Below are 64721 nucleotides of genomic sequence, written 5' to 3'. Positions count from 1 at the left end.
GATGCTGCGAGACTTTTTTATTGAGGGCATCGGGCATGCTGGGGTTTTCAGGAAACTGATTGAGACCAAAAACTTGACCTTGGAAGCGGCGGCTCTGATAGCCCAGACATTTATCTCAGGGGAGGAAGAGACCAGAATGATGTATGACAAAAATCTTGGCTCAAATGCAGCAAACGACCAGGGAGTCAACATTGTTAACGCGGCACACAGTTCTCCAGGCAGACAAGGGCAATTGGACATGCCCCAGCATGTAGTCGAACTCAGAGGGGGAATTCAATAGAGATAATGGCTTGCTGAACGGCGATTCATGCCATCGCAATGGACAATAACAATGGACAGTAATGGGGCCATTAACACTTGTTAATGGTGCGCTTAAGGACATTTACAGAGACAGTCAGAGACGATCGACTGGTAATGGACCTTTTGTTTCCAACAACGAGGCCTCCAACTCATGCAGGAGGTGTGGAGGCAAACACCCAGCCAGAGCTTGTAGGTATCAGCAATATACCTGCAGAAACTGCAACGTCAGCAGTCACTTGGCGCATATGTGCAGGAAGCCTGCAGCCAGGTTGATGTACGAGGAGGACGGGCCCGATGTAAGCCCTACGAGGCCAAATGAATACTGGGGGAAATTGCTGGAAGCTGAAGTTCAGCGAGTTCATGTGGAGCACATATACATTTCATATACCAGGACACCACCGATAATTATGAAAGTGCTCCTCGTGGCATCCCAGTATTAATGGAGCTAGACACGGGGGCCAGCCAGTTCCTGATGAGTATCAAACAGTTCGAAAGGTTGTAGGTGTCCAAGGCCAGGAGGCCAAAATTATTGTCGATTGATGCACAGCTACGGACATATACAAAGGAGATCATCCCGGTGCTAGGCAGCGCCACGGTAGTCGTGACCCACAAAGATTCGGAGATCAGGTTGCCACTCTGGATTGTCCTGAGGGATGGTCCCGCACTACTGGGGAGGAGTTGGCTTGCTGTCATGAACTGGAAATGGGGCGATGTCAATGCAATTTCTTCTGTGGAGCGAGTATCATACTCACAGGTCCTGGACAAATTTGACTCATTATTTCAACCTGGCATCGGCACTTTCATGGGGGCCAAGGTAGTGATTCACATAAACCCGGGTGCCAGGCCAGTGCACCATAAGGCCAGAGCGGTGCCATAGGTGATGCGGGAAAAGATAGAATGCGAATTGGACCGCCTGCTGAGGGAAGGCATCATCTCGCCAGTCTAATTCAGTGACTGGGCGAGCCCGATTGTGCCGGTGCTCAAGGCGGATGGGTCGGTCAGGATATGTGGTGATTACAAGGCCATCATCAATCGGGTGTCAGTCCAAGACCAGTCCCCGCTACCGAGAGCAGAGGACCTCTTTGCGACGCTATCCGGTGGCAAACTTTTTTCAAAATTGGGCCTGACCTCAGCTTACATGACCTAGGAGCTGGCAAGTGAGTCGAAGAAACTGACCACCATCACGACACACAAGGGGTTGTTTGAGTATAACAGATGTCTGTTCGGGATTCGTTCGGCCACCGCAATCTTTCAGCGAAATATGGAAAGCCTCCTCAAGTCGATTCCAAGGACGGTGGTTTTTCACGGGTCGCGATACTGAAGAACATCTCCACAACCTGGAGGAGGTGCTACGCAGACTGGACCAGGTAGGGCTGTGACTGAAAGAAATGAAGTGCGTCGTCTTAGCTCCAGAGGTAGAATTACTATGGAGGAGGATAGTAGCAGACAGGATCAGACCCACTGAGTCCAAAACGGAAGCGATCCAGAGAGCACCCAGACTCTGTAACACGATGGAGCTGCGTTCGCTCCTGGGGCTCCTGAACTATTTTGGTAACTTTCTTCCCAAATTGAGCACGCTGTTAGAGCTGCTACATGTGCTCCTATGTAAAGGTCGCGATTGGGTCTGGGGGGACAGCCAGGAAAGGGCTTTTGACAGAGCACGCAATTTGTTATGCTCCAACAAACTGTTAACGTTATATGACCCGTGTAAGAAACTTGTTTCAACGTGCGATGCATCGTCCTATCGGGTCGGGTGTGTGTTGCAGCATGTGAATGCCAATGGTCAGTTGCAGCCGGTAGCTTATGTCTCCAGAAGTCTGTCCCAGGCAGAAAGGGGCTACGGGATGGTAGAAAAGGAAGCACTAGCATGTGTATATGCAGTAAAAAAAATGCACCAGTGCTTGTTTGGCAGGAAATTTGAGCTGGAGACAGATCACAAACCTCTAACGTCCCTTTTGGCTGACAACAAGGCCATAAATGTGAATGCATCGGCCCGCATACAGAGGTGGACGCTTACGTTAGCCGCCTATGACTACACAACTCGGCACAGACCAGGCACTGAAAACTGCGCCGATGCACTCAGCAGGCTCCCACTAGCCACCACTGAGGGGGCAACTGAGCATGATGCTGAGATGGTCATGGCTGTTGAAGCTTTCGAAAGCGAAGGCTCACCTGTGACAGCCCGTCAGATTAAAGTCTGGACAAATAAAGACCCGCTACTGTCTTTAGTTAAGAAATGTGTACTGAATGAGAACTGGGCAGCCACGTACGGGGCATGCTCTGAGGAATTTAAACCGTTTCATAGGCGCAAGGATGAACTCTCGATTCAGGCCGATTGCCTACTTTGGGGAAACCGAGTAGTCATGCCCCAGATGGGCAGAGTGGTGTTTATCAGAGAACTTCACAATGAGCACCCGGGCATTATCATGATGAAGGCAATTGCCAGGTCGCACGTTTGGTGGCCAGGGATAGATACAGACCTGGAACTTTGTGTTCGCAGGTGCAACACTTGTGCTCAGCTGAGCAACGCACCCAGGGAAGCCCCCCTTAGCCCCTAGTCCTGGCCCGCCAAGCCATGGTCACGCATCCATGTGGACTACGCAGGTCCTTTCATGGGAAAAATGTTTTTGGTTGTAGTGGATGCCTACTCCAAATGGATTGAGTGTGCCATTTTAAATTCAAGCACACCCTCTACCACGGTAGAAAGTCTATGGGCAATGTTCGCCGCCCACGGTCTACCAGATGTCTTGGTCAGCGACAATGGCCCGTGCTTCACAAGCACTGAATTCCAGGACTTCATGGCAGGCAATGGAATCAACCATGTCAGAACGGCACCATTCAAGCCGGCCTCAAATGGCCACGTGGAATGAGCAGTGCAGATAATCAAACAGGGAATGCTCAGAATCCAAGGGGGTTCCCTACAAAACCGCTTATCACGCCTCCTGTTGGCCAATAGATCCCGACCACACTCGCTCACAGGGGTTCCACCCACAGAGCTGCTAATGAAAAGGACGCTCAAAACCAGGTTATCCCTTATACACCCTACTATGAAAGAAATTGTTGAGAGCAGGCATCAGTCACAATGTGACTACAATGACAGGAATGCGAGGGCGCGATGTATTGATGACAATTACCCTGTTTTTGTCCTTAATTACGCTGCAGGGCCCAAACGGTTTGCAAGCACTGTGATTGCCAAAGAGGGGAATAGGGTTTTGGTAGTTAAACTTACCAATGGACAAATCTGCCGCAAACACGTGGATCAAACTAAAAGGAGGTTCAGCAACCCCAGAGAAGAAGCAGAGGAAGAACACAACGTAGAGTTTACTCCACTACAGGTGACCAAACACCGGAACCAAGTGGAGGAGAGCCCAGTCACTGTGGGCAGTCCGGACAGGCCTGAGGCACCGCAAACAGCAGACACTCAGGCCAGCACCCAACAACCGGAGCCCCAACTCAGGCGCTCTACAAGGGAGCGTAAACCACCAGAGAGACTTAACCTGTGAATCCAATAAGACTTTGGGGGTGGAGGTGATGTCATGTAGTCAATTATCATTGTAACCCATGTATAAGCTGACCTAAATTGTACACCTTGAGAACATTGACCACAAGGGGTGCACTTGTGGGAGACACTCCCAACCTGGACTTTCAGGTATAAAAGGGGAAGCTCCACCCAACTTCATCACTTGAGGTCTTGGTAATAAAGGTAATTGGTCACAGAGTAACCTTCTCTCAAGTATGGGCCTCATGTGCATTTATACTGTATAGTAAGGACATATCAGGAAGCACTGGCTATTAATCTATGAATGGTGATTTCATGCGTTTTAAATTGGCAAGTGTAATGCTGTCTGGAGATTGAGGAGTGATTGGTAGAAAAATAAGTGAGCCAAAAATCCTATCCGCATGTGGTTATGAAGAACAAGTGGTAGCCATTAAAGGGAGATAGTAGAGGCAGTCTACAGTGCAGGAGAGGCGGTAAACAGTGCAGGGGAGGCCATAAACAGGAGAGCTGGTAAACAGTACTGGAGAGGCGGTAAACAGTGCAGGAGAGGCGGTAAACAGTGCAGGAGAGGCGATAAACAGTGCAGCAGAGACGGTAAACAGTACTGGAGAGGCAGTAAACAATTCAGGAGAGACGGTAAACAGTGCAGCAGAGACGGTAAACAGTGCAGGAGAGGCGGTAAACAGTGCAGGAGAGGCGGTAAACAGTACTGGAGAGGCGGTAAACAGTACAGGAGAGGCGGTAAACAGTACTGGAGAGGCGGTAAACAGTGCAGGGGAGGCTGTAAACAGTACTGGAGAGGCGCTAAACAGTACTGGAGAGACGGTAAACAGTACTGGAGAGGCGGTAAACAGTGCAGGAGAGGCTGTAAACAGTACTGGAGAGGCGCTAAACAATACTGGAGAGACGGTAAACAGTGCAGGAGAGACGGTAAACAGTACTGGAGAGGCGGTAAACAGTGCAGGAGAGGCGGTAAACAGTACTGGAGAGACGGTAAACAGTGAAGGAGAGGCGGTAAACAGTACTGGAGAGATGGTAAACAGTGCAGGAGAGGCGGTAAACAGTACTGGAGAGGCGGTAAACAGCACTGGAGAGATGGTAAACAGTGCAGGAGAGGCGGTAAACAGTACTGGAGAGATGGTAAACAGTGCAGGAGAGGCGGTAAACAGTGCAGGAGAGGCGGTAAACAGTGCAGGAGAGGCGGTAAACAATGCAGGAGAGTCGGTAAACAATGCAGGAGAGTCGGTAAACAATGCAGGAGAGTCGGTAAACAGTGCAGGACAGGCGGTAAACAGTGCAGGAGAGATGGTAAACAATGCAGGAGAGTCGGTAAACAGTGCAGGAGAGGCGGTAAACAGTGCAGGAGAGGCGGTAAACAGTGCAGGAGAGGCGGTAAACAGTGCAGGAGAGGCGGTAAACAATGCAGGAGAGGCGGTAAACAATGCAGGAGAGGCGGTAAACAGTACTGGAGAGGCGGTAAACAGTACTGGAGAGATGGTAAACAGTGCAGGAGAGGCGGTAAACAGTACTGGAGAGGCGGTAAACAGTACTGGAGGGATGGTAAACAGTGCAGGAGAGGCGGTAAACAGTACTGGAGAGATGGTAAACAGTGCAGGAGAGGCGGTAAACAGTGCAGGAGAGGCGGTAAACAGTGCAGGAGAGACGGTAAACAATGCAGGAGAGTCGGTACACATTGCCGGAGAGGTGGTAAACAGTGCAGGAGAGGCGGTAAACAGTGCAGGAGAGGCGGTAAACAGTGCAGGAGAGACGGTAAACAGTGCAGGAGAGACGGTAAAGAATGCAGGAGAGTCGGTAAACAGTGCAGGAGAGGCGGTAAACAGTGCAGGAGAGGCGGTAAACAGTGCAGGAGAGACGGTAAACAATGCAGGAGAGTCGGTAAACAATGCAGGAGAGTCGGTACACATTGCCGGAGAGGTGGTAAACAGTGCAGGAGAGGCGGCAAACAGTGCAGGAGAGGCGGTAAACAGTGCAGGAGAGACGGTAAACAGTGCAGGAGAGACGGTAAAGAATGCAGGAGAGTCGGTAAACAGTGCAGGAGAGGCGGTAAACAGTGCAGGAGAGGCGGTAAACAGTGCAGGAGAGACGGTAAACAATGCAGGAGAGTCGGTAAACAATGCAGGAGAGGCGGTAAACAGTGCAGGAGAGGCGGTAAACAGTGCAGGAGAGGTGGTAAACAGTGCAGGAGAGGCGGTAAACAATGCAGGAGAGGCGGTAAACAGTACTGGAGAGACGGTAAACAATGCAGGAGAGACGGTAAACAGTGCAGGAGAGGCGGTAAACAGTGCAGGAGAGATGGTAAACAATGCAGGAGAAGCGGTAAACAGTGCAGGAGAGGCGGTAAACAGTGCAGGAGAGGCGGTAAACAGTGCAGGAGAGGCGGTAAACAATGCAGGAGAGTCGGTAAACAATGCAGGAGAGGCGGTAAACAGTGCAGGAGAGGCGGTAAACAGTGCAGGAGAGGCGGTAAACAGTGCAGGAGAGGCGGTAAACAGTACTGGAGAGGCGGTAAACAGTACTGGAGAGATGGTAAACAGTGCAGGAGAGGCGGGAAACAGTGCAGGAGAGGCGGTAAACAGGACTGGAGAGGCGGTAAACAGTACTGGAGAGATGGTAAACAGTGCAGGAGAGGCGGTAAACAGTACTGGAGAGGCGGTAAACAGTACTGGAGGGATGGTAAACAGTGCAGGAGAGGCGGTAAACAGTATTGGAGAGATGGTAAACAGTGCAGGAGAGGCGGTAAACAGTGCAGGAGAGACGGTAAACAATGCAGGAGAGTCGGTACACAGTGCAGGAGAGGTGGTAAACAGTGCAGGAGAGGCGGTAAACAGTGCAGGAGAGGCGGTAAACAGTGCAGGAGAGACGGTAAACAGTGCAGGAGAGACGGTAAAGAATGCAGGAGAGTCGGTAAACAGTGCAGGAGAGGCGGTAAACAGTGCAGGAGAGACGGTAAACAGTGCAGGAGAGGCGGTAAACAGTGCAGGAGAGACGGTAAACAGTACTGGAGAGGCGGTAAACAGTGCAGGAGAGGCGGTAAACAGTGCAGGAGAGGCGGTAAACAGTGCAGGAGAGGTGGTAAACAGTGCAGGAGAGGTGGTAAACAGTGCAGGAGAGACGGTAAACAGTGCAGGAGAGGCGGTAAAGAGTACTGGAGAGAGGGTAAACAATGCAGGAGAGGCGGTAAACAGTGCAGGAGAGGCGGTAAACAGTGCAGGAGAGGCGGTAAACAGTGCAGGAGAGGTGGTAAACAGTGCAGGAGAGGTGGTAAACAGTGCAGGAGAGACGGTAAACAGTGCAGAAGAGGCGGTAAAGAGTACTGGAGAGAGGGTAAACAATGCAGGAGAGGCGGTAAACAGTGCAGGAGAAGCGGTAAACAGTGCAGGAGAGACGGTAAACAATGCAGGAGAGTCGGTAAACAGTGGAGGAGAGACGGTAAACAGTGCAGGAGAGACGGTAAACAATGCAGGAGAGGCGGTAAACAGTGCAGGAGAGTCGGTAAACAGTGCAGGAGAGACGGTAAACAGTACTGGAGAAACGGTAAACAGTGCAGGAGAGACGATAAACAGTACTGGAGAGACGGTAAACAGTGCAGGAGAGGTGGTAAACAATGCAAGAGAGTCGGTAAACAGTGCAGGAGAGGCGGTAAACAGTACTGGAGAGACGGTAAACAATGCAGCAGAGACGGTAAACAGTGCAGGAGAGGCGGTAAACAATGCAGGAGAGTCGGTAAACAGTGCAGGAGAGACGGTAAACAGTGCAGGAGAGACGGTAAACAATGCAAGAGAGTCGGTAAACAGTGCAGGAGAGACGGTTAACAATGCAGGAGAGTCTGTAAACAGTGCAGGAGAGACGGTAAACAGTGCAGGAGAGACGGTAAACAGTGGAGAGGCGGTAAACAGTGCAGGAGAGACGGTAAACAACGCAGGAGAGTCGGTAAACAGTGCAGGAGAGACGGTAAACAATACAGGAGAGTCGGTAAACAGTGCAGGAGAGACGGTAAACAGTGCAGGAGAGGCGGTAAACAGTACTGGAGAGGCGGTAAACAGTGCAGGAGAGGCGGTAAACAGTGCAGGAGAGGCGGTAAACAGTGCAGGAGAGGCGGTAAACAGTGCAGGAGAGACGGTAAATAGTGCAGGAGAGGTGGTAATCTGTGCAGGAGAGACGGTAAACAGTGCAGGAGAGGCGGTAAACAGTGCAGGAGAGACGGTAAACAGTACTGGAGATAGGGTAAACAATGCAGGAGAGGCGGTAAACAGTGCAGGAGAAGCGGTAAACAGTGCAGGAGAGACGGTAAACAATGCAGGAGAGTCCGTAAACAGTGGAGGAGAGACGGTAAACAGTGCAGGAGAGACGGTAAACAATGCAGGAGAGACGGTAAACAGTGCAGGAGAGTCGGTAAACAGTGCAGGAGAGTCGGTAAACAGTACTGGAGAAACGGTAAACAGTGCAGGAGAGACAGTAAACAGTACTGGAGAGACGGTAAACAGTGCAGGAGAGGCGGTAAACAATGCAAGAGAGTCGGTAAACAGTGCAGCAGAGGCGGTAAACAGTACTGGAGAGACGGTAAACAATGCAGGAGAGACGGTAAACAGTGCAGGAGAGGCGGTAAACAATGCAGGAGAGTCGGTAAACAGTGCAGGAGAGACGGTAAACAGTGCAGGAGAGACGGTAAACAATGCAAGAGAGTCGGTAAACAGTGCAGAAGAGTCGGTAAACAGTGCAGGAGAGATGGTAAACAGTGCAGAAGAGTCGGTAAACAGTGCAGGAGAGACGGTAAACAGTGCAGGAGAGACGGTAAACAGTGCAGGAGAGACGGTAAACAATGCAGGAGAGTCGGTAAACAGTGCAGGAGAGGCGGAAAACAGTGCAGGAGAGGCGGTAAACAGTGCAGGAGAGGCGGTAAACAGTGCAGGAGAGGCGGTAAACAGTGCAGGACAGGTGGTTAACAATGCAGGAGAGGTGGTTAACAATGCAGGAGAGGCGGTTAACAATGCAGGAGAGGCAGAAAACAATGCAGCAGAGGCGGTAAACAGTGCAGGAGAGTGGTAAACAGTGCAGGAGAGACGGTAAACAGTGCAGGAGAGGCGGTAAACAGTGCAGGAGAGGCGGTAAACAGTACTGGAGAGACAGTAAACAGTGCAGGAGAGGCGGTAAACAGAACTGGAGAGGCGGTAAACAGTGCAGCAGAGGCAGTAAACAATACTGGAGAGACGGTAAACAGTGCAGGAGAAGCGGTAAACAATGCAGGAGAGGCGGTAAACACTACTGGAGAGACGGTAAACAGTGCAGGAGAGACGGTAAACAGTGCAGGAGAGACGGTAAACAATGCAGGAGAGACGGTAAACGGTGCAGGAGAGTCGGTAAACAATGCAGGAGAGTCGGTAAACACTGCAGGAGAGACGGTAAACAGTGCAGGAGAGACGGTAAACAGTGCAGGAGAGTCGGTAAACAGTGCAGGAGAGACGGTAAACAGTACTGGAGAGACGGTAAACACTGCAGGAGAGAAGGTAAACAGTACTGGAGAGACGGTAAACAGTGCAGGAGAGACGGTAAACAGTGCAGGAGAGATGGTAAACAGTGCAGGAGAGTCAGTAAACAATGCAGGATAGACGGTAAACAGTGCAGGAGAGGCGGTAAACAATGCAGGAGAGACGGTAAACAATGCAGGAGAGACGGTAAACAGTACTGGAGAGACGGTAAACAGTGCAGGAGAGTCGGTAAACAATGCAGGAGAGACGGTAAACAGTACTGGAGAGGCGGTAAACAGTACTGGAGAGACGGTAAACAGTGCAGGAGAGACGGTAAACAGTGCAGGAGAGACGGTAAACAGTACTGGAGAGACAGTAAACAGTGCAGGAGAGGCGGTAAACAGAACTGGAGAGGCGGTAAACAGTGCAGCAGAGGCAGTAAACAATACTGGAGAGACGGTAAACAGTGCAGGAGAAGCGGTAAACAGTGCAGGAGAGGCGGTAAACACTACTGGAGAGACGGTAAACAGTGCAGGAGAGACGGTAAACAGTGCAGGAGAGACGGTAAACAATGCAGGAGAGACGGTAAACGGTGCAGGAGAGTCGGTAAACAATGCAGGAGAGTCGGTAAACACTGCAGGAGAGACGGTAAACAGTGCAGGAGAGACGGTAAACAGTGCAGGAGAGTCGGTAAACAGTGCAGGAGAGACGGTAAAAAGTACTGGAGAGACGGTAAACAGTGCAGGAGAGAAGGTAAACAGTACTGGAGAGACGGTAAACAGTGCAGGAGAGACGGTAAACAGTGCAGGAGAGATGGTAAACAGTGCAGGAGAGTCAGTAAACAATGCAGGATAGACGGTAAACAGTGCAGGAGAGGCGGTAAACAATGCAGGAGAGACGGTAAACAGGACTGGAGAGGCGGTAAACAGTACTGGAGAGACGGTAAACAGTGCAGGAGAGTCGGTAAACAATGCAGGAGAGACGGTAAACAGTACTGGAGAGGCGGTAAACAGTACTGGAGAGACGGTAAACAGTGCAGGAGAGACGGTAAACAGTGCAGGAGAGACGGTAAACAGTACTGGAGAGGCGGTAAACAATGCACGAGAGTCGGTAAACACTGCAGGAGAGACGGTAAACAATGCAGGAGAGGCGGTAAACAGTGCAGGAGAGACGGTAAACAGTACTGGAGAGGCGGTAAACAGTGCAAGAGAGGCGGCAAACAGTGCAGGAGAGGCGGTAAACAGTGCAGGAGAGGCGGTAAACAGTGCAGGAGAGGCGGTAACCAGTACTGGAGAGGCGGTAAACAGTGCAGGAGAGGCGGTAAACAGTGCAGGAGAGGCGGTAAACAGTGCAGGAGAGACGGTAAATAGTGCAGGAGAGGTGGTAAACAGTGCAGGAGAGACGGTAAACAGTGCAGGAGAGGCGGTAAACAATGCTGGAGAGACGGTAAACAGTACTGGAGAGACGGTAAACAGTGCACAAGAGGCGGTAAACAATGCAGGAGAGACGGTAAACACTGCAGGTGAGACGGTAAACAGTACTGGAGAGGCGGTAAACAGTGCAGGAGAGGCGGTAAACAGTGCAGGAGAGACAGTAAACAATGCAGGAGAGTCGGTAAACAGTGCAGGAGAGATGGTAAACAGTGCAGGAGAGTCAGTAAACAATGCAGGATAGACGGTAAACTGTGCAGGAGAGGCGGTAAACAATGCAGGAGAGACGGTAAACAGTGCCAGAGAGGCGGTAAACAGTACTGGAGAGACGGTAAACAATGCAGGAGAGACGGTAAACAGTGCAGGAGAGGCGGTAAACAGTGCAGGAGAGACGGTAAACAGTACTGGAGAGGCGGTAAACAGTACTGCAGAGACGGTAAACAGTGCAGGAGAGGCGGTAAACAGTGCAGGAGAGACGGTAAAGCGTACTGGAGAGGCGGTAAACAGTGCAGGAGAGGCAGTAAACAATGCAGGAGAGGCGGTAAACAATGTAGGAGAGGTGGTAAACAGTGCAGCAGAGACGTTAAACAGTGTAGGAGAGGCGGTAAACAGTGCAGGAGAAGCGGTAAACAGTGCAGGAGAGGCGGTAAACAGTGCAGGAGAAGCGGTAAACAGTGCAGGAGAGGCGGTAAACAGTGCAGGAGAGGTGGTAAACAGTGCAGGAGAGACGGTAAACAGTGCAGGAGAGGCGGTAAACAGTACTGGAGAGAGGGTAAACAATGCAGGAGAGGCGGTAAACAGTGCAGGAGAGGCAGTAAACAGTGCAGGAGAGATGGTAAACAATGCAGGAGAGTCGGTAAACAGTGCAGGAGAGACAGTAAACAGTGCAGGAGAGGCGGTAAACAGTGCAGGTGAGACGGTAAGCAGTACTGGAGATGCGGTAAACAGTGCAGGAGAGGCGGTAAACAGTGCAGGAGAGACGGTAAACAATGCACGAGAGTCGGTAAACAGTGCAGGAGAGACGCTAAACAATGCAGGAGAGACGGTAAACAGTGCAGGAGAGACGGTAAACAGTACTGGAGAGGCGGTAAACAGTGCAGGAGAGACGGTAAACAATGCAGGAGAGGCGGTAAACAGTGCATGTGAGACGGTAAACAGTACTGGAGAGGCGGTAAACAGTGCAGGAGAGACGGTAAACAATGCAGGAGAGACGGTAAACAATGCAGCAGAGATGGTAAACAGTGCAGGAGAGGCGGTAAACAATGCAGGAGAGTCGGTAAACAGTGCAGGAGAGACGGTAAACAGTGCAGGAGAGACGGTAAACGGTGCAGGAGAGTCGGTAAACAATGCAGGAGAGTCGGTAAACACTGCAGGAGAGACGGTAAACAGTGCAGGAGAGACGGTAAACAGTGCAGGAGAGTCGGTAAACAGTGCAGGAGAGACGGTAAACAGTACTGGAGAGACGGTAAACAGTGCAGGAGAGAAGGTAAACATTACTGGAGAGACGGTAAACAGTGCAGGAGAGACGGTAAACAGTACTGGAGAGGCGGTAAACAGTGCAAGAGAGGCGGTAAACAGTGCAGGAGAGGCGGTAAACAGTGCAGGAGAGGCGGTAAACAGTGCAGGAGAGACGGTAAACAGTACTGGAGAGGCGGTAAACAGTGCAAGAGAGGCAGTAAACAGTGCAGGAGAGGCGGTAAACAGTGCAGGAGAGGCGGTAACCAGTACTGGAGAGGCGGTAAACAGTGCAGGAGAGGCGGTAAACAGTGCAGGAGAGGCGGTAAACAGTGCAGGAGAGGCGGTAAACAGTGCAGGAGAGGGGGTAAACAGTGCAAGAGAGGCGGTAAACAGTGCAGGAGAGGCGGTAAACAGTGCAGGAGAGACGGTAAACAGTACTGGAGAGGCGGTAAACAGTGCAAGAGAGGCGGTAAACAGTGCAGGAGAGGCGGTAAACAGTGCAGGAGAGGCAGTAAACAGTGCAGGAGAGATGGTAAACAATGCAGGAGAGTCGGTAAACAGTGCAGGAGAGACAGTAAACAGTGCAGGAGAGGCGGTAAACAGTGCAGGTGAGACGGTAAACAGTGCTGGAGATACGGTAAAAAGTGCAGGAGAGGCGGTAAACAGTGCAGGAGAGACGGTAAACAATGCACGAGAGTCGGTAAACAGTGCAGGAGAGACGGTAAACAATGCAGGAGAGACGGTAAACAGTGCAGGAGAGACGGTAAACAGTGCAGGAGAGTCGGTAAAAAGTGCAGGAGAGACGGTAAACAATGCAGGAGAGGCGGTAAACAGTGCAGGTGAGACGGTAAACAGTACTGGAGAGGCGGTAAACAGTGCAGGAGAGACGGTAACCAATGCAGGAGAGACGGTAAACAATGCAGCAGAGACGGTAAACAGTGCAGGAGAGGCGGTAAACAATGCAGGAGAGTCGGTAAACAGTGCAGGAGAGACGGTAAACAGTGCAGGAGAGACGGTAAACAATGCAAGAGAGTCGGTAAACAGTGCAGAAGAGTCGGTAAACAGTGCAGGAGAGATGGTAAACAGTGCAGAAGAGTCGGTAAACAGTGCAGGAGAGTCGGTTAACAGTGCAGGAGAGACGGTAAACAGTGCAGGAGAGACGGTAAACAGTGCAGGAGAGACGGTAAACAGTGCAGGAGAGTCAGTAAACAGTGCAGGAGAGGCGGAAAACAGTGCAGGAGAGGCGGTAAACAGTGCAGGAGAGGCGGTAAACAGTGCAGGAGAGACGGTAAACAGTGCAGGTGGTTAACAATGCACGAGAGATGGTCAACAATGCAGGAGAGGTGGTTAACAATGCAGGAGAGGCAGAAAACAATGCAGCAGAGGCGGTAAACACTGCAGGAGAGGTGGTAAACAGTGCAGGAGAGACGGTAAACAGTGCAGGAGAGGCGGTAAACAGTGCAGGAGAGGCGGTAAACAGTACTGGAGAGACAGTAAACAGTGCAGGAGAGGCGGTAAACAGAACTGGAGAGGTGGTAAACAGTGCAGCAGAGGCAGTAAACAGGACTGGAGAGACGGTAAACAGTGCAGAAGAAGCGGTAAACAGTGCAGGAGAGGCTGTAAACACTACTGGAGAGACGGTAAACAGTGCAGGAGAGACGGTAAACAGTGCAGGAGAGACGGTAAACAATGCAGGAGAGACGGTAAATGGTGCAGGAGAGTCGGTAAACAATGCAGGAGAGTCGGTAAACACTGCAGGAGAGACGGTAAACAGTGCAGGAGAGACGGTAAACAGTGCAGGAGAGACGGTAAACAGTGCAGGAGAGTCGGTAAACAGTGCAGGAGAGACGGTAAACAGTACTGGAGAGACGGTAAACAGTGCAGGAGAGAAGGTAAACAGTACTGGAGAGACGGTAAACAGTGCAGGAGAGACGGTAAACAGTACTGGAGAGGCGGTAAACAGTGCAGGAGAGGCGGTAAACAGTGCAGGAGAGACGGTAAACAGTACTGGAGAGGCGGTAAACAGTGCAAGAGAGGCGGTAAACAGTGCAGGAGAGGCGGTAAACAGTGCAGGAGAGGCGGTAACCAGCACTGGAGAGGCGGTAAACAGTGCAGGAGAGGCGGTAAACAGTGCAGGAGAGGCGGTAAACAGTGCAGGAGAGGCGGTAAACAGTGCAGGAGAGGGGGTAAACAGTGCAGGAGAGACGGTAAATAGTGCAGGAGAGGTGGTAAACAGTGCAGGAGAGACGGTAAACAGTGCAGGAGAGGCGGTAAACAATGCAGGAGAGACGGTAAACAGTACTGGAGAGACGGTAAACAGTGTACAAGAGGCGGTAAACAATGCAGGAGAGACGGTAAACGCTGCAGGTGAGACGGTAAACAGTGCAGGAGAGACGGTAAACAATGCAGGGGAGTCGGTAAACAGTGCAGGAGAGATGGTAAACAGTGCAGGAGAGTCGGTAAACAATGCAGGATAGACGGTAAACAGTGCAGGAGAGGCGGTAAACAGTACTGGAGAGGCGGTAAACAATGCACGAGAGTCGGTAAACAGTGCAGGAGAGACGGTAAACAATGCAGGAGAGACGGTAAACAGTGCAGGAGAGGCGGTAAACAGTGCAGGAGAGACGGTAAACAGTACTGGAGAGGCGGTAAACAGTACTGGAGAGACGGTAAACAGTGCAGGAGAGGCGGTAAACAATGCAGGAGAGACGGTAAAGCGTACTGGAGAGGCGGTAAACAGTGCAGGAGAGGCGGTAAAGAGTACTGGAGAGAGGGTAAACAATGCAGGAGAGGCGGTAAACAGTGCAGGAGAAGCGGTAAACAGTGCAGGAGAGACGGTAAACAATGCAGGAGAGTCGGTAAACAGTGGAGGAGAGACGGTAAACAGTGCAGGAGAGACGGTAAACAATGCAGGAGAGGCGGTAAACAGTGCAGGAGAATCGGTAAACAGTGCAGGTAGAGACGGTAAACAGTACTGGAGAAACGGTAAACAGTGCAGGAGAGACGGTAAACAGTACTGGAGAGACGGTAAACAGTGCAGGAGAGGCGGTAAACAATGCAAGAGAGTCGGTAAACAGTGCAGGAGAGGCGGTAAACAGTACTGGAGAGACGGTAAACAATGCAGCAGAGACGGTAAACAGTGCAGGAGAGGCGGTAAACAATGCAGGAGAGTCGGTAAACAGTGCAGGAGAGACGGTAAACAGTGCAGGAGAGCCGGTAAACAGTGGAGAGGCGGTAAACAGTGCAGGAGAGACGGTAAACAACGCAGGAGAGTCGGTAAAGCGTACTGGAGAGGCGGTAAACAGTGCAGGAGAGGCAGTAAACAATGCAGGAGAGGCGGTAAACAATGTAGGAGAGGTGGTAAACAGTGCAGCAGAGACGTTAAACAGTGTAGGAGAGGCGGTAAACAGTGCAGGAGAGGTGGTAAACAGTGCAGGAGAGACGGTAGACAGTGCAGGAGAGGCGGTAAACAGTACTGGAGAGAGGGTAAACAATGCAGGAGAGGCGGTAAACAGTGCAGGAGAGGCGATAAACAGTGTAGGAGAGATGGTAAACAATGCAGGAGAGATGGTAAACAGTGCAGGAGAGGCGGTAAACAGTGCAGGTGAGACGGTAAACAGTACTGGAGAGGTGGTTAACAATGCAGGAGAGGTGGTTAACAATGCAGGAGAGGCGGTTAACAATGCAGGAGAGGCAGAAAACAATGCAGCAGAGGCGGTAAACAGTGCAGGAGAGGTGGTAAACAGTGCAGGAGAGACGGTAAACAGTGCAGGAGAGGCGGTAAACAGTACTGGAGAGAGGGTAAACAATGCAGGAGAGGCGGTAAACAGTGCAGGAGAGGCGATAAACAGTGCAGGAAAGATGGTAAACAATGCAGGAGAGGCGGTAAACAATGCAGGAGAGTCGGTAAACAGTACTGGAGAGAGGGTCAACAGTGCAGGAGAGGCGGTAAACAGTACTGGAGAGAGGGTAAACAATGCAGGAGAGGCGGTAAACAGTGCAGGAGAGGCGGTAAACAGTGCAGGAGAGACGGTAAACAGTGCAGGAGAGGCGGTAAACAGTACTGGAGAGAGGGTAAACAATGCAGGAGAAGCGGTAAACAGTGCAGGAGAGGCGATAAACAGTGCAGGAGAGATGGTAAACAATGCAGGAAAGTCGGTAAACAGTGCAGGAGAGACGGTAAACAGTGCAGGAGAGACGGTAAACAATGCAGGAGAGGCGGTAAACAGTGCAGGAGAGTCGGTAAACAGTGCAGGAGAGACGGTAAACAGTACTGGAGAGACAGTAAACAATACAGGAGAGTCGGTAAACAGTGCAGGAGAGACGGTAAACAGTACTGGAGAGATGGTAAACAGTGCAGAAGAGGCGGTAAACAGTGCAGGAGAGACGGTAAACAATGCAGGAGAGTCGGTAAACAGTGCAGGAGAGACGGTAAACAGTGCAGGAGAGTCGGTAAACAGTGCAGGAGAGATGGTAAACAGTGCAGGAGAGTCGGTAAACAATGCAGGAGGGACGGTAAACAGTGCAGGAGAGACGGTAAACAATGCAGGAGAGTCGGTAAACAGTGCAGGAGAGACGGTAAACAATGCAGGAGAGTCGGTAAACTGTGCAGGATAGACGGTAAACAGTGCAGGAGAGGCGGTAAACAATGCAGGAGAGACGGTAAACAGTACTGGAAAGGCGGTAAACAGTGCAGGAGAGGCGGTAAACAGTGCAGGAGAGACGGTAAACAATGCAGGAGAGTCGGTAAACAGTTCTGGAGAGACGGTATACAGTGCAGGAGAGTTGGTAAACAATGCAGGAGGGACGGTAAACAGTACTGGAGAGGCGGTAAACATTACTGGAGAGACGGTAAACAGTGCAGGAGAGACGGTAAACAGTACTGGAGAGGCGGTAAACAATGAAGGAGAGGTGGTTAACAGTGCAGGAGAGGCGGTAAACAATGTAGGAGAGGTGGTAAACAGTGCAGGAGAGTCGGTAAACAATGCAGGAGAGACGGTAAACAATGCAGGAGAGACGGTAAACAATACTGGAGAGGCGGTAAACAATGTAGGAGAGGTGGTAAACAGTGCAGGAGAGGCGGTAAACGATGTAGGAGAGGTGGTAAACAGTGCAGGAGAGGTGGCAAACAGTACAGCAGAGGTGGTAAACAATGAAGGAGAGGTGGTTAACAGTGCAGGAGAGGCGGTAAACAATGTAGGAGAGGTGGTAAACAGTGCAGGAGAGTCGGTAAACAATGCAGGAGAGACGGTAAACAATGCAGGAGAGACGGTAAACAATACTGGAGAGGCGGTAAACAATGTAGGGGAGGTGGTAAACAGTGCAGGAGAGGCGGTAAACGATGTAGGAGAGGTGGTAAACAGTGCAGGAGAGGCGGTAAACAATGCAGGAGAGTCGGTAAACAGTGCAGGAGAGGCGGTAAACAGTGCAGGAGAGTCGGTAAACAATGCAGGAGAGACGGTAAACAGTGCAGGAGAGGTGGTAAACAGTGCAGGAGAGACGGTAAACAGTGCAGGAGAGACGGTAAACAGTGCAGGAGAGGTGGTAAACAGTGCAGGAGAGGCGGTAAACAGTGCAGGAGAGGCGGTAAACAGTGCAGGAGAGGTGGTAAACAGTGCAGGAGAGGCGGAAAACAATGCAGGAGAGGTGGTAAACAGTGCAGGAGAGTTGCTAAACAGTGCAGGAGAGGTGGGAAACAGTACTGGAGAGGCGGTAAACAGTACTGGAGAGATGATAAACAGTGCAGGAGAGGCGGTAAACAATGCAGGAGAGCTGGTAAACAGTGCAGGAGAGACGGTAAACAGTGCAGGAGAGACGGTAAACAATGCAGGAGAGACGGTAAACAGTGCAGGAGAGACGGTAAACAGTGCAGGAGAGGCGGTAAACAATGCAGGAGAGGCGGTAAACAATGCAGGAGAGTCAGTAAACAGTGCAGGCGGGACGGTAAACAGTGCAGGAGAGACGGTAAACAGTGCAGGAGAGACGGTAAACAGTGCAGGAGAGGCGGTAAACAGTGCAGAAGAGATGGTAAACAGTGCAGGAGAGGCGGTAAACAGTGCAGGAGAGACGGTAACCAGTGCAGGAGAGGCGGTAAACAGTGCAGGAGAGGTGGTAAACAGTGCAGGAGAGGGGGTAAACAGTGCAGGAGAGGGGGTAAACAGTGCAGGAGCGGTGGTAAACAGTGCAGGAGAGACGGTAAACAGTGCAGGAGAGGCGGTAAACAGTGCAGGAGAGACGGTAAACAGTACTGGAGAGACGGTAAACAGTGCACAAGAGGCGGTAAACAGTGCAGGAGAGACGGTAAACAGTGCAGGAGAGGCGGTAAACAGTGCAGGAGAGACGGTAAACAGTGCAGGAGAGTCAGTAAACAATGCAGGAGAAATGGTAAACAATGCAGGAGAGGCGGTAAACAGTGCAGGTGAGACGGTAAACAGTGCAGGAGAGTCGGTAAACAGTGCAGGAGAGACGGTAAACAGTGCAGGAGAGTCGCTAAACAATGCAGGAGAGACGGTAAACAATGCAGGAGAGGCGGTAAACAGTGCAGGTGAGACGGTAAACAGTACTGGAGAGGCGGTAAACAGTGCATGGAGAGACGGTAAACAATGCAGGAGAGACGGTAAACGGTGCAGGAGAGTCGGTAAACAATGCAGGAGAGTCGGTAAACACTGCAGGAGAGACGGTAAACAGTACTGGAGAGGCGGTAAACAGTGCAAGAGAGGCGGTAAACAGTGCAGGAGAGGCGGTAAACAGTGCCAGAGAGGCGGTAAACAGTGCAGGAGAGACGGTAACCAGTACTGGAGAGGCGATAAACAGTGCAGGAGAGGCGGTAAACAGTGCAGGAGAGGCGGTAAACAGTGCAGGAGAGGCGGTAAACAGTGCAGGAGAGGGGTTAAACAGTGCAGGAGAGACGGTAAATAGTGCAGGAGAGGTGGTAAACAGTGCAGGAGAGACGGTAAACAGTGCAGGAGAGGCGGTAAACAGTGCAGGAGAGACGGTAAACAGTACTGGAGAGACGGTAAACAGTGCACAAGAGGCGGTAAACAGTGCAGGAGAGTCGGTAAACAATGCAGGAGAGACGGTAAACAATGCAGGAGAGGCGGTAAACAGTGCAGGTGAGACGGTAAACAGTACTGGAGAGGTGGTTAACAATGCAGGAGAGGTGGTTAACAATGCAGGAGAGGCGGTTAACAATGCAGGAGAGGCAGAAAACAATGCAGCAGAGGCGGTAAACAGTGCAGGAGAGGTGGTAAACAGTGCAGGAGAGACGGTAAACAGTGCAGGAGAGGCGGTAAACAGTACTGGAGAGAGGGTAAACAATGCAGGAGAGGCGGTAAACAGTGCAGGAGAGGCGATAAACAGTGCAGGAGAGATGGTAAACAATGCAGGAGAGATGGTAAACAATGCAGGAAAGTCGGTAAACAGTGCAGGAGAGACGGTAAACAGTGCAGGAGAGGTGGTAAACAGTGCAGGAGAGGCGGTAAACAGTGCAGGTGAGACGGTAAACAGTACTGGAGAGGTGGTTAACAATGCAGGAGAGGTGGTTAACAATGCAGGAGAGGCGGTTAACAATGCAGGAGAGGCAGAAAACAATGCAGCAGAGGCGGTAAACAGTGCAGGAGAGGTGGTAAACAGTGCAGGAGAGACGGTAAACAGTGCAGGAGAGGCGGTAAACAGTACTGGAGAGAGGGTAAACAATGCAGGAGAGGCGGTAAACAGTGCAGGAGAGGCGATAAACAGTGCAGGAGAGATGGTAAACAATGCAGGAGAGGCGGTAAACAATGCAGGAGAGTCGGTAAACAGTACTGGAGAGAGGGTCAACAGTGCAGGAGAGGCGGTAAACAGTACTGGAGAGAGGGTAAACAATGCAGGAGAGGCGGTAAACAGTGCAGGAGAGGCGGTAAACAGTGCAGGAGAGACGGTAAACAGTGCAGGAGAGGCGGTAAACAGTACTGGAGAGAGGGTAAACAATGCAGGAGAAGCGGTAAACAGTGCAGGAGAGGCGATAAACAGTGCAGGAGAGATGGTAAACAATGCAGGAAAGTCGGTAAACAGTGCAGGAGAGACGGTAAACAGTGCAGGAGAAACGGTAAACAATGCAGGAGAGGCGGTAAACAGTGCAGGAGAGTCGGTAAACAGTGCAGGAGAGACGGTAAACAGTACTGGAGAGACAGTAAACAATACAGGAGAGTCGGTAAACAGTGCAGGAGAGACGGTAAACAGTACTGGAGAGATGGTAAACAGTGCAGAAGAGGCGGTAAACAGTGCAGGAGAGACGGTAAACAATGCAGGAGAGTCGGTAAACAGTGCAGGAGAGACGGTAAACAGTGCAGGAGAGTCGGTAAACAGTGCAGGAGAGATGGTAAACAGTGCAGGAGAGTCGGTAAACAATGCAGGAGGGACGGTAAACAGTGCAGGAGAGACGGTAAACAATGCAGTAGAGTCGGTAAACAATGCAGGAGAGTCGGTAAACTGTGCAGGATAGACGGTAAACAGTGCAGGAGAGGCGGTAAACAATGCAGGAGAGACGGTAAACAGTACTGGAGAGGCGGTAAACAGTGCAGGAGAGGCGGTAAACAGTACTGGAGAGACGGTAAACAATGCAGGAGAGTTGGTAAACAATGCAGGAGGGACGGTAAACAGTACTGGAGAGGCGGTAAACATTACTGGAGAGACGGTAAACAGTGCAGGAGAGACGGTAAACAGTACTGGAGAGGCGGTAAACAATGAAGGAGAGGTGGTTAACAGTGCAGGAGAGGCGGTAAACAATGTAGGAGAGGTGGTAAACAGTGCAGGAGAGTCGGTAAACAATGCAGGAGAGACGGTAAACAGTGCAGGAGAGACGGTAAACAATACTGGAGAGGCGGTAAACAATGTAGGAGAGGTGGTAAACAGTGCAGGAGAGGCGGTAAACGATGTAGGAGAGGTGGTAAACAGTGCAGGAGAGGTGGTAAACAGTACAGCAGAGGTGGTAAACAATGTAGGAGAGGTGGTAAACAGTGCAGCAGAGGTGGTAAACAATGTAGGAGAGGTGGTAAACAGTGCAGGAGAGGCGGTAAACGATGTAGGAGAGGTGGTAAACAGTGCAGGAGAGGCGGTAAACAATGCAGGAGAGTCGGTAAACAGTGCAGGAGAGGCGGTAAACAGTGCAGGAGAGTCGGTAAACAATGCAGGAGAGACGGTAAACAGTGCAGGAGAGGTGGTAAACAGTGCAGGAGAGGTGGTAAACAGTGCAGGAGAGGCGGTAAACAGTGCAGGAGAGGTGGTAAACAGTGCAGGAGAGATGGTAAACAGTGCAGGAGAGGCGGTAAACAAAAAGTATAATAGAGGTGGTTAATAATATGGACGCGCTTATTTATAATGCCAAAATGGCCACCATGCTCCATCCTTTGGTCCCCTTGGACGATAAGCCACACCCTGAATGTTTAACTGGAACAGCCCATCCCAAGGTCTCACTGACTTTGCAAATTGTAACTCGATTCACTTTAACTTCCTGAAGCGACAGAGGACAGACCTCCCCAGCAGACAGCAAGGGCGAGCCAAAGTGCCTTACTCCAGTCCAAGTGCATGCCTCCCCCAGCCAAAGTACCTTACCCCAGTGCAAGTGCATCGCTCTCCCAGCCAAAGTGCCTCACCCCACCCAGTCCAACTACATCCCTCCCGCAGTCAAAGTCCGTCCTTACACCAGCGCAAGTGCATGACCTTACACCACCCCACTCTCCCCCCTCCCCCCCCCCCCCCCACCATGGATGGGGCATTGTTTAAAATTGTTAACAGGTTTATTGGGTATGAAGTGAATAGTGACAGTTTTGTGACTTCTGGATTTCATCCACTCCAACGATGTCCCTGTGAACGTCTTCCCCGAGTTCCCTCTCTCCCCCACCCCCGTCACTCTCTCCCCCCAGGTGCGCTTGCTCTCTCTTTCTCTCTCTCTCCCCCACTCTCTCTCTCTCTCTCTCTCCCGCCGCCGCTCTCGGCCGCCCACTGCCACTCTCGACCACCCACCGAGATCAGGTCGGCAGTCTCGGGCTCCTGCCTCTCAGCACCACGTGGAGAGAATGATTCGGGGGCGGGGGACGCAGCTTGACAGACGCATGCGTAAAAAAAGTGCAGTACAAATAATTACATCGAAACAATATAGTTGAGGGGTTTTTTAACAACAATTTCACTGTCAAAGGTAATTAGAGTGATGTGTATATTTGAGTTTAGGGAGAAAATGGTCAACAATTGTTAAGATACTATGCTCAGACACATTGGCCCCAAACTTGGTGGAAGCTAAGTTCCGCCCAAGTGCCATTTAAAAGACCACTGAGATCCTGACGGTACTTTGGGCGGAAGTTTCATGAAAAAATCCTGGAAAGACCGCCCGGTGGCAAAAATGCAACTTACGGCCTGAATCTGGGCGACTGCGGGCGGTCGCTCCCATTCTCAGCAACAAATGCAATCCTCAGCAAAGCACTGCTGAGGATTGAGTCGGGCTCAGGGAGGGAAGAACTGATTAAATAAAACATTTTCAAAAAATAAAAAAAAACACACTAGAAATCCTTCAGGGGACCCCATCCACTTGAATCGATACAATAAAAATAAAGAAGTGTACTAACCTTTATTTGCAGATCTTCATACTTACTGTTGAGGTTAGACCTGCCTTCGCGGCAGTCCTTTCTCCTGCTGCAGCGGACTTCACCCGGACCAAACTGGCAGCTCGGCGGGCGGGAGGACCCTTACGCGTGTTGCACGGCAGTGGGCGGTCCCCAGCGATCTTCACTCCCTGCCGGCGGGAGGCCTCCACCAAACTCGCTCGGAGAGGAAACCGCCCAGAAAACTCGGTGGCAGGGGACGGTAAGTCCACCAATTTCGGCCCCAATACATTTTAGAACGCTTAAATTGAGAGCTAGACTCTAAAGCCTCCTTGATAAAGTGCAACATCCCCACCGGCATCTGGGAATCCCTGGCCCAAGACCGCCCAACATGGAGAAAGAGCATCCAGGAGGGCACTGAGCACCTCGAGTCTCGTCGCCGAGAGCATGCAGGAACCAAGCGCAGACAGCAGAAGGAGTGTGCGGAAAACCAGACTCCCCACCCACCCTTTCCCTCAACCACTGTCTGTCCCACCTGCAACAGGGACTGCAATTCCCGTATTGGACTGTACAGTCATCTGAGAACTCACTTTAAGTGGAAGCAAGTCTTCCTCGACTTCGAGGGACTGCCTATGATGATGATGAGACAAAGATTGAAGACAATTATAAAAGAGTTCTGTGAGGTGACAGATATCACTCAAAGGATGTGGACAAACTCAAACAGATGAAAACCAAATGTTGCTTAGCATTGGCACAACTACAACTTAATTTATAGCATTACAAGATATTTGTATGTAATTCGTAGTGAAGAGTCTATCAATAAATGAAGTGCAGCACTTATACAATCATTACATTGTATGGCTGCAATTGCCAACATAAATGGATTGCTAATGTATAAGTAGATCCATTAAGAGAACATCTGAGGATATTACACTAAAAATCGAAAACCACTTGTAAGTGCACGTTGGAATATTATGTCTAGTTTTGGTGTTTGTACTTGTGAAGATACAAAGGCATTAAAAGTAAGTTAGTGAATCAAAATGAGCATAATCCTGATACACCATGGAGCAAAAGGATACATGGTCATATAGAATCATATAGAAAGTTAGAATGGTTACAGCACGGAGGAAGGCCATTTGACCCATTGAGCCCGTGCCGGCTCTCTGCAAGAGCACCTCAGCTAGTCCCATTCCCCTGCCCTTTCCCCATAGCCCTGCAAACATTTTCTTTCAGGTATTTATCCAACTCCTTTCTGAAAGTTATGCTGAGTCTGCCTTCACCATCCTTTCCGGCAGTGCATTCCAGATCCTAACCACTCGCTGCATAAAAACGTTTTTTCTAATGTCGCCTTTGGTTCTTTTGCCAGTCACCTTAAATCTGTGTCCTCTGGTTCTCGACCCTTCTGCCAATATTACATAAACCTTAAAAAGATGAATTGCATGAACTGAATGGACCTTCCCATTCTTACCCTCGGTTCATATTGGATTCACGCAGTAGATAGATAATAACTTGTGTGGGTATTAATCACGTTGGATCTGCTTCACATTTCATAGTTTACTGAGCATTGAGGTAAGTGAACAGCCAGGGCACTTTTGACATGTGTCAAGAATATAGTGTTCACTTTAATATCATTTTAACATTATTTTAATGTACATATATTGCTTTAGTTGTGATGTACCTAATCATCCAGTTATGTTGATTTTAGATAATTACTTCCTGTAAATAACATTTGCTGATCGATTTTCAGAATACCTGCTCAGATAGTTATTAGTGCTGCCTGCTTTGCCTTATCTTTATGGCCACTATACTTTAACTAGCATTGCTTTCCTTTTACATTGTAGCATCTTATAAAAGTGGTTCTGTAAAATTATTTCCACGTCAGAATGAGCATCCTTCACTGAACACAAATCTATTTGCCTTAATACTAAACTCAGGAGATTAATTTTTACAAAGTAATCAGAGAAGGATTGTTTAAAACTGAAAGAGAGACTTGGGTGCAAACGCCGCAGGATATAACCTGTCCACATTTATTCCTTTCCAATCACTTGTCGGCATTCCACCATTTCTAGCAAGGATTGGAATAGATTAATAAACTGCAGCTCAACCACCTGATTTGAATACTACAAAAGGACAGGATGCTTGCGATTGTGACATTGCTAAATTCCACAAACAAAATCAGCAAGAAAAACCATATTGTTAGAGACTGTACTGTGCGCATTTCCTAATTTGACTGTGACTGTCCTTTTATTATTGTCTGCATTATTATTTTAAAACAAATCCGATAGTTTCATGTATTGGGTACAGTGTGTGTCATTCCTCCCCACACCCGCCCCACCAACCCAGCATGTAACCCTGAACAAGTGTCAGAGTTACTCAATTAATGCTGGTATCTTTCCCCAGCTAGTACGCTATATGACCCTGAAAAGGAACACATTTGAAACCTGCTTAGCTAAGTAATGTCTGCATTCTACTAAAAAAAACTATTCTTTCGACCATGATTTTCACAACTGTACCAATCCCAGCCTCTCTTTCATCATCCACTCCTGCACAGCAACACCATGCTACTTACATTTTCAAGTGTATATCAAAATATTTATTTTTATATAAGGCTAGCTGCCATCAACAACTATTGACACAAGAGATTCTGCTTTCCCGAATGAAGCAAGAAACAAGAAAGGTTATTTGGCCATCTGCACCGTGTTTTCTCCAGACCCTGGTGTGGACTCCACTCAATTCATTCATCTCCAGAGGGAAGTTTTGCAAAGTGTCTCCCTGTTCCAAAAGTATCGATCTTACAAATGACAGGTTTACTTTTGCACCAGTTTCTTTTCATCGCATGGCCTGTTGATGATCGAAGCAGCTCGGGGGCTATTGCAGTCCGCGTTTCCTACATTACAACAGTGACTACACTCCAAAAGTACTTCATTGGCTGTAAAGCGTTTTGAGACGTCCAGTGGCTGTGAAAGGCGCTATATAAATCCAAGTCTTTCTTTCTTTATTTATCCCTGATAAGTGGGTGTAAAGTATCCAGAACCAGTTGGGAATATGGTTGGAGATGAGTTATCCCGCATCTCTGGAAACACTCAGCAAGTCAGGCAGCATCTTAGGAGTCCGTTCATCATAGGCTGTCCCCCGAAATCGAGGAAGTCTTGCTTCCACTCTAAAAGTGAGTTTTTAGGTGACCGGGGCCATTGGAAGGAGCAGTGTGCGGCGGCCCGGCCCGGAAATCGGCGTGGTCCCGGCCTGCAAGACCATCGGCAGGCCGGAGCCATTGGAGGGAGCAGCATGCTGTGGCATACCACTGCAGGGAGCAGCGTGTGCTGCTGCAGGAGGGCAACGGCTGTGAAGTCAGGTCGCTGATTGCAGTGCGGGCAGGCACAGCAGGAGGGGTGAAGGAGCGGCAAGAGTCCGTAGAGGGAAGTGACCGGGGTCCAGGAGAGGCATGAATCTGGAACCCAGAAGAGACGAGGGCCCAGGGGCAGGACGGGCCAGCCCACACTGCGATGTGTGCGCGCTCAGTTTGTGTAGCAGAGCTGGTCTCCAGTTAGTCTTGGGTAATCTTTGCCACTGGACCAAGACCTAGCTCTGTCAAGCCTGTGTGGTGGCTGGTGTGCAACGGCACGCACACGTTAAAAAAAATCCACGCACAGGCATCTTCCACCCTTCAGCATGTAGTTAAGGACCTGGAATATTAGGTCCTTCATTGAAACACCTGTGAACTCATCCCTTTTTGGCGTGGAAGCAAGTCATCCTCGCTTCGAGGGACTGCCTATGATGATGATCGCAGTCCATGTGTAATTTGATTATCTTTTTTTATACTCATTTAAAAATGCTCCTATCTATATATTGTCTACATTTTTGAAAGGACTTAATTAGCACAGGACTAACTGCTTGTGCTGGGAGTCCATCGCACGCATACATTTCTCTTCTAATTTCTAGTTTTCTTTGAGGTTTATTCATTTTGTACTCACATCCTCTAATTCTGTTCCCACAATCCAAACGAAGTATCCTGCTATAACTACTTTATCTATGTCCCTCAGTGTTTCAAGAATCTGGATCATGTCCTCCCCCAATCATTCCCCAGTAAAAACAAGGTCAGTTCTGAGTCTGTCTTCATAACTTCGAACCCTAGGTCCTTATCATTCTTCTCGTGTCATGTTTTTAAACATGAAAATTAAACAGCACATCAAGTCCTTTTACATTCATTATACTATTGGCTTTTTCTTACCACAGTTCCTTCTTTTGATTTTCGGTACATGTTTGTTTCCCAAATTTTTATCTTGTTTTTAAAAACTTTCCATTTATATTCAACATCGGTCTCATCACCATCGAGGAGGGTTAGACAATTTATGTGTTCAAAGTCATCTGCCATTTTGGAGAGGTTTGCTCTTCTGAAATCCGGTACGTGTTGCACGTTTTCTGTACCTTTAGTTCTACTAGCCAATGGTGACCGTATAATGTTGTGATCACTGTTGCCCAGATGTTCCCCTACATGGAGGCCTGAAACAAAGTCAGGCTCATTACTAAACACCAGATCCAATATATGATTATCCCTAGTTACTTCATTAACAGGTTGAGTCAGAAAAATATACAAGACTATTTCAATAAGGTTTTCAGCTGCATTCCCCAACCACAACAACAGGTAAACCATCGTGCCACTGAATGGCAGGAAAATTAAAATCACCCACCAAAGGGGCCATTTTATATTAAAAGTATCAGTGATCTGTTTCCATAATAACTCATCACGTTTAAGTGCCTGACCCGGGGGCCTATCACAATTACCGATAATTAATCCCTCCCGTGAGCTTGGTCCACTTGAACTCAGATAGCTTCAGCTGTACCTGATGAGGCAATATCAAGTCACTCTCTAGCTGTTAGATTCTCACTGATGGAGATAGCAACCCCATCTCCCCTTTGACCTGCTCTATTCTTTTTGAAACCCTTTAGGTGCATTTCTGTCCCATCATTTTCATCTATACAGGTCTCAGAAATACACAATATGTCTGAATTCTCCAACAACATAGGATTGCAATTCTAACAATTTGCTTCTAACACTCCTTTCATTTACAAAAAAGCAATTTAATGGCCTCCCTTCTAATTTCTTAAAGTTATTCATTCTTGTTTGCTTCCTTCCTGGTTTAACTTCATGTTCAGCATCTATGTAATTATCACGTACAGTAAGGCTAATTTTGAACTTATCTGCACTATCCCCTTTCTGAATTAGTATAAATGCTTTCTGAAAGCATGCACATCACCCTCTGCCAGTCTTTAAGCTTCCAAGATGTTAAGATGGAGGCCGTCCCTCCTAAACAACTATCTTGTCCAGCAAACACCTCCCAATTAACAATGAAGTGAAACTTCTTTTTGCAGAGGTCCCAAAGCCAGATGTTGAACCCTACGATTCAGCTGTTCCGCTCCATCGATCGGGACATGATTGAGAATAACCCAGAAACTGCTACCCTTGCACCCCTTTGCTGAAGTATTTCCAAGAGGTTTTTGTAGGAAACTCCAGTACGAGAGGGGGGGTGGTTGGGACACTTTCCAGTACAGCCAATAAAGTACTTTTGAAGTGTAGTCACGGTTGTAATGTGGGAAACGCAGCAGTCAATCTGCACACAGCAAGCTCCCACAAACAGCAATGTGATAATGACCAGATAATCTGTTTTTGTTATGTTGCTTGTGGGATAAATATTGGTCCCAGGACACCGGGGATAACTCCCTTGCTCTTCTTCAAAAAAGTGCCATGGGATCTTTTACATCCACCTGAGAGTGCAGACGTGGCCTCGGTTTAACCTCTCATCCGAAAGACGGCACCTCCGACAGCGCAGCACTCCCTTAGCCTGCACTGGGAGTGTCAACCTAGATTTATGTGCTCAAGTTCCTGGAGTGGGACTTGAACCCACAACCTGGAATTGTGCCTTCCCTCCATGACTGACGGTGTTCTTAGTATGGTGTACACAGTAAGAAACATCACTGACTTACTGTGTGTCTGCCTTAATGCATGACCTGAGGCTGGGAGATACCAATTTGGGAACGTAGTCATCTAAACCGTGTTGCTTTTTAAATCTTAAAGACACGAATAATAAACTTATAATAAATAGTTCAGCCTTTAGTTACCAAAAACCCTTAGATGTTTTTAAAATGTATTTGTACATCAAGTTAGCTTACCTTTTTAAAAATTGCAAATAACTCATAACTTAGCAACTGCTAGTGCTGCTCTGGGACTGGATAACTTTAGTTGTTGCTCAACAGCGCCACCTGCAGACTGTCACTCCAACACCCATTTTTTTTTAAACTCAATTTTAAAAAATGTTTAGAAACATACATAGAAAATAGGTGCAGGAGTAGGCCATTCGGCCCTTCGAGCCTGCACCACCATTCGATAAGATCATGGCTGATCATCCCCTTTCGTGCTTTTTCTCTATACCCCTTGATCCCTTTAGTCGTAAGGGCCATATCCAACTCCCTCTTGAATATATCCAATGAACTGGCATCAACAACTCTCTGCGGCAGGGAATTCCGCAGGTTAACAACTCTCTGAGTGAAGAACTTTCTCCTCATCTCAGTCCTAAATGGCCTACCCCTTATCCTAAGACTGTATCCCCTGGTTCTGGACTTCCCCAACATCGGGAACAATCTACCCGCATCTAACCTGTCCCGTCCCTTCAGAATCTTGTATGTTTCTATGAGATCCCCTCTCATCCTTCTAAACTCCAATGTATAAAGGCCCAGTTGATCGAGTCTCTCTTCATATGTCAGTCCCTCCATCCCGGGATTCAGTCTGGTGAACCTTCGCTGCACTCCCTCAATAGCAAGAACATCCTTCTTCAGATTAGGAGACCAAAATTGAACACAATATTCCAGGTGAGGCCTCACCAAGCCTCTGTACAACTGCATTAAGACCTTCCTGCTTCTATACTCAAATCCCCTAGGTATGAAGGCCATCATACCATTTGCTGTCTTTACCGCCTGCTGCACCTGTATGCCAACTTTCAATGACTGATGAACCATGACACCCAGGTCTCGTTGGGACCTCCCCTTTTCGTAATCTGCCGCCATTCAGATAATATTCTGTCTCCGCGTTTTTGCCCCCAAAGTGGATAACTTCACATTTATCCACATTATACTGCATCTGCCATGCAGTTGCCCACCCACCTAACCTGTCTAAGTCACGCTGCAGCCTCCTAGCGTCCCCCTCACAGCTCACACCGCCACCCAGTTTAGTGTCATGTGCAAACTTGGAGATATTACACTCAATTCCTTCATCCAAATCATTGATGTATATCGTAAAGAGCTGGTGTCCCAGCACTGAGCCCTGCAGCATTCCATTAGTCACTGCCTGCCATTCTGAAAAGGACCCATTTATCCCGACTCTCTGCTTCCTGTCTGCCAACCAGTTCTCTATCCACATCAGTATATTACCCCCAATACCATGTACTTTGATTTTGCACACCAATCTCTTGTATGGTACCTTGTCAAAAGCCTTTTGAAAGTCTAAATACACCACATCCACTGGTTCTCCCTTGTCCACTCTACTAGTTACATCCTCAAAAAATTCCATAAGATTTGTCAAGCATGATTTCCCTTTCACAAATCCATGCTGATTTGGACCGATCCTGTCACTGCTTTCCAAATGCGCTGCTATTTCATCCTAAATAATTGATTCCAACATTTTCTCCACCACTGATGTCAGGCTAACCGGTCTATAATTACCCACTTTCTCTCTCCCTCCTCTTTTAAAAAGTGGTGTTACATTAGCTACCCTCCAGTCCATAGGAACTGATCCAGAGTCGACAGACTGTTGGAAAATGATCACCAATGCATTCACTATTTCTAGGGCCACTTCCTTAAGTACTCTGGGATGCAGACTATCAAGCCCCGGCGATTTATTGGCCTTCAATCCCATCAATTTCCGTAACACAATTTCCCACCTAATAAAGATATCCTTCAGTTCCTCCTTCTCACTAGGCCCTCGGTCCCCTAGTACTTTCGGAAGGTTATTTGTGTCTTCCTCTGCGAAGACAAAACCAAGGTCAAATCCCCTCCTGGATCAGTAACAAGCATCTCGCAGCACTCCACTCGTATAATCATTCACTAAGTCCGTGTCAGCTCCGTCTAGCCTCTGAAGCTTACCCGGTACCAGTAGACTACGGACGGTCCAAGCATACACTTGTGGAGGTATTGGTCAGGATGCCAGTCATGAGTGAGACATCCAGACCAGCACCCGTTTACAGAGTGGAGAATTTAGGGGTCATTCAGGGAGGAGCACACATTCGTTTCACAGCAGTCCCACCTTATGTCGTAAAGTGGGAGCACACTATGACAGATACTGACCTCTCCGGGTACCGGAGCCGAGGTGCACATGTCATACTATGCCCCCAGCACTTGAACGCCTAATATGGCAGGGGGATGGGAACCTATGCAGGGAGACAGAGGGAAATAAAAAGGAGACATAGGCAAAAGATAGAAAGGAGAACAGTAAAGGCGAAGGGCAGAGAAACCCAAGGCAAAAAACAAAAAGGGCCACATTGCAGCAAAAGTCTAAAGGAGCAAAGTGTGTTAAAAAGACAAGCCTGAAGGCTCTGTGCCTCAATGCGAGGAGTATTCGGAATAAGGTGGACGAATTAACTGCGCAGATAGCAGTTAATGGATAGCAGTTAATGGATATGATGTAATTGGCATCACGGAGGCATGGCTCCAGGGTGACCAAGGCTGGGAACTCAACATCCAGGGGGTATTCAATATTTAGGAACGATAGACAGAAAGGAAAAGGAGGCAGGGTGGCGTTGCTGGTTAAAGAGGAAATTAATGCAATAATAAGGAGGGACATTGGCTTGGATGATGTGGAATCGGTATGGGTGGAGCTACGGAATAGCAAAGGACAGAAAACGCTGGTGGGAGTTGTGTACAAGCCACCAAACAGTAGTAGTGAGGTTGGGGACAGCATCAAACAAGAAATAAGGGATGTGTGCAATAAAGGTACAGCAGTCATCATGGGCGACTTTAATTTGATCTTTGATCTTACTTATTCACATAAATGCAAGTGATGTAGTACAAAAAGTATCAGTTTGCAAAATTCATGGTTCAACAGTTTTATTATTCTCCTCGACTTCTGGAATTTATAATGTCAGAGGTTCAGTTAAGTGCCTCAAAACAGGGAGTCATAATTCCTTCACTCAGCACCTTGCACTGTTCAGTCGGGCAACATATGCTGCTATCTGTACACTAGCCTTATCGCCGCAGTTTTTCTTCCATCCTCTTTGGAACCATCCCACTGCCAAATCCTAAGACTTGAGATTTATCAAGGGGGCACGGAATTACCACGTGCTTCTATTTTCCGAATAAGTCTGTTATGAGGCACTTTATCAAATGCCTTTTGAAAGTCCATATATACAACATTCAATGCATTACCTTCATCAATCCTCTTTGTTATTTCATCAAAGAACTCAATCAGGTTAGTCAGACACGATTTACCATTAACAAATCCATGCTGGCTATCCCTTATTAATTCATCTTGTGTGGCCCGACCTGCGGGGTGTTCTCTCGCAGGTCGGGGGGCCATAAAAGAGCTGGAGCAGCGGGCCCTGCAAAATCATGGCCCCCCGACCTGCGAGGGAACACCTCCGCAGGTCAGGCCATAAAAGAGCTGGAGCGACCACTACAACTTCCAGCGTGAGCGGACACAAATGGGTGACGTCATCAGGACCCAGGTCGCTGTTTGCAGCATGGGCAGGAGCATCGATGGGGCCCTGGAAAAGCAGAGGAGCAGGAAGGTCGAGGCAGAGGAGCGTTGCGGGATCGTGGCTGATCGTAGCGGAGGTTCGGCGAATGTTTGGTGCAGAGATCGTGGCGGAGGTGCGGTGAGTGTTTTGTGGCGGAGGAGTGGTGAGTAATCGTGGCGGAGGTGCGGAAAATGAAGGTACGGGGCCCAGAAGAGCCGAGGGCCCAGGGGCAGCACGGGCCAGCCCACACTGCAATATGTGTGCGCACTAGGTCCGTGCAGCAGAGCAGGTCTCCAGTCGTCCTGGTTAACCCTTGCCACTGGATAAAGGCCTAGCTCTGTCAAGCCCATGTGGCGGCTGATGTGCAATGGTCACCACAAGTTAAAAAAATCCACGCACAGGCATCTTCCACCCCCTCAATTGGAGTTCAGGATGGAATATCGGGTCCTTCATTGAAACATCTGTGAACTCATGTGGAAGCAAGTCATCCTCGTTCGAGGGACCGCCTATGATGATGACTGAATTGAATTTATAATCGCAATATCAAAATATTGAAAGATCACACCGATTTATAATCACCATAAAAAATGAAAAATCACACTGATTTAAAATCACCATACAAAGAATGAATCATACTGATTGATCAAAAATTTAAAATCATATCATTTAAAAAGTCACTAAAACCTTTTTAAACCAAGAGCTGCTTCAACAGACATTCTCAATTAAACCGACAGCTTCTGCGGATTATGAAACGCCTTCCAGTTTCACTGTCCAACCATTTTCTGAGGGGAGAGTAAACAGAGAAATAGAGGACAGGAAGACGAGAATGCCTTGCGAAGGAGAAACCTTCCATTTCAGGGGCTGTGGGATTCCCAGCATTGTCACCTGGAGAGAGAACACAAGGAGATGAAATAAGACAACATTCAATCCATCCATCAAGCTTGTTTCTTCCCCAGCCTGGATAAAATCCATTCCACTATTGAGTCTATACAGCCATTTAATCTCCTGAGGAAACTTTTACAAGTCCCTCCCCTGTTTCCCACAAGTAAAATCCCAATATTCATTCGACACTGTACTTCATATTATTCATAAGAACATAAGAATTAGAAACAGGAGTAGGCCAGCTAGCCCCTTGAGCCTGCTCCGCCATTCAACAAGATCATGGCTGATCTGGCCATGGACTCAGCTCCACTTACCCGCCCGCTCCCCGTAACCCTTAATTCCCTTATTGGTTAAAAATCTATCTATCTGTGATTTGAATACATTCAATGAGCTAGCCTCAACTGCTTCCTTGGGCAGAGAATTCCATTGATTCACAACCCTCTGGGAGAAGAAATTCCTTCACAACTCGATTTTAAATTGGCTCCTCTGTATTTTGAGGCTGTGCCCCCTAGTTCTAGTCTCCCCAACCAGTGGAAGCAACCCGCAATTCATCTGGTTAACTTGCTCAGTACGATGTTATGATGGTTCAGCTGTTCACAAACGAATCAAGTTTCATGCAGCATTTAGTCTTCTCTACCTGCATTCATCCTTTTAACCCTTGACCTCATTTTCTTTTTATTCGTTCCTGGGATGTGGGCGTCACTGGTAAGGCCGGCATTTATTGCCCATCCCTAATTGCGCCTTGAGAAGGTGGTGGTGAGCAATCTGCTTGAACCGCTGCATTCCATGTGGTGAAGGTGCTCCCACAGTGCTGTTAGGGAGGATTTTGACCCAGTGACGATGAAGGAATGGCGATATAGTTCCAAGTCAGGATCGTATGCAACTTGCTGGTGATGGTGCTCCCATGTGCCGGATATATCCAGATACTTACTTTTTGAACATTTTTATTTGACCCAACATCCGTTGAACTGGGAATCTGTTCCATGAACAGATCAATCAAATCTCATTCATCCACTGATTTGGTTTTAAAACTGCAAGCTGTCTTGAGCAAAGGGGAAAAAATGGATCAGCTAGAAGTGGTGGTAAATATGGAACTGACAGAGTTACTGAAACTGAGGAACTAAAGAGATGATTGGGGAACCAATGTGCAGGCTAATGCATGCTGCGGGGAGATTAGAGAAGAAAGGGAAGTCTGCGGAATGGCAGTGTGTATCAGGAAGGGGAACTGAGAGGAAAGAGCTCGGAACTGGCACAGAATCTTCTTGAGTGGTTCTGGAAGATAGAAAGAGGAAATAAGTTAATGGTAGGAATAATGTTACAGGACACCAGAAAATAAAATGGAGGTGGATGTACTGCCTAGTGAGGTCATATAGATTAGTAATACGGCCTCAGTGTAATCATAGCAGATTTTAATCTTCCTGACATAGATTGGGGCTTGGGGACAATCAATCTGTGTGAAGTTGTTTATTTCAATAATCTTTAAACAGCAAGTGAGGCAAACCAGAAAGGGAAGAGCTGTACTGTATTTGTTCCTAGCGAATAAGAAAATAGCAATAAGCCAAGTTTAAGTGAGGGACCATTTGGGACCCAGTGATGATAATATATTGTTTTTTACACACACACACACACACACACACACTTATATAGATCTATATATACACACCTGTATATAGATCTATATATATATAATATATGGTTAAAATAAGGTTGAATGAGAATAGAACTATTAAGAAATTGAATTTCAGGAGAGCAGAGAGGATGAATTGCTACATGAAAGGAATAAAACGGGAAGAAATATTGAAAGGATAGAATGTCGAAGGAAATGAAGGACATTTAAGGAGGTATTTTTTGCAATGCAGTTAGTTTATCCCAGGAACAAGCAGAGGATGCAACAGGAAAGCCAAACCAACACAAATGAAAAGGCAAGTTATGGAAGGTGTCAGGAGAAAGGAAAGGGCATATATAAATTCAGAAATATCCAGGAAAGGACTAAGAAGGAACAAGGCGGAAGAACTAGAAAATCAAGTTAATGAAGGTCAAGAGATTGATGAGAGATGAAAATCAGGAAACATTATATAAATGTAGCAGAATATACAACGGGCAATAGCGAAACATTCTTTAAGTATATCAGCAGCAAGAGAAGGTTGTAGAGGGATACTGGATCAGTCACCAGCAGCTGGGGGGCTAGGGTTGCTGCTGGTGTTTGAAGACAGGAAATGGCTAAATTATTACTTTGTGGCTTTTGTTACCAGTCAAAGGTGGGGGGGGGGGGAAAGAGGGAAAGAGACATCTGAGTGGAGAAAGGATTGTGAGGGAGACTGGAATGCACTTAGACTCACACGAGAATGTAAAATATTAACATTTCCTAAAATAAAATAAAAATTATTTTTAGCAGTTAACAAACGTGCAAGTTCCAAAGGACATGCAGTACTCAAAAGGGTTAATAAAGCAGTAGCCGGAGACAAAGACTAAGGTGTATTTAGAGTGACAAGGGAGTAATAGTTATAGGAAAAAATTGTTCAAAAAGTGATATAAAGGAATAAAGAGGATAAAAAGAAACAGACAAGGAAAGAGAAAATGGGGAAAGAGTATCAGATAACTCAGCTTTGTTATATTCAATCTTAGAACAACAATTACAGGACTTGACTAACGTTTTTCTATATTTAACAACCTTCTGATTAATACCAGAGGCAAAAGCAACAATGGAATGTCGCAATTTGTTGGTCCACGGGACTGACAGTAGTCGTGGAGAGTCTGCTGTCCAGCCCCTCCTGTGGTTCTAGAGGAGACAACTGTGAAATGGCCAAATAACGGCCAAGAAGCAGACATAGAAATAAACAAATCCTTAAATACATACGTTGGTCTTCGGGGAGCTCTTTGGAGATTCCAGTTCCAGGATGTTGTCAGTGGGCCACTTTGTGAACATTGCATACACTGAGGATCCCTTACTGGTGTACCTGGAGGCAAAGACACGTCGCAAAGGTGAATGCTGACTTCAAAGCAGAGACTTCTGGGAAATGTGACTGCAGAATAACAGTAAAGTCACAAGGCATTACTATTCCTGTAACCTGCTGTCTGGCCGATTCTTTCATTATTCAATTCTTAAGAAACTATCGAAAGAAATCAATAGGACTACTGAACCTTGTTAATTTGATAACGTACTTTTCTTTTGTTTTCCCCCTAAGATATTGAGCCCCGATGGGTGAGCCCGGAAGGGCCGTGCAAGTTTCCGGGCTCAGGCACGCGCTGCGCTTGCGGAGAATCCGGAACTTGCAATCTGTCAAGAATTCTCTTGACAGGTACAACGCATCCCCGGGAAATAGGGCATTTGCGGGCGGAGAGTTGGGCAATTTGCCCAGCGAATATCCATGAAATTCCTACGCCTGGTAAAAGCAAGAGTAAGGCCTGCTTCTACCAGCGTAAGAGTTTAAGAATAAAATTTTTGCAATCATTTATACATTACAAATCCTGTACAATAAGGTAAGTTTATTCTTAGCCCCTTTAAAACATGTACATTTATTTTTCAAAACATTTAATTTTTGTTTTAAATAGTGAAATAAATGGCACTTTAATTAATTTTAAATTTATAATGTTTTTTTTAATTATTTGAAGTGTGGATGTACTTTTGGGGGTATTCTCATTCATACCTATGAAGCTTCCGTACAAAAGGAATCCACATAAGCATGATTGTGGATTCCCTTCTTTTATTGGTTGGGCCGGCCCATGTGATCCCAGGGGCTCTTGCAAACTGCATGCGCTCCTGAGATATGTGGGCCTCTAACCGTGTGTACCTGGAGACGGCCAGAACCGCGAATCTCCATACCTCCCGCACCATTTTATTTCCGGATCGGAGGAGGCACTTCCCCGCAGGATGATTGCAAATTCAGGGCCATTACACTCAGTTAAAATAATTCATTATTTAGCATGATTTCTGCTGGATTTAGGTGTTACATACACATAATACACCATACTGAATGATGGTATCTCCCCACGGGAATTACTGAACTAAAAAATGTGTTATTCAAAAATTCAGTGACAAACTCTCACACGGAACAATAATGTTGGAACGGTGCAGAGATGCATCCAACAGAACAGATAGAAACAGCCTCCAGAAACTCGACAGGTGTGACATCACTTCCACCAAATGAATGTTTAGCAATTGCACAAAGGGACAGTAACTGCTAATTCTAGACAGGAGCAGCCAGCGGCAGTTGGAGAGGTCCATAAAAGGGCGCGATCGTCGGGGAGCGGCCACAGGAGCAGCCAACGGGAGTTGGAGGAGCGGCTGGTGCAAGTGCAGAAGGTAAACAAAGAAATAAAAGGAAATCGAAGTGTGAAGTCACAGCCAAGCGGGTAAGTGATTGGCTGGTGGATTGGTGAGTATTTGATCTTTTTCTTATTTTCTTATCAGTAGGAAACTTTTGGCATTGTTGCCAAATTAAGTTAATCTAAGGGTTAAATCATGGCAGGAGAGCCCAGGCCCGTGTCATGCTCCTCCTGTGCTATGTGGGAAGTCAGGGACACTGGTATGCAGGAAGTGTGTCCAGCTGCAGCTCCTGACAGACCGCATTGCGGCACTAGAGCTACGCATGGACTCACTCTGGAGCATCCGCGATGCTGAGGATGTCGTGAATAGCACGCTTTGTGAGTTGGTCACACCGCAGGTAAAGGTTACTCAGGCAAATAGGGAATGGGTGACCATCAGGCAGAGCAGTGGAAGGGGTCTCCTGCGGTCATCTTCCTCCAAAACAGATACACCGTTTTGGGTACTGTTGGGGGGGAAGACTCATCAGGGGAAGGCAGCAGCAGCCAAGTTCATGGCACCATGGGTGGCTCTGCTGCACAGGAGGGCAAAAAGAAAAAGAGTGGGAGAGCTATAGTGATAGTGGATTCTATTGTAAGGGGAACAGATAGGCTATTCTGCGGCCACAAACGAGACTCCAGGATGGTATGTTGCCTCCCTGGTGCAAGGGTCAAGGATGGCTCGGAGCGGCTGCAGCGCATTCTGGAGGGGGAGGTGAACAGACAGCTGTCGTGGTGCATATAGGTACCAACGATATAGGTAAAAAATGGGTTGTGGTCCTACAAGCTGAATTTAGGAAGCTAGGAGTTAAATTAAAAAGTAGGACCTCAAAAGGTAGTAATCTTAGGATTGCTACCAGTGCCATGTGCTAGTCAGAGTAGGAATTGCAGGATAGTTCAGATGAATACGTGGCTTGAGGAATGGTGCAAGGAGGAGGGATTCAAATTCCTGGGGCATTGGAACCGGTTCTGCAGGAGGTGGGACCAGTACAAACCGGAAGGTCTGCATCTGGGCAGGACCGGAACCTATGTCCTAGGTGGAGTGTTTGCCAGTGCTGTTGGGAGGGGTTAAACTAATATGGCAGGGGGATGGGAACCTTTGCAGGGAGGCAGAGGGAAGTAAAAAGGGGGCAGAAGCAAAAGGTAGGAAGGAGAAAAGCAAGAGTGGAGAGCAGAGAAACCCAAGGCAAAAATCAAAAAGGGCCACATTACAACATAATTCTAAAAGGACAAAGAGTGTTAAAAAAACAAGCCTGAAGGCTCTGAGTCTCAATGCGAAGAGCATTCGTAATAAGATGGATGAATTGATTGCACAGATAGCTGTTAATGGATATGATATAATTGGGATTATGGAGACATGGCTTCAGGGTAAACAAGGCTGGGAACTCAACATCCAGGGGTATTTAATATTCAGGAAGAACAGACAGGAAGGAAAAGGAGGTGGGGTAGCGTTAATGGTTAAAGAGGCAGTTAACGCAATAGTAAGGAAGGAAATTAGCTTGGATAATGTGGAATCTATTTGGGTTTTTTTTAAAACACTCTTTGTCCTTTTAGAATTATGTTGTAATGTGGCCCTTTTTGATTTTTGCCCTTGATTTCTCTGCTCTCCACTCTTGCTTTTCTCTTTCATACCTTTTGCTTCTGCCCCCTTTTTACTTCCCTCTACCTCCCTGCATAGGTTCCCATCCCCCTGCCATATTAGTTTAACCCCTCCCCAACAGCACTGGCAAACACTCCGCCTAGGACATAGGTTCCGGTTCTGCCTCGGTGCAGACACCAAAGGGCAGAAAACTTTAATGGGAGTTGTGTACAGACCACTAAACAGCAGTAGGGAGGCTGGGGATGGCATCAAACAGGAAATTAGGGACGCGTGCAATAAGGGTACAGCAGTTATCATGGGTGACTTTAACCTACATATTGATTGGGCTAATCAAACTGGTAGCAATACTGTGGGGGAGGATTTCCTGGCGTGTATAAGGGATGGTTTTCTAGACCAATATGTTGAGGAACTAACTAGAGAGCAGGCCATCCTAGACTGGGTCTTGTGTAACGAGAGAGGATTCATTAGCAATCTGGTCGTGCGTGGCCCCTTGGGGAAGAGTGACCATAATATGGTAGAATTCTTCATTCAGATGGAGAGCGACACAGTTAATTTCAGAGACTAGGGTCCTGAACTTTAAAGAAAGGAAACTTCGATGGTGAGACGTGATTTGGCTAGGACAGACTGGCGAATGATACTTAAAGGGTTGATGGTGGATAGGCAATGGCAGACATTTAAAGATCACATGGATGAATTACAACTATTGTACATCCCTGTCTGGCGTAAAAATAAAACAGGAAAGGTGGCTCAACCGTGGCTAACAAGGGAAATTAGGGATAGTGTTAAATCCAAGGAAGAGGCATATAAATTGGCCAGAAATAGCAGCAAACCTGAGGACTGGGAGAAATTTAGAATTCGGCAGAGGAGGACTAAGGGTTTAATTAGGAGGGGGAAAATAGAGTATGAGAGTAAGCTTGCAGGGAACATAAAAACTGACTGCAAAAGCTTTTATAGATATGTGAAGAGAAAAAGATTAGTGAAGATTAATGTAAGTCCCTTGCAGTCAGAATCAGGTGAATTCATAATGGGGAACAAGGAAATGGCAGACCAATTGAACAAATTCTTTGGTTCTGTCTTCACTAAGGAAGACACGAATAACCTCCCGAAAATACTAAGGGACTGAGGGTCTAGTGAGAAGGAGGAACTGAGGGAAATCCTTATTAGTCAGGAAATAGTGTCAGTGAAACTGATGGGACTGAAGGCCGATAAATCACCAGGGCCTGATAGTCTGCATCCCAGAGAACTTAAGGAAGTTGCCCTAGAAATAGTAGATGCATTGGTGGTCATTTTCCAAAATTCTATGGACTCTGGATCAGTACCTATGGATTGGAGGGTAGCTAATGTAACCGCACTTTTTTAAAAAGGAGGAAGAGAGAAAATAGGGAATTATAGACCGGTTAGCCTGACATTGGTGGTGGGGAAAATGCTGGAATCAATTATTAAAGATGCAATAGCAGCACATTTGGAAAGCAGTGACAGGATCGGTCCAAGTCAGCATGGATTTATGAAAGGGAAATCATGCTTCACAAATCTTCTAGAGTTTTTTGAGGCTGTAACTAGTAGAGTGGATAAGGGAGAACCAGTGGATGTGGTGAATTTTGGACTTTCAAAAGGCTTTTGACAAGGTCCCACACAAGAGATTAGTGTGCAAAATTAAGGCACATGGTATTGGGGGTATGTGGGGTAATGTATTGAAGTGGATAGAGAACTGGTTGGCAGACAGGAAGCAAAGAGTGGGAATAAACAGGTCATTTTCAGAATGGCAGGCAGTGACTAGTGGGGTGTCGCATGGATCAGTGCTGGGACCCCAGCTATTTACAATATACATTAATGAATTAGACGAAGGAATTGAATGTAATATCTCCAAGTTTGCAGATGACACTAAGCTGGGTGGCAGTGTGAGCTGTGAGTAGGATGCTAAGAGGTTGCAGGGTGACTTGGACAGGTTAGGTGAGTGGGCAAATGCATGGCAGATGTAGTACAATGTGGATAAATGTGAGGTTATCCGCTTTGGTGGCAAAAACAGGAAGGCAGATTATTATCTGAATGGTGACAGATTAGTAAAATGGGAGGTGCAACGAGTCCTGGGTGTCATGGTTCATCGGTCACTGAGGGTGGGCATGCAGGTACAGCAGGCGGTGGAGAAGGCAGGTGGTATGTTGGCCTTCATGGCTAGGGGATTTGAGTATCGGAGCAGGGAGGTCTTATTGCAGTTGTTCAGGGCCTTGGTGGGACCTCACCTGGAGTATAGTGTTCAGTTTTGGTCTCCTAATCTGAGGAGGGACGTTCTTGCTATTGAGGGAGTGCAGCGAAGGTTCGCCAGACTGATTCCAGGGATGGCTAGACTGTCATATGGGGAGAGACTGGATCGGCTGGGCCTTTGTTCGCTGGAGTTTAGAAGGATGAGAGGGGATCTCATGGAAACATATAGGATTCTGACGGGACTGGACAGGTTAGATGCGGGAAGAATGTTCCCGATGTTGGGGAAGTCCAGAACCGGGGACATAGTCTTAGGATAAGGGGTAGGCCATTTAGGACTGAGATGAGGAGAAACTTCTTCACTCAGAGAGTTGTTAACCTATGGAATTCCTTGCCACAGAGAGTTGTTGATGCCAGTTCATTGGATATATTCAAGAGGGAGTTAGCTATGGCCCTTACGGCTAAGGAGATCAAGGGGTATGGTGAGAAAGCAGGAAAGGAGTACTGAGGGAATGATCAGCCATGATCTTATTGAATGACGGTGCAGGCTCGAAGGGCCAAATGGCCTACTCCTGCACCTATTTTCTATGTTTCTATGTAGACCATGTATACGAACTATAGTGTCACATAAGGTGTGCCACCAGAGGGCACTGTGGTGGGAGACCCGAGGGTCACCTGCATAGCTGTGCAGGGCCCAGTATAAATGCAGGAGTTGGATTGACAGGCGCTTTCAAAACCCGAGGATTCATGTGCGAGTGGGGTATGCAGTATCAGCCGGCTATTTACCGGTAGACACATCACGGCTGAACCCAACGTCCATGGACGTTCAGCAGAGGCCGCTTGTTGGCGATCAGAAGCACCCTTCCCAGATTCAGAAACATTCAGGCCAATTGTTGTACTGTCTCAGCATAGACTGGGAATCAAACCGGGAACCTTGCTTGTGCCTCACTCTGGAGTTACAATAAACGGGACTAAGGTCACAACAGCTCAAGTACAATACTAGACCTCGTGGAGTCATTCATAAGAGTATTAAAGACATAACAGTGCATCGCTGCATGCACCGTCCTCTCCACTCTCCACTACCAACCATTATAACCCTGCCCTTGAGAACTCCTAGCCCCCCACCATCCCCTGCACCCATCGCCTCTCTTTCTCTTCCCCAGCCTCTCTTTTTCCCTTTCCCTCTCCTGCTTAGTAGCTACTCTTTGTCCATGGCTCTCTCTGCATATCAGCAGTGTCACAGGAATGCAAGTTGTTTTACGTTTCTTGCTTTGTCTTTAAGCATGAAGCAAAAGTGAAGAAAAGTCTGAAGAATGGTGCAGTAAAGTGAAGGGAAAAGAAACAGTTGTGCTACATTTAACCCCGACAGCCATTACCATATTATGTTAGTAGCGTTCTCCTTCTGAACTCGCCATGGTTTTGATGCATATATTGCTTCACCATTAACACGTAGCCATTGTCCCACACCATGCAACCTTTCTTGGAAAATGGGAGGGATAGTACCATCTTTGGTCGGACCAATGTTGAGCAGTAAGTTGCCTCCATAAGAGACTGTGTCCAGCAAACTCTGTCAGAAGAAGCACAAAGAGAGAGAATTAGAGCTGTTGTCCACATTGTCCATAATTTCCATTTTAATTCTTGGCCCAAAGCAGCAATGGAACATTCAGGTTTTTCACATTTTCACAAGACCAAACACATTCAGAGAATTCACCATGTTACCATTATTTAGCAGAAAATGAGGTGATGTAGACAAATAGCTCTAATTCCATATGATTAACTAGCTTTATAGGGTCAGCACCTTCACAAAAAAAAGTGCCATTTATTTGCAAAAACCCATAAACATTGACATAAATCATGTCAAAACAAATCATAATACCACTCGTGTGATGAAAATGCTAAATTTATCTCTTACAGCAGTTTTATTTCCCTAAATAAAAAAAATGGTTTGTCAGAATTTTTTTTCCCGTATAAATGACCCCCCCCCTTTAAAATGTAAAGAATTACTTTTTGCTGCTAACTGTTACAGCTCCCAATTTTCTCGCCACCTCCTCTAAAGGGGCCAGCTCCTTGCAGGAGTTGGATTGACAGCCGCTTTCAAAACCCGAGGATTCATGTGCGAGTGGGGTATGCAGTATCAGCCGGCTATTTACCGGTAGACACATCACGGCTGAACCCAACATCCATGGACGTTCAGCAGAGGTCGCTTGTTGGCGATCAGAAGCACCCTTCCCAGATTCAGAAACATTCAGGCCAATTGTTGTAACGTCTCAGCACAGACTGGGAATCAAACCGGGAACCTTGCTGGTCTGAATGGCGCAGCTACTCAGTGGATAAACTCTCTGATCCACTTGTTGGTAAACCAAGCTCAGATCAGTGGTCCCCTACACCTTCACCTGGATTTATTTCCAACCTAGTGACGTTCGCCAGTGATTAACTAGAAGCACGTACATGGATAATGGATGGCAGATCCATCACGTCACTCAGCTGCATGTTTCTGCGATAGCCCCATGACCATCGGTCGACCGAGGTGCACATCTCCCACTTGTGGTTTTGCAGCTTGCTCGGGCTGTATTTGTCCGCACAGTTGAAGAAGCCGCCATGTTTACAGGAACAGCCAGCTCCCCAGCGGTCATTGGTTACCACAGTATCCTAGCAACAGAAATAAAAGAACTTATATTTATTTAGTGCTTTTCACGACTTCAAGATGTCACAAAGTGTTTTACAGCCATTGGACTACATTTTGGAGTATAGTCACTATTGTAATGTAAGAAACGTGGCAGCCAATTTGCACACAGCAAGGTCCCAAAACAGCAACTGATAATGACCAAATAGTCTGTTTCCTTTATAGTTATGTTGGGTGAGGTATAAATATGGGCCTGGACAGTAACACCAAACATTTTTACAAGTGTATGTGATTTGGAAGTGGGGGTGGAAATGGTTTCAAAACATTTGTCTGCATACCATAGGACGTGATGCACAGTAGCTTCCTGGGGAAATAAAGAGAGTATTTAGTGGTACAGAATGCTTAGATAAGACAGTGTGGACAGAAAAGGAGGTGCTGTAACCCTATAAGTTAGGGACACTTGGAAAGGAAAATAAACTGATTCTGTCAGAGATAGAAAGCTACAAACTGAACATCTCTAATGTAAAAACAATCCAAGCCAACACAAAAGGTATTCTACAGACAACCAGATTAGCATAGGTATGAGCGCAATTTGCTGTATAAAGAGATAGGAAGGGTATGTGAGAACAGGAACACTTCCATCAACTTAACACAAACTTTGGAAAACCCAAACGGTTTTGAGTCAGAGTTGGTAAATGTAATGCATGACCTAGTGCTCCATGACAGCCACAAGAGGCAGTGCTCATCTTGTGCTGGTATTTGTAAACGACCCAGAAAATGTACACAAGATGGAAGTTGTACCATCCCTGGGGGGCAGCAACTGCAGAATGATCGTGTATAACACGATCTGGAATCAGAAACTCCCAAGACCAAAAGCCAACTTTAACACAGCCAAATTCAAAGCCAATAGATGCTGAGAGGGAGGGGAGTTGTTCAACAACACTTCAGTACAAGGCAAGTGTAACACCTTTACAAGATATAATGCAGGATAAAATGAACATAAGAAATAGAAGCAGGAGTAAGCCATACGGCCCCTCGAGCCTGCTCCGCCATTCAATAAGATCATGGCTGATCTGATCACGGACTCAGCTCCACTTCCCCGCTCGCTCCCCATAACCCCTTATCCCCTTATCATTCAAGAAACTATCTATTTCTGTCTTAAATTTATTCAATGTCCCAGCTTCCACAGCTCTCTGAGGCAGCGAATTCCACAGATCCACAACCCTCAGAGAAGAAATTTCTCCTCATCTCAGTTTTAAATGGGTGGCCCCTTATTCTAAGATCTTGCCCTCTAATTCTAGTCTCCCCTATCGATGGAAACATCCTCTCTGCATCCACCTTGTCAAGCCTCCTCATAATCTTATACATTTTGATAAGATCACCTCTCATTCTTCTGAATTCCAATGAGTGGAGGCCCAACCTACTCAACCTTTCCTCATAAGTCAACCCCCTCATCTCCGGAATCAACCTTGTGAACCTTCTCTGAACTACCGCCAAAGCAAGTATATCCTTTCATAAATATGGAAACCAAAACTGCATGCAGTATTCCAGGTGTGGCCTCACCAATACCTTATATAACTGTAGCAAGACTTCCCTGCTTTTATACTTCATCCCCTTTGCAATAAAGGCCAAGATACCATTAGCCTTCCTGATCACTTGCTGTACCTGCATACTCACCTTTTGTGTTTCATGCACAAGTACCCCCAGGTCCCGCTGTACTGCAGCACTTTGCAATCTTTCTCCATTTAAATAATAACTTGCTCTTTGATTTTTTTTCTGCCAAAGTGCATGACCTCATACTTTTCAACATTATACTCCATCTGCCAAATGTTTGCCCACTCACTTAGCCTGTCTATGTCCTTTTGCAGATTTTTGTGTCCTCCTCACACATTGATTATCCACCCATCTTTGTATCGTCAGCAAACTTGGCTACGTTACACTCGGTCCCTTCTTCCAAGTCGTTAATACAGATTGTAAATAGTTGGGGTCCCAGCACTGATCCCTGCGGCACCCCACTGGTTACTGATTGCCAACCCGAGAATGAACCATTTATCCCGCCTCTCAGTTTTCTCGCAGCTAAGCGAGCGTGATATTAAATAGATTAACAAATTAAAAGTGAGATAACCGAATGGCCTTCCTTAATGATCTTGTGAATATTACTAATAAGTACCTTGACGGGACTATCATTGTAAAGCCAGGCCAGAAATCCAGTGGAATTCCAGTATTGATCTGGTGCTTCCCAGTCTCCATCTGACCAGATTATATCTGGTTTATACCTGTCAGGGGGAAAAAAACAAAATTCCCAGTTATTCCCAGAGTGTGACTATGTAAAAACAGATCCTATTTATCAATGACAAACACAGTCTTCTTTAAAAATGGGTCTGACCATTGATTGTGCTACGCTTCAGTTGATGTAATGTGCTTTCACTCATCGTGGTCCTTCAAATCAGTCTGCTGCCTGTGTTGTGTGAACCCACTCATGCCACCCTGCCCTTCCTCTGCTGCTAACCATTTGTCTGTTCTGTTATATTTTGCAGAACTTAAGGCCAACTCTGACGATGCAGAAGAAGATTCAGACATGGATGAGCCTGAAGGAGAACATCTTCGAATCCCACCTTCCAGACCAAGAGCATGGGGTGAGGGGGGAATGGATGAAGGCCCCACTGTTGTACTCACTCTGGAGGAGGTGCAGGTGCCGCCCATTGAGGCGCCAGCCCTTTCCCCGAGTGGTTTGATTGTTGGTGGGACATTCCATGGTTTCCCACCTCCGAGGCTGAGGGTTCCAGTGGGGTGCAGCGAGGCACACCCAGGGCCCCACCATCCGAGGCTGCGGGTCCCAGTGGGGTGCAGCGATGCACACCCAGGGCCCCACCGTCCGAGGCTGCGGGTCCCAGTGGGGTGCAGCGATGCACACCCAGGGCCCCAGCGTCTGAGGCTGTGGGTCCCAGTGCTGGGGTGCAGCGATGCACACCCAGGGCCCCACCGTCTGAGGCTGTGGGTCCCAGTGGGCTGCAGTGAGCCACACCCAGCATGAGGAGGAGAAGGAGAGCTCGACAGCGCTCACCTGAGGTGCAGGATGTAACAAATGTGGTTCAGATGATGTCAATGAGTGCAGAGAGCATTGACCTTACGCGATCACTCCTGGACACTATCGTTGGAGTATCGGGACTGACGGGGGAAGTAACAAGACTCTCACGAGAAATGGGAACACTGTCCGGGAACATGAGTGAGGGAATGTCTCAGTCAGCCGAAACAATGTCGGTGCACATGAGGGAGGGAATGTTGCAGGTAGTTGAGACACTGTCAGGGCATGAGGAGGGAATGTCGGGGTTAGCTGCTGCAATAAGTGAACATGCCCAGACTCCGCGCCTATTGACAGAATCAACTGCCACTCCCACTCCAATCCCCAGACCAGCCTCTGAAGAGGCCCAAACTGGGCCTTCCACATTACTGCCTGCACCCACCGCCCCCCCCCACCCCCATATCAAGAAGTACGCATTACCCGAGATGTTCGAAAGAATAAGCTTGGTACCAACCCGAGAAACACTGCGCCACCACCTGTGGGCAGGGGTGGAGTCAACAAGACCAAACACAGCGGGCGGTCTTAGAATATGGTGAAGAGATGGATGCAGTCTTTCTTTGCTGCTGCTATTATTATTGTTGTTACTGTTACTGTTAAAAGTTTGATACAAAAATATTTTTATTAAAGTTAAGTACAAACAAATGTTTGTTAAACTTTTGAATAAAATATATTTTACATTATAACTGAATCATTTCCATTATTTGTTCCATTATTAACACAACTTTTTGAAGTAATCAAGAATCATTTCCATCAATTGTTCCATTAGCACAACACAACATTATGGAACAGGTCCAAACAGTAAACATGGTCCATTTGGAATAGTTGCCACTGAGCCTTCAGGCAGCAAAGTGTTTATGGATGACCTGCTGGCGCAAAGCTCGAGCAATTGTTAAGGGGGCACGACGGCCCGCCCTCCTCCGCCATCGTGCCCCGGGTTCAGGTAGTTGCATGGCTTCCTCGTCCTCCTCCTCCTCATCATCTGCATCTTCCTCCTCATCATCAGCCACTCTCAGCTCAGGTGGGTCTTCTACTACCAGCTGCTGCTGCCTCATGATGGCTAAGTTATGCAGCATGCAGCACACAACAGTGAACTGACCGACAATCTCAGGGGAGTATTGCAAGTAGCCTCTGAAATAGTCCAAGCATCGGAAACGCTGCTTCAAGATGCCAATAGTCCTCTCTATTATGCTGCACATCGCAATGTGCGACATGTTGTATTCCCGGTCAGCTTCCGTCCGGGTTACATGTAGGGATGTCATGAGCCAGGTGGCGAAGTCATATCTTTTGTCTCCCAGTAGCCAGCTCTGCCCTTCTGGCTGCTTCTGAAACACGGCCGATATAACGCTCTCGCGTAGTATGAACGCATCATGGGTGCTCCCAGGGTATCTTGCATCAACTGACATGATGCGATGCAAGTCGTCACACACGAGCTGCACATTAATGGAGTGGAAGCCTTTTCTGTTCCTGTACATCTCGGAATCCTCCAAAGGTGCTCGCAAGGTGATGTGGGTACAATCAATGCAGCCCTGTACCTTTGGGAAGCCAGCAATCCTGAAGAAGCCCACAGCTCTTTCACGCATTGCATGGGCGGTCATGTGGAACTTTATGTAATCATTCCTCCGGATATATAGTGCAGCAGTCACCTGCCGAATGCAGATATGTGTTGCATGTTGAGAAATGGCGCACACATCCCCAGTTGTAGCCTGGAATGATCCAGATGCATAGAATGAAAGTGCAGCTGTAACCTTTACTTCAACTGACAAAGCAGTCCTCCTGACGCTTCCCGGGTGCAGATCTGCTTTTACTAACTCACAGATCTCGGTTACAACTTCTTTGCAGAAACCTAGCCTTCTGACACAGTCTGCATCACTCAGGTGCAGGTAAGGCCCGTGTGGTGGCTGGTGTGCAACAGCCACCACACGTTAAAAAAATCCACACACAGGCGTCTTCCACCCTTCAACATGTAGTTTGGGATCTGGAATGTTAGGTCCTTCATTGAAACACCTGTGAACTCATCCCTTTTTGGCGTGCAAGCAAGTCATCCCGTTTCGAGGTTTGCCTATGAAGGCCTCCTGCCTATCACCCTACGTGCTCTGAGGTGCCACATGCGATGACATCGAATCAAATGTTTCCACCGCAGCACCATCATGCAGAAGGCTTGCACAAGGTTTGGCATTGTCAGTTTTGCCCTTGTGCTTAAATGTACCTTTGCTAGAAGCTCAAAACGGCAGGCAGGACAAGGTTCTTTGTTCCTTCTCCCCAAGGTCGCCGCCCTAGTATGGACCACACCCAGGTCTGAGCAGGCGTAATGATTGGGAAAGACCCCCCCCCCCCCCTCCCACAACCGGGCTTAATTTGATGTGTGTTGTAGGCTCCTCATGCCTTCCGTTCACCTTCCACAGCCCCCCCACCCCATCCGGGCTGCTTTTCAAGCTGAGCCCCGAGTCCGTGTCCAGGCGAGGGTCCGATTCTGCCGGCCGACACTCCGACCCTCGAGCCCGGTTTGGAGATGTTCGGTGGTGGCGTGTCAGTTTTTAAAAAAATGAAAACTTAAAAGAATCCCATTAAACTTCCATTTCCTGCATTTTAAGTTTTAAAAATTTACGGTTGATTATGGCTATTTGTGTATTCTTGACTCCCTCCAAAACTTCGCATAAAAACAATGGCGTCTTTCTGCACCGATTTTTTTAATGTGCGCTGGTTTCTCTCAAGTGCCCAGAAGGTTTTTCGGGAGTGGTCACACACGCCATCCTCGGAGAAATTTAAATTTCCATAATTGTGAAAAACTGGCGCAGACATCAAGTTATGCCCCCATGACGCAAAAATAAACTAACCTAAAAAAATTGTAACTAACTTGAGTTACACTGGCACACAAAAATTGGGGAAACTTGGATTTTTAAAATTTAGGCCAAAAAAAGCCACGCGGACCAAAAAACAGCACAAATCACTGGGGAAAATTGAGCCCTAAATTTTCCCTTATAGACGCAGAAGATGCTCGCTGTGTTTGTAATGATATGATTAATGACACTGTGATGTCGGTGCCAGCGGTTGAAGACTACCCTGGATGGTGTTAAAAACTGACAAAAAGGAATTGCAAAAAATTCTTATCACAGTACCCATAAGGAAATTATGCTCTAAAATATTATTGTGCGAACACCATATCATTTGTCTGAAATTATTTTGTCTGCTATCTTAGCAGAGTTGTTAAGCCATTTGAAAAAAAATTTATTTGATGCTCTCACAGGCTAACGTCACAATGTATAATTTCCAGGCAAGTTTACTGACTGGGGGCAACATGGTGACCTTTTAATTGAGATGGTGGAGCGAGTTATTCTGGTTAATTTTAGAATTAATTCTGCCTGAAATATTCTACAATACCTGACACACCCCTTCTTTCTCCCCTGCCCTCAGATGCCATTTAAACTGATGATCCCAGCTGTAAAGCAAATAGTGGAAAGAGCCATCTATAGGGTTTGAAATACTCTAGTGAATGGAGTCTGAAGTGAAAGCCATTGCCTTGTGCATACCCTGTTCCGCCAGAGGGACAAATACAAGGCATCGTGGCAACACCGTTGCTCCAAACACTCGACTATGTCATTGTCTGAGCCAGGGATCGCAAGGATGTGCGCATCACCCGCGCCATGACAACAGCTGACGACTGCTGGACGGACCACCGCCTAATCCGATCCATCATCAACATTACCATAGCCCCAAAGCAGAGGGGACAGCAGAAGCAGAGCCGCAAAAAAGTTAATGCTGGGGCACTTAAAGACCCAGCTAAAACAGCCCTATACAGCCAGCGCCTCACAGCTAATCTGGCGTGCCTTGATGACCCTGAGATGCTGAATGCCCACAGCGCTTGGTCTGCCCTCTATAACCTGTGCCTGTGAAGAGACACTTGGTCACTCAACCAGAAAACGCCAGGACTGGTTTGATGAAAATGATCAGGAGATCCAAAAACTAATAGATCGCAAGCGCAGAGCATTTCTGAGCCTCAAGCAACAACTCAACTCGGGAGCAGCAAAGCAACGTTACAGACGGCTCAAGGCTGAGGTCCAACAAAGAACCCGGGACCTAAAGAACAGGTGGTGGATGGAGAAAGCACAGGAGATACAACAACTGGCTAACATCCACGAGATGTGAGGATTCTTCATTGCAGTCAAGGCCACCTATGGTCCAAACTCTCAAGGGCCCACCCCACTCCTGGCCAAGAATGGTGAAACACTCATCAAGGACACCGAGGCTGTCAGGGCCCGCTGGAAGGAGCACTTTGAAGATCTCCTCATTCGAGACTCTGCCTTTGACCCGAATGTTCTCGACTCCATCCCGCAGCATGCGTCCCGCCACCACCTCAGTAAAACCCCAGCGTTGCACGAGGTAGGCAAAGCCATAAAACATCTCAAGAATAACAAGGCTACGGGTGTGGATGGAATCCCTGCTGAGGCGCTAAAGTATGGCGGAGAGGCGCTGTTGGTGCGGATACATGACCTCATCTCTCTTATCTGGAGGGAGGAGAGCATGCTGGGAGATCTCAGAGATGCAGTGATCATGACCATCTTTAAAAAAAGGGGGGAAAAGTCCGACTGTGGCAACTACAGAGTTGTCGCTAGAGTTCTCCTCAACCGTCTTCTCCCTGTGGCCGAGAAGCTCCTCCCGAAATCACAGTGCCCTATAGGGGATGATGTCGTCCCCTACAAGGCACAACGGACATGATCTTTGCAGCGCGACAGCTGCAGGAAAAATGCAGGGAGCAGCACCAGCCCCTATACATGGCTTTTTTCGATCTTACAAAGGCCTTTGACACTGTCAACCGTGAGGGTCTATGGAGCGTCCTCCTCCGTTTCGGATGCCCCCAAAAGTTTGTCAATATCCTTCGCCTGCTCCACGACGACATGCAGGCCATGATCCTTACCAACAGATCCATTACAGACCCAATCCACGTCTGGACCAGGGTCAAACAGGCCTGCGTCATCGCTCCAACCCTCTTCTCAATCTTTCTTGCTGCCATACTCCAACGCACAGTCAACAAACTCCCCGCTGGAATGGAACTAAATTACAGAACCATTGGGAAGCTGTTTAACCGACTCCACCTCCAAGCCAGATCCAAGATCACCCCAACCTCTGTCGTTGAGCTACAGTACGCGGACGATGGTTGCGTCCGCGCACATTCTGAGGCTGAACTCTGGAATATAGTCGACATATTCACCGAAGCATATGAAAGCATGGGCCATACGTTTAACATCCGTAAGACAAAGATCCTCCACCAGCCTGTCCTCGCCGCACAGCACTGCCCCCCAGTCATCAAGATTCACGGCGCGGCCCTCGACAACATGGACCATTTCCCATATTTCGGGAGCCTTTTATCAACAAGAGCAGGCATTGACGATGAGATTCAACACCGCCTCCAGTGCAGCCTTCGGCCGCCTGAGGAAAAGAGTGTTCGAAGAACAGGCCCTCAAATCTACAACCAAGCTCATGGTCTATAGGGCTGTAGTAATACCTGCCCTCCTGTATGGATCAGAGGCATGGACGATGTACAGAAGACACCTCAAGTCGCTGGAGATATATCACTAACGATGTCTCCGCAAGATCCTGCAAATCCCCTGGGAGGACATCAGTGTCCTCGTCCAGGCTAACATCCCCAGCATTGAAGCACTGACCACATTCGATCAGCTTCGCTGGGCAGGCTACATAATCCGCATGCCAGACATGAGACTCCCTAAGCAAATGCTCTATGCGCAGCTCCTTCACGGCAAACGAGCCAAAGGTAGGCTGTGGAAACGTTACAAGGACACCCTCAAAGCCTCCCTGATAAAGTGCGACATCCCCACTGACACCTGGGAGTCCCTGGCCGAAGACCGCCCTAGTAGGAGAAAGTGCATCCAGGAGGGCGTTGAGCTCTTTGAATCTCAAACCCGAGAGCATGCAGAAATCAAGTGCAGGCAGCGGAAGGAGCGTGCGGCAAACTAGTCCCACCCACCCCTTCCCTCGACGAATGTCTGTCCCACCTGTGACAGAGTCTGTGGCTCTCATACTCGACTGTTCAGCTACCAAAGAACTCACTTCAGGAGTGGAAGCAAGTCTTCCTCGATTCCGAGGGACTGCCTATGATGTTGATGACACACTGGCCGGAATTTTACCAGCACTGAGACTGCGGGGGTAGGGGGGGTCATGTGTCAAAATAGAAATGATTGACAGCAGGTCAGGAGCCCGCTGTCAACCTGCCTCCATGCTAGTCTCCCATGTATTGGATCTGTCAGCGCTTAACAGACCCGACAATAAGCAGCGGGGGAGGCAATTTACATCATTAAGAGGAGGTTAAATCCAATTAAAGACCATTTTTCCCTGTACTTACTATTTTTCCAGCTTTTTGACGAGGTTCATGGCGCTCGGGGATCACATCAGGTAAGTAGGTCGGGTGTTCAACGAGTATCCATTCTTCTGAATAGTTGACAGCAGAAAATGTGACATATAAGCTACCATTTCACAGCTGTTCACTTTCCAATCTTAGAAGCTGGAGCCTTCAGCATTTGGAAGACACATTTGAGCTTTAAGCAGATTAGAAGTGTTTAGAGTAAACTCTCTATCCACTGTCACCTCCTTGAAATAACCTCTTTCACCATTGACAGATCGCTTTTGTCATCTCAACCTCATCTGCCATCTATTCCATCAGCATCGGTGCCTTTGAAAAAAATCTCACCTTGGTCCACAGAATCCCTCCACGATCAGTCCCAGCACCAACATCACCAGCATCATCAGGCACACCAGCAGCACCACCACCACCAACTTTCTCCCCAATCAACTGGTGCTGCACAGGACAGAGGGCATCAGCACCTGAGTACATTGATGCCCAGGACACCAGGGATGATCTCACCTTAGCCAGATTTACTTCACTTGATGCTGTACACCCTGGCTGCCACATGATGCACCAGGTTGGCACCACCTCACACCAACACCATAAAGCATCCCTACAATGCCCAAGCCATTCCTTTCATAGTCATCACGATGTGACCCTTATGTCTCACCATTCACTGCACCTCATTAAGCCACTTCCAAAAGGTGTTCACAAATCTGTCAACGAAGGCAAAGTGTTGAAAATAAAGATTTCAATGTTTGACAACACAGAAACGTTACATGAACATTGGCTAAAACACCCAAGTGCCTACCCTTGTGTGTTGTTAGTTGGTATGCTTGCATTAGGATGAAGGTGAGTGTGCGGGGTGGCTAGTGAGATTAGAAAGTGATAATGTAGATAGAGAGGGATGGATGGAGGTGCAAGGTAAGTTGGTGTGAGTAAGGATGTGCAGGAGTAGGGTAGGGCAGAGTGATGGGGATGTGATGAGCGGCACAGCAGGATGAGGTTGAGTGTGGCTTAGCAGTAACATTTTGTAATCTACTGAGATCATTGAGACATTTGCAGCACTGGACCCAGGTCCTCCTGACGACATCCCTGCTTGTGCCCTCCTGTCCAGTGTGCAATCAGGCTGTGTTGGTCTTCTGAAGAGATCTCCTGTGTCCATTGATAGGATAGAGAACCTCCCTGCATGCTGTTTCACCCTCCATAAGCATATGGAGGGATTCATGGGAGAGCCTGGGTGCAGCCATGTACCTTTGTGCAGTGTTTGTCAGTGTTTGCAGCACCTCAATGTTGTAAAACACCCACAGCACAACTGTTAAAATGAATGTGGACATGGTCCCTTTAAGAAAACTGGCTGGTAATTGGCCAGGAGGCTCGCCGAGCAGGCTTAACAAGCCTCATCAAGATAAAATCACTTGGAGAGCAGGGTGCAGCCAGGAACTGCATCCCGCCCCAGACTTCAGCCTCTGTGTTAATCAGTAATGAGGTGCGCTCACAGACAATATTGCAGAACTCGAACATTGAAACCACATATCCTATTACCTCATGACCAGATCATACAGCTCCGGTAATGTTTTCTCCACGACAAATTTCTGAGTCTTGAAATGGTTCTGTTTATCGTACAGGTAGAGAGGGTTAAACCACTCAAAGAGAGAATGGTATACTCCATAATATATATTCCTGTTGCAAGAGAAGAACAAGTTTGATATATTACATTTTAAAATAGACCATTAACTTATTTTTCCAAACTTTCACACACGATTGGAGAAAACCCACAGAAAACAGTGCAAGATCAATAATAACACAACTATATTAGGTATAAATAACCATAGGATCAATCTTATTATTCCTTTGACAGGGTAAGTAGGGAACTATCTGAAAATAATACGAGAGAAGCAACTGGAGGCCACAGAACATTTGCGAACAAGGTTATAACTACCTGGAGGTGTTGAAGATCAAGAGATGCAGCAGTGAGGGAAGACTGTGAGAATTGTGCCTCAAATGCACTGGCTGAGACTGTACTGCCGGAGAAGGAAGGCGGCGGCAGACAGGTGTACATGAAGCAGACAGTAGACGTGAAGGACTTTCCGGGATTTAGCTAGGCCATTATCCCCAGCAATGCATTTCAATGGCTCAGGCTCAGTGAATAATCCCAAGTCTGAGAGAATAGGAACAACAACAACTTGTATTTATATAGCGCCTTTAACATAGTAAAGGTCCCAAAGCGCTTCACAGGAGTGTTATAAAACAAAATTTAACACCGAGTCACATAAAGAGAAATGAGGGCAAATGACCAAAAGCTTGGTCAAAGAGGTAGGTTTTAAGGAGCATCTTAAAAGGAAGAAAGAGAGGTAGAGAGGCGGAGAGGTTTAGGGAGGGAATTCCAGAGCTTAGGGCCCAGGCAGCTGAAGGCACAGCCACGAATGCTTGAGTGATTAAAATCAGGGATCCCCTCGAGGTCAGAATTAGAGGAGCGCAGATATCTCATGGGGTTGTGGGGCTGGAGGAGATTATAGAGATAGGGAGGGACGAGGCTATGGAATAATTTGAAAACAAGGACGAGAATTTTAAAATTGAGGTGTTGCTTAACTGGGAGCCTGTGTAGGTCAGCGAGCACAGGGATGATGGGTGAACGGGACTTGGTGCGAGTTACGACATGGGCAGCCGAATTTTGGATGACCTCAAGCTTACGTAGGGTAAAACATGGGAGGCCAGCCAGGAGTGCATTGGAATAGTCAAGACTATAGGTAACAATGGCATTAATGAGGGCTTCAGCAGCGCGTGAGCTGAGGAAGCAGAGGAACAGGCAATGCTAAGGAGGTGGAAATAGGCGGTCTGAATTATTGCGCAAGATATGTGGCCGGAGTCTCATTTCAGGGTCAAATATGACACCAAGGTTGTGAACAGTCTAGTTCAGCATCAGACTGATTCTAGGGAGAGGAATGGAGTCAGTGGCTAGGGAATGACGTTTGTGGCAGGGACCGAAGACAATGGCTTCGGTCGTCCCAATATTTAAGTGGAAAAAATTTCTGCTCATCCAGTACTGGATGTCAGACAAGCAGTCTGACAATTTAGAGACAGTGAACAGGTCAAGAGAGGTGCTGGTGAGGTAGAGCTAGGTATCGTCAGCATACATGATATCGCCGATGAGCAGCATATAGATGAGAAATAGGAGGGGCCCAAGGATAGATCCTTGCGGGACAGCAGAGAAGAAGCCATTGCATGTGATTCTCTGGCTACGATTAGACAGATAAGAGTGGAACCAGGCCAGTGCACTCCCACCCAGCTGGATGACGGTGGAGAGGCGTTGGAGGAGGATTGTGTGGTCAACAGGTTATCACAGTCACATAGGGTGTCATTTGTGACTTTGATGAGAGCCGTTTCGGTACTGTGGCAGGGGCAGAAACCTGATTGGAGGGACTCAAGCATGGAGTTTTGGGAAAAATGGGCACGGATTTGGAAGGTGCTAACACGTTCGACGACTTTGGAGAGAAAAGGGAGGCTGGAGCTGTGGCAATAGTTTGCAAAGACGGATGGGGTCATGGGTTTGAGGAGAGATGTGATGACGGCAGATTTGAAGGAGGGACAGTACCCGAGGAGAGAAAACCGTCAACAATATCAGCTAACATGGGAGCCAGAAAATGAAGTTGGGTGGTCAGCAGTTTGGTGGGAATCATGCCGAGGGAGCAGGAAGTGGGTCGCATGGACAAAATGAGCATGGAGAGGTCACGAGGAGAGATCGGAGAGAAACTGAAGAAAGATGCGAGTTCAGGGCTAGGGCAGGGGGGAACCTTAGAGGAAGTTTGGCCCAGTGGGCTAGGAAGGAAGCGAAGTGGCAGAGGCAGCTGATCGGAAGGTCTCAATCTTAGAGACAAAGCGGTCCATGAGCTCCTCGCACATGTTGTTGGAGGTGAGGGAGAGGGGTTTAAGATGATTAGCAGTAGAAGCCATGAGTTACCTTTGCATTCCAGATTGATCCTGGAATAGTGAGCAGTTTTGGCAAACCAGAGCAGGACCAGATAATGCTTCAAGTGGTCCAGTCAAATCTGGCAGTAAATGGCTAAACCAGTTGTCCACCATATCTGTTTAAGTCTGTGTCCCTTGGACGGGCAGGGTGAGACTGAGAATTGGTTTTAATAAGATCTTCTAAAGCATGCAAGAGTGTGGTTGAGCAGATCGGTAGCTACAGAAATGTTGTGGTGAATGGAGGACCAAAGGCTGGACAGATGGGACTTTGTCAGTACAGTTGTAAGTGAGTTGGGAGAGAGTTCAGGAATTCGGAAAACAAATTTAAGAGATTCTGCAGCTCAGTGAGAGAAGCAGAGAGCAGGCATGGGGTGGAGGATGGGTACTGGCAGTTTAAAATAGCAGTTTTAACTTTTGTTAACTTGTAATTATGGTTAAAATGCACCAACTAATGGAGCTTGTACAATGGAAGTGAGGAGATTTGGGAGAGAAAGGAAAAGCATGGCAGCAGATTCCCATGGATGAAGCAACGAAGAGCTCCTTATGGAATGCCAGCCGAGCAGCAGCCATCTTGAAACCCCTCAACTAAGCGTTAACAGCTTCTCTTCGCGATTCTCCTTTCAGGTACAGTTCAGCCTTTAACTGATGACATGTATTTGCCATCTGATGTTTCAAAAGCTGTAAACGGAAATACTGCACTTTTGGCAACTTTATCAGCAAGTTTCATTTCAGGTCTCGCCATCACTATGGGGATATTCCTGGTGAATTTAGGCAAATGTCACAGAAAATAAAATAGAGATGTTGATTTTAAATGTCAAATCCTTAATTGCTGTTGTTTGAATTAACATTTCTGTAAATACCAGAAGAAAGAAAATTGTATCATCCGAGAGTGTGTTTTAGGACAAGGAGGTTGGAAGTGCCTGAATATTTGCCGGGCACAGGAAAGTCTAAACACATTTGTAATGTATGTACCTGTGAGTATGCTCACAGGTTTGTAGAGCTGTTGCTGCACTTCAGTCCCACGCTCCTGATCTTTTGTCACCCAGTGCGGAGGAGAGCGGGCAGGTCGGAGGGCCTCCTCGTGGGATTGCTCCTAGGTCTGGCCAAGGTGGCCATTAACAGGTGGGCCATCGAGAGGGTCTTTCAGCCCAACTGCTGTCTCTCTTCCACGGCTATGTTCGTGCCAGGTATCCCTGGAGATGGAGCACACGGTGTCTACTGGTACACTCGAGGCCTTCCAGAGGGACTGGAGTGCATCATCACCCCCATAAACTGAATTTTAATTTGTTTGTTAAGTTTTCTAGTTGTTGTGCCCCTTTAGGATACTTGGTTAATAGTATAATTTAAAATAGTTGTAGAGCTGTTGCATTGTGAGTGGCTTAGCCAGTCACATGATGTGCACAAGACTCAATAAAACCCCAGTCAGTTGGGTCGAGGTCATCTCTGATGAAATATGCAGTTGTGAGCATAGTGGTTGAACTGGTAACGTGTAGTTTAATAGTTAAACCTTTGTTAATAAACCAACTAGTTCTTAATAGCAATGTGTTGCTATGAATTCTTAAGCAAAGAACTCATGAAGCAAATATATTATAACATTGTACCAAGGTACTAATTCCCAGAGTATTTCCAGTTTTGTATTAAACTTTTGTGAAGGTGTTATTGAACAATTCCTGCACTGGCTCAGGAAGGCACGTTACAGTACTAGTCTGTCCACATTCTGTAGGTTTACCATGGGCTTTAATTGTCCAAATGCATCAGTGTGATTATAAAGACATTGCAGTTTCCCCAAATACGTAAAATTAATTACAAACCGTTTTCGAACTGCAGCCGCCAGATCACCCACCAGATCTCGATGAGGACCCGTGTCAACTGAGTTCCAGTTCCAGGATACAGGCGATCCCCAGTTTGTGAATCCTTCATGGTGTTTGGTCGTCAGCACCACATACCTGAAATCACAAACCACAGGAAAGTAAGCTGTTGGGAATTAAACTGGGTTATAAACAATCAATACCAATGTCGCCGACACCCCTGGATAGAACACGATTATTTCAAAGTAATTTCAGCTTTATGAGAAGAAAAAGGTTTTAAAAAAAATCTTTAAATTTGGTCTTCTCTTCAATTCAAGTTTTGTGTCTGGCTTTTAAAAAAGGTTCTGTAAATTGGAGTAAGTTCTGTGAAGTTGTTATTGTGCTATTATATCAGAAGCATTGTAAAGATGTTCTTCCCACCAATATTTTTTCTGAGGCCACACAAGTAACATTAAGAAACCCACACACAACAGGCCGTATTTTCGGGGAAAACGGTAGTGATACATGAAACTTATCATTTGCTACACTACCGTTTTTAGACCGAACTTTTGGCCTTTACATCTGGTAAGGGAGACATTGCACAAGCATTCCGCGAGCTTCGGCAACTTTAGTCCGGGGCTGGGAGCGCTGCGAGAGAGGCCTTGGGAGGGGCAAAAACAAAAATTCCAAAAAGCATTCAAAAAAATATTTACAAGACCCTTAGCTATCGAATCACTGAAAAAAAAATTTAAAATTAAAACTTTAACTTACCTTTTTTGTAGGTCTTCATACTACCGCTGCTGGCAGGGCTGCACCAACAAGTTTGACCTGTCAGTATTCTGGACCCGACGTACGGGTCGGGAGAATGCCGAAAGTCCGACGCAAACGCAATCCGAGTCGTTGCACGTCAGCGCACCTCTCCCCAGCGGTACTTGTAATCACCGTCGCAAACAGGTACCCGAGGATCCCACCCGGGCTTTGTGATGGAGTTTTCGCCGCGGAGGATAAAATCGCAGCAAAAAACACAGTCGCAAACCTGCCGAGAATCCGTCCCATAATGCGCAGCAACAAATCTGCAGGAAGTATGTAGCCAATGTACAGATTTAATATGATTTTGGGGGTTATTTCGGGAACTACAAACAGCAGCAGTAAATGGAACTCTGTTCATAGAATACAGCTGTCTCTCACTGGGGATGGGGGAACCGCCAATTCCCACCTCATGGAGACTGCAGTGCTATTTGCCTATAATCTACTACGGATTAAAATCAATCAATCTTGCAGTGATTATGTCACAAATGGAATGTTTCAGTGACGACATTACAGACACATCAATTAAATAGAACATTCTAGCCATCAAGGCCAGACTTGAAAAGTGAGGTGATGGTCAGACTTCATTTTTAACAATACCTGTATATAAAAATAATGGATGTATGCAATGGATTACAAAGAATATACCGTAACCTCATCTCTTGGCTCAGATGCAATAATCTCAGAACATCAGGACCCCTTTAGGAGTATGTTCCTGTGTTTGTTCCACACATCCACCATCAAAAATACATTTTGCTCCACTATCCAATAATGAACCCGAACAGGGGGATTTGATAGGGTACAAATCTCATTTGGGATGAAGCTTGTGGGAATACAAACTCAATTTGTTGGGATGAGGGACCAAAAGTGTTTCTATTTAGATGAGAGATCTGCCTTTTCTGTTTTCAGAAGCTGTGTTTCTCCGACATTTTCTGTTTTTTATTTCAAATTTCCAGTGTTTACCTCTATCGCTATTATTGTACAACTCTGATTAATTTATTGAATAATTCATGCCAATTTGGTTCAGTTTTTTAACAGAGGACAAGAAGGGTACAATACCAGTGAAGGAAAGAAAATTAAAAAAACAAAAATAAGGCGCTTGATGCCAGACAAGTCTGCAAGCCAGGGGTCTCCCGTCATGGAGCATCGATCACCCGGGTCCTCACAGCCTGGGATACAGGGAGTCCTCAGGAGTTGGAAATCTGAAGATGCGGGGGGGGGGGGGGGGGGGGCCTCAGAGATCATGCCTCAGGAGTCAAGTGGGGAAATAAAAGACTGGGGAATGGGGGCTCAGGGGAGAGAGACTGGTGGCAAGAGGTTCAGAAGATGAAAAGGGAACTGGGAGTCAGAGGAGAGAGGGAGACTGGGGGCCAGGGGGATTGGGGCTCAAGTGAGGACAGAGAGCTAGACTGGGGAATAGGTTGGACGTGGAGATTAATAATTTCTGCATTGTTGCAGCAATGTGATGAGTGGGAGCGGCACTGAGAGAGGAGGGGCAGGTAAAGGGGCGAGTGAAACCTGGGGACCTTACTGTGGGTAAATAAAGACGGAGACCGAGGATTCCTACTGGTTCTTGAACTCAGGGCTATTAAACCAGGAGAGGAGTCACCACAAGTGGGTATTGAAGCAGACTAGACGGTCATCTAAAAGGGAATGGGATAAATATTTGTAATGGAGGAATATAAAAGGATCTAGTGGGGATGAGGTTACAGGAGAGAGCACCAGCACAGGTATCGGGGGCCAAATGGTCTCCCCCTGTTCTGTAATTTCCTATAATTCTATGAAAACTCTCCTTTATTGAGTCTGAGCCCAGGGAGTGGTTTGGAAATGTTAATGCTGAGCTGATTTTAGGACGATGCCCTTTGCGTGATTTCTCACTTTGGTTCAGGTGGGTCTGTGCCAACCGGTTTTGACCTACGAAGTGCAATTACAGATCAACTATTAGTTACAGGCCGAATATTGGGTCGTTAACACCTAGACTCAGTGAATTATTGTATTACTATTGGTTATGACCTCATATCCTCTTCTTCACCAAAACCGACTACTTCCACCTCCATAATATCACCCGTTTCTACCCCTGCCTCAGCCCATCAGCTGCTGAAATCCTCATCCAAGCCTTTGTTATCTCCAGACCAGACTATTCCAATGCCCTCTTGGCCAACCTCCAGAAACTTCAGTTCGTTCAAAACCCTTCTGTCCCTATTCTAACTCACACCGAGTCCATTTCAGCCATCACCCCTGTGTTTGCTAACCTATATTGACATGCAGTTCGGCAACACCTCAAATTTACAATCCTCATTCTAGTGTTCAAATCCCTCCATAGCCTCACCCCTCTCGATCTCTGTAACCGCAGAGATCTCTGCGCGCCTCCAATTCTGGCCTCTTGAGCATCCCCAATTTCAATCTCCCCACCCCTGTTTTCAGCTGATATTAGGTGATAATATGTCACAAGGTCAGATGTCACATGGCTAAATGTCATGTGATCTGACGATCATGTGATCAAACCTCCCGGAATGACTCCAGCCAGAAATGTCAACCATACTGGGTTGGGCGACAAATGTCAATATTGCCCACAGAGAATAAAAAAGAAACTGCTCTTGTGTTAAGTGTTACTATTCGGAGTGGCAAACACTCGCTTTGGTTTAAACCTGTGAATATTTTGATGTCGGTCACTCTATAAACACAGCTCAGTAACGGAATTTGGGGTCAGCAACAAAGCAAAGGCGTTCGCCGCTGGCCCCAAAGAAAGCTACCGGCAAAGATCTCACGATCTCTGGCGAGAAGTTTGCCTTTCTCAATGTGCAATTGAGATCAGTGCAGTACAGTGGTAATTCCTTAGCAGGAGTTGCTGTGAGATCAACAAGCTGTCCAGGCTGCTGATCACAATGCAGAATTCTCACAGACAGCGAACCAGGAAGTGAAACAGTTGCTTTTATTCAGACCTTTTAAAACAATGTTAGAGAGCAAAACAAAGATTGGGGCTCTCACTTGGGGAAAAGGTAAACCTGAAGTAAATATGAAAAAACTTTTAAAAATATATATATTTGACACTCCACAAAATTAAAAAAGTGTTTTTCAGGACCGCAACATTTGTTCAGCTGTTAAACCCCCAGTTACACCTAATCCAACTAGGTCTAACTTTTAACTGGATATTTAACAACTTTTATTTATATAGAACCTTTAACATAGTAAAATGTCCCAAGGCGCATCACAGCAGTGTTATAAGATACAACAGATAAATTTGACACCAAACCACATAAGAAATTACGGCAGATGACCAAAAAGCTTGGTCAGAGGTAGGTTTTAAGTAGCATCTTCAAGAAAGGTAGAGAGGTTTAGGGAGACAGTTCCAGAGCTTGGGGCCCAGGCATGGCCACCAATGGTAAAGCAGTTATAATCAGGGATGCTCAAGAGGCCAGAATTGAACAGCGATATTACAGCGGAAAAGCCCCACTTTGCGTCCATTTCACTGATCACACTATTGGCAATATCCGCCAGTCTTGCTGATTTCTAACAGTTGCTGGGTTGTGAGAGCTCCTCATGGTGTACCTGGCTCCGGAGTCCTGGATCAGCTCTGCCCACTGATCCGGATCGAAGAACTCCGCGGTGAACGCTGGAGCGAACTGGCTGTATGTGAAGCCCGGCGGGTAGTTCCCTTTCATAAACGCCGCATACTCGGGCCGGTGCAAACCTTCCCAGTTCCACCAGAACCACTCGCTGCCGAAGCTGGGCACGGAAAAGACTCCCCAGTGGATGAAAATCCCAAATTTACCCTCATCGTACCAGGGGGGCAAGGGTCTACTGTCCAGACTCTCCCAGTCCGGCTGATAGCGGCGATCGGGCGCAACCCCTGACCAAAAGCAGCCAGTAAGGCAAATAAAACTCACTAAACTGTTCAACCCCATCATCGGCAATTCGCACTACTTGTACATAGGGCGGATATGGTCTCTCGCGTTATTTAAGTCTTAAAGACTCAGCGTGCAACGGCACAACACAATTTTATAAGTATAATTCCCCTGTTTATTTCCAAGCTCCTGGTATAACTGTACACCCCTCCCTCCAGACTAAGCAATTCTTTTCACAGCGATTCATAACGCAGTTGAGCGGTTGCAGCAAATTATGATCGTTGGACAGGAATTAGCCTTAAAGTGGCAATGTCTTCACCACAGAGGGGGAAATCTTTGAGGTTGTTATGTATGTAATAACTCGATAGACTGAAAACTGTAAACTAACACCGGTACAAACCTGGCTCTGCTTTATTAGGGTCCAAAGTGATTACATTGCATGATGGCTTGCCTTTTAAACCTGGGCTGCACACACATGTGTACAGCTCAAAGACCTCCGACAGTGGCGCCACCTGGTGGCTAGTAACCCCAAGCATGCATACATGACAATATCCCCCTTTAAGATATTAGTAACAGTCTTGTTACAAAGTGAGACGCTCCGGGGCTTTCCGCTCCCGAGTTGATCGTCTCAGTTCAACTCCAACCTTGGGCGAGCGTTCTGAGTCTGTTATGACTGGGGGCTGGGTAGATCTAACGGGAGTGGCAATGACCATGTCAGGGATTGAAAGTCCAGATTCATTGATGACAGCAGAGTCCTCTGATGACTGAGGATAGGTTGGTTGGTCACTGATTGTTCCTCAG

The 64721-nt window shown here is 47.4% G+C and overlaps 1 protein-coding gene across 2 annotated transcripts; it reads right to left on the bottom strand.

Moving 5' to 3' along the window:
* Positions 1-31823: 31823 nt before the first annotated feature.
* On the bottom strand, positions 31824-64123 carry LOC139279879 (tissue alpha-L-fucosidase-like). Of its 2 annotated transcripts, none has more exons than XM_070899177.1 (8): positions 63625-64123; positions 59293-59427; positions 55058-55195; positions 46246-46351; positions 43901-44101; positions 42829-43019; positions 36209-36308; positions 31824-33354 (listed from the first exon to the last, which is right to left on the bottom strand). In XM_070899177.1, the coding sequence occupies exons 1-8, from the start codon at positions 63981-63983 to the stop codon at positions 33214-33216; spliced, it is 1371 nt and encodes a 456-aa protein (XP_070755278.1). In that variant the 5' UTR covers positions 63984-64123; the 3' UTR covers positions 31824-33213. The 2 variants fall into 2 exon arrangements, with proteins under 2 accessions (XP_070755278.1, XP_070755279.1); XM_070899178.1 differs by lacking the exon at positions 31824-33354 and adding an exon at positions 33397-34623.
* Positions 64124-64721: the final 598 nt, after the last annotated feature.

This window comes from Pristiophorus japonicus, chromosome 14 (genome assembly GCF_044704955.1).
Source record: "Pristiophorus japonicus isolate sPriJap1 chromosome 14, sPriJap1.hap1, whole genome shotgun sequence".
In the NCBI taxonomy this organism is placed as follows: Eukaryota; Metazoa; Chordata; class Chondrichthyes; family Pristiophoridae; genus Pristiophorus; species Pristiophorus japonicus.
This window is presented reverse-complemented; position numbering and strand designations above follow the sequence as displayed.

Coding starts and splice junctions, on each gene's coding strand:
- LOC139279879 (XM_070899177.1), bottom strand. CDS start 63,983: ATGATGGGGTTGAACAGTTTAGTGAGTTTTATTTGCCTTACTGGCTGC. Junction 59,428..63,624: donor ATCCAGGACTCCGGAGCCAG/GTACACCATGAG, acceptor TTGTGATTTCAG/GTATGTGGTGCTGACGACCA. Junction 46,352..55,057: donor CTGTATGATCTGGTCATGAG/GTAATAGGATAT, acceptor TCCCCCTGACAG/GTATAAACCAGATATAATCT.